Source organism: Hordeum vulgare, chromosome 4H, assembly GCF_904849725.1.
Source record: "Hordeum vulgare subsp. vulgare chromosome 4H, MorexV3_pseudomolecules_assembly, whole genome shotgun sequence".
Lineage (NCBI taxonomy): Eukaryota > Viridiplantae > Streptophyta > Magnoliopsida > Poales > Poaceae > Hordeum > Hordeum vulgare.
In genome coordinates, this window is record NC_058521.1 from 46,754,242 (window position 1) to 46,826,330 (window position 72,089).

A 72,089-nucleotide genomic window follows, 5' to 3' on the forward strand; every position below is an offset into this window, starting at 1 on the left:
GTGATCCGAGTGGATGTATTTGTGAAATGAACCGTCAGGGACCGAGTGCTTCCGTGGTATCTTTTGACGTGACCAGTCAACTGACAGCGGCGGATTGTCCGGGATCCTCAAATTTCGGTTACCGCGCACTCGGCTGGGATGACGACATCATAATCGAGTAGTATCTGCCGCCTCGATTTCCACGCCTTCATCTTCTCCACTAATATCACAGCAACCGATCGGGGGATAAGATTTCGGGGCCACCTTCTAGTGACCCAGTCGGAACCTTAGTTAAACCTCTGCAGCGAGGGTTTTTCGTTGCGCTCGCCTGATAGCTCGCACTTGCCCCGCTTCTCTCGTCACCTCCTGCGCATCTCAAACTCCTCCCTTCTCCTTCTCCCTCGCGGATCTGCAGCCCTCACCATGACAAAGGGGCAGATTAGCAAGCTCGAGGCGCAGAAGAAGAAGGGGAAGGCGGCGGCTCCTGCTCAGCGGCGGCAGCGAGCGCTACCGGCGGGTTGGATCCAGGGGGATTTCCTCCCCTCCACAGTGACGGAGGGGGACTTGCTGGAGTTGGTGGAGCACGGCATGATCGCGCACAAGACGTGGAGGTTGCCGGTGGAGGGCGAGACCTAGCCGGCGCCCCGGGAGGGGGAGCGCGTCTTGCTGCTCAGCCACGTGCACCGAGGCTTCTCTCTGCCTCCTCATCCCTTCTTCAAAGGTATAATGAACTACTTCGGGGCGCAGCTCCACCATTTTCCCCCAACGCAATAGCTCATCTCTCTGCCTTCGTCGTGCTGTGCGAGTGTTTCATCGGCTGTCCTCCCCATTGGGGCTTTTCAAACACATCTTCTCTGCTAGATCTCAAACCATCAAACGACTTAACCAGTCGGATGACAAAACTCACCTTCTCTAGCTCTGCGGAGGCTTAGGCTTCCAAAAGAAAAGTAAAAGTAGCTATCCCGCTCTTCAGTTGTCTGAATCTGTTAGGAACTGGCAGTTCGACATGGTTCTACTGCCAGGACGTTGCATGCCCGAATGCCGCAACTGGACTGCCTCCTTTTAGCTTAGACCGACAGGCTCCGCCTAGGCAGCTCGAGCTCACGAAGGCGAAGAAGATCCAGATCCAGCCTCTGGTCGATGCGCTTGTAGATGTCGTCCTAAGGGGAGTCACCGGCATAGACTTGCTGAAGGTTTTTCTGGGTCGGCGTATCCAGCCTCTACAAGCTCGACACCACGCCATGTGGCACTACACGGGGCCTGAGGACTCCACTCGGACTAACGTCGAGTGCGTGACCGGGGAGATGGTGGCGTCGTGGGTCCTCAACATCACAGGCGCCTGCAATAACCCCAGAGGGGCCCGGCGAGTGAAGCCCTTCCGCGCGGACAACCCTCCTCCAAATGAGGTGAGTACAACTTGTCGAGTGCACACAATTGTCTTAGATTTATCGCTTTCTGGAATCACTGTCTAACGTCTGATGTTGTCGACTGTATCTTGTGCAGGTGTGGACTAACTGGTTTTCTCCTGTCTCGAACGGGAATCCGGCCGAGGAGGACGAAGGTAGCCAGGAGGGCAGCGTGGAGAGCGTCGAGTACGTCTCCGACAGTGGGAGACAAAGGAGGAGTCTGAAGAAGAAGAGGAGGAAGATGAGGAGCAGAACTCGCCACCCCCACCGCCAGAGCCTCGAACTAAACGCCGTCACGAACCCGTGACTCCGTCGGCTCCCCCAGCGGCCTCGAGTGCCCCGCCAGCTGCTCTTGTGGTCCCGAGTGCTCGGAGCACAAAGAGGACCAGGGACTCTATTGCTGAGCCCGCGGGTCAGCCCTCTAAGGCGGCCAAACCGAGTGGATCTAAGCCTCGGAAGGCTTTGCCGCGGGTGAGGGTCACAGTTCCCGTCACCTCAACGTAAGTGCATTGTTCTTCTATCTTCTTCCAGTATTTGATTGAACTCATGCTTATTGGTCGAATGAATTTTACTCGACAGAGCTGCCACCTCCGCCACCTCTCCGCCACGCCAGGGGGCGATCCCATGGACATGGACAATGTTGTCACATCCCAGCCAGGTGCGTCGTGGCAATTCCGAGAGCTTTACATTATTGCATCACGAATTCTGTCTTTGGTCTTGCTTTTTTTTTCTGTGATCTCACGTCGTTCGGTCGGGTTTCCTTCCAAGGTGATTCCCGTGGAGGAGGACGACCAGGAGAGGCCCGAGCAAGCTACGGTGCCTGTCCTTGAGGTTGTTCCACCGGTTACTACTCCTGCCATGGACGCGCCACCGACTGAGACGATGCCGTCGACTGAAACGGCACTTATCGCTGTTGAACCGACTGGAGCAGGACTTGGGATGCCCAAGGAGACTCTTGTGGTGCCAGGTCTGTCGACTGTCCAGTACGCCACCCGGCGACTCCCGGAAGATCAGGTGGGAGCTGCCAAGGAGGCCATGGTGCAGGCGGAGTTGATGGCGGGTGACGCCAAGAGAGCGTACGACTCCATCGCGTCTGTGTACAAGCGAAGCTTGGAACTCCGGGACGATATCCGAGTAAGTGGGCTACTAAGTATTTACTTTCCTCTTGTAACCCATTGGGTGTTTAAGCAATGTACTCAGATACAGTATGTTTATTTTGCAGTGGGTTCACTCTTAGTGAACCCAGTGGGTGTAGTCCCCGAGAATTCTGTCGAGTGCTTGCACCGGTAGTTGTCTCTATATACATTTTCAAAACTAATCTGTTCGAATGTTACTGGTGGGGGCACTCCGAGTGCACCTACTGGATGAGTCCCCGAGAGTAATTTTACTCAGGTCGGGTAGTAGTAACCTCATAGGCTTTTTTGTTGTTATGTATCTCAATAGGGCGGGCCTGTTTGAGCTTCATGCCAGTGGGGTCACTCTTAGTGAACCCACTGGGTGTAGTCCCCGAGACCGCTGTCGACTGCTTGCGTTGGCAGGGGTCTGAAGAACTCCGAATTTTTATTGTTTTCCTTGTTGAATTTGTCTGATCGTCTCTTGGCGCTGACTTGCAGAAGACTTGCGAGATGGGACCAGCGTACGAGACTCTGAGGGCTGAAAAGGTTCAGTTTGCTGCGGAACTGGATGCAGCAATGCTTGCCTTGGCTGGTATGAAGGATGTTCTGGCTGAACGAGAAAAGTCCTTGGAGGACTCCCGTGAGGCAAACAAGGCATTGGCGGCTGAAGTGGAGAAAATGGGGAAACAATGGACCGAGCTGATGGGGCAGATGCAGGTGTTGAACAGGCGGTGCATAGCACAGGAGAATTACGTCAGTGACTGGGCAAGGAAGATGATAGCGCTTCTCGGTGGTAAGTTCTGTTTTTTCGAGTGCTTCTTGACTGTGTATTTCACTCTATGCTTATTTTTTGCTCGTCCTATCTGTGCAGATTTTTGCATGGACGCTGAGGCTGAGGCAGCTGACATTGAGCGGTCGGTTCTTCCGAACATTCCACTCGGCGAGGACGCCAATTGAGACCTGCTCCGAGCGCACATTCGCCTGGGCGAAGTGGGACCTTTCATCGGTCGACTGAGAGAGGTCTTCGGCCGAATCGACAAGGAGCTTTGGCCTGAAGACGAGTCTCGACAAGAGATGGAAGGTTTGATGACTCGGCTGGAGGAGGTCCCGAACCGAGTGCAGGCATGCAAGAAGTCTACGGCTCGCTGTGGTGCGGACGTGGCGCTGTCGCTGGTCCGAGTGCACTACAAGGAGGCTCGCGAAGAGAAGCTGAAGGCGTTGCAAGTCGCCAACACCAAAAAGCTTCTATTCGAAGATTTCATGGAGACCTTCCCTGAGAGCGCCACTCGCATCGCAGACGGGATCGACCTCGACACTTTCGTGGAGCCTGCCAGTCCCAGTGTCAGTCCTGACGACGTTTGAGAAAACTTTTACCTCGGTATGCCGAGTGTTAGCTGTATGAAACTTTGGCCACTGCTGTTGGCCGTATCATTCGTGGTTCGGTGTGGATAAACTTGATCTACACTGAACCAACTATCTTTAGACGAACTTTGAATTTGAATCGAATCTTTTTCTCTTCTTTTGCCAAAGAGTTGTTGACACGATTTTGGCTCATGGTTTTTGTTTGGCGTTTCTTGGTGATGCCAATGGAAAACATGCGGATCATGTAATTGTCAATTCTCTTGACATCTGCATGAGCCTCACTGAGGGTCTGCTGAATCTCCGAGTGGATCTGTAGGATACACTCGAAGGAAGCTTTCTATTTAGGCGATTCTTGATCGCAAACAAGTCCCCGAGTGCGACGGTTAGTGCACACTCGGAGAAAGTTTGTACTTAGGTGATTATTGATCGCAGCTAAGTCCCCGAGTGCGACGGTTAGTGCACACTCGGAGAAAGTTTGTACTTAGGCGATTCTTGATCGCAGCTAAGTCACTGAGTGCGACGGTTAGTGCACACTCGGAGAAAGTTTGTACTTAGGCGATTCTTGATCGCAGCTAAGTCCCCGAGTGCGACGGTTAGTGCACACTCGGAGAAAGTTTTTACTTAGGCAATTCTTGATTGCAGCTAAGTCCCCGAGTGCGACGGTTAGTGCACACTCGGAGAAAGTTTGTACTTAGGCGATTCTTGATCGCAGCTAAGTCCCCAAGTGCGACGGTTAGTGCACACTCGGAGAAAATTTGTACTTAGGAGATTCTTGATCGCAGCTAAGTCCCCGAGTGCAACAGTTAGTGCACACTCGAAGAAAGTTTGTACTTAGGCGATTCTTGATCGCAGCTAAGTCCCCGAGTGCGACGGTTAGTGCACACTCGGAGAAAGTTTGTACTTAGGCGATTCTGGATCGCAGCTAAGTCCCCGAGTGCGACGTTAAGTGCACACTCGGAGAAAGTTTGTACTTAGGCGATTCTTGATCGCAGCTAAGTCCCCGAGTGCGACGTTTAGTGCACACTCGGAGAAAGTTAATACTTAGGCGGTTCCTGATCGCAGCTAAGTCCTCGAGTGCGACGTTAAGTGCGCACTCGGAGAAAGTTAATACTTAGGCGATTCTGGATCGCAGCTAAGTTTTTTTTACCGGTGTCTGCGACCGCGGAAGAATTTTGAATCTGCAAAAACTCAATCTGCTTTGTATTACTTCACCGATACTTGTTCCTTACATTGCTTCAGTCAACGGTCACGTGTAGAAGCGCTTGAGGAGATCTCCGTTCCATGCTCGCGGCTCGTCCGTTTCCCTGTCGATGTTGTAGAGTCGATATGCTCCGTTGTTCAGCACCTTGGAGATGATGAAGGGTCCTTCCCAGGCGGGAGCCAACTTGTGAGGTCTCTGCTGATCCACTCGGAGCACCAGGTCGCCTGCCTGGAATGTACGACTCCTAACGTGTCGCGTGTGAAAGCGCCACAGATCTTGTTGGTAAATGGTTGAGCGTGTCAGTGCCATCTCGCGCTCCTCCTCTAGGAGATCCACTCCATCTTGCCTTGCTTGCTCTGCTTCAGCTTCGGAGAAGAGTTCAACTCGTGGAGCATTGTGAAGCAAGTCACTCGGAAGGACTGCCTCTGCTCCGTAAATGAGGAAGAACGGGGATCGCCCTGTAGATCTATTTGGGGTTGTGCGGAGACCCCAAAGCACCGAAGGTAGCTCGGTGACCCATGCGCCGGCGGCATGTCCCACTTCTCGCGGGAGTCGAGGCTTCAAACCTTGCAGAATAAGTCCATTCGCCCACTCTGCTTGCCCGTTTGTTTGGGGATGCGCCACAGATGCAAAATCCACTCGGATACCTTGGCATGTACAGAAACTTTTGAATCTGTCCGAGTCAAAGTTTGTTCCGTTGTCAGTGATTATGCTGTGAGGTACCCCGAATCTGGAGATGATGTCCCTGACAAACTTGATGGCCGTAAGGGCGTCGAGCTTCTTGATGGGTTTGGCTTCAATCCACTTTGTGAACTTGACGACTACCACCAACAGAGGTGTGAATCCCCCTTGGCCTGTCCTGAATGGACCGACTGTATCTAATCCCATACTGCAAACGGCCAAACAAGAGGAATTGTCTTCAACACAGATGTTGGCTTGTGGGACTTGTTAGAATAGAACTGACAGCCTTCACACCGGTCGACCATATCTTTCGCCATTTCATTCGCCTGCAGCCAGAAGAAGCCAGCTCTGAATGCTTTGGCGACGATTGCCCTCGAGGAGGCGTGATGACCGCAGGTTCTCGAGTGAATTTCTTCCAGGATTAAATGTCCCTCCTCAGGGGAGATGCATCGTTGAAGGATGCCTAAAACGCTTTCTTTGTACAACTGGCCATCAATGACAGTGAACGATTTTGACCTGCGGACGATCTGTCTGGCTAGGACTTCGTCTTCTGGTAATTCTTGCTTCAGGATGTATGCAATGATCGGCACAATCCAATCGGGGATGACAGCAAGAATCTCCATGATCAAATCAACCACAGCAGGTACTTCGACTTCAGTCGGATCTGTCGAGCTCTTTGGTTGTACTGGTTCCTCTGTGAAAGGATCTTTTTAACTGATGGAAGGTGGAGGTGCTCGAGGCAGACGTCACTCAGGACTGGTCTCCGAGTGGATCCGAGTTTTGCCAACTCATCAGCTGCTTGGTTTTTCAGTTGCGGAACATGGTGGAGTTCTAGACCTTCAAACTTTTTCTCGAGCTTCCTCACTGCATTGCAGTATGTGGTCATGGTGGGGTTTCTGACGTCCCACTCCTTCATCACTTGATTAACCACCAAATCCGAATCACCATAGACCATCAGGCGACGGACGCTGAGTACGATGGCCATGCGCAGTCCATAAAGGAGAGCTTCATACTCTGCCTCGTTGTTGGAGGAATCAAAGTGTATCTGCAACACATACTTGAGTTTGTCACCCTTTGGCGATATGATCACAACGCCAGCGCTAGAGCCATTCAACATCTTGGACCCATCGAAGAACATTGTCCAATGAGCCGAGTAGATGTGGGTCGGTTGCTGTTGTTCTACCCATTCCGCTATGAAGTCAGCCAGAGCTTGAGACTTTATAGCTTTCTTGGCCTCGAACTTGATGTCGTAGTACAACATCTCCATTGCCCACTTCGCCACTCGGCCCGATGCGTCCCGATTGTGGAGGATTTCCGTCAACGGAGCATCAGAAACGACAGACACCGAGTGGTCTTGGAAATAATGAGCCACCTTCTTCGCAGTCATGTAAATCTCGTAGATAAGTTTTTGATAGTGGGGATACCTCTGCTTGGAAGGAGTCAGGACTTCGGAGACGTAATACACTGGCCGCTGAACCTTGTATGCTTTGCCTTCTTCTTCCCATTCCACTGTGAGAACAGTGCTGACGACTTGATTTGTAGCCGCGATGTATAGAAGAAGGGGCTCTTTACTGAGCGGAGCAGTAAGAACCGGCTAGGTGGAAAGTAGGACTTTGAGGTCGTCGAATGCGACTTGGGCTTCGTCTGTCCACTCGAAAGTATCCGATTTCTTCATGAGTCGGTACAGAGGAAGTGCCTTCTCGCCGAGTCGACTAATAAACCTGCTCAAAGCCGCTAGACAACCTGTGAGCCTTTGAACATCGTGTATTCTGACCGGCCGTTCCATTCAGACGATGGTCCCGATCTTTTCGGGGTTGACATCGATCCCTCGTTCAGAAACGAAGAAACCGAGTAACTTTCCGCTGGGAATGCCGAATGAACACTTGGCTGGGTTGAGCTTGATATCGTACCTACGAAGGTTGGCGAATGTTTCTGCCAAGTCAGTCAGCAGGTCAGAACCTTTGCGTGACTTGACTACGATATCATCCATATACGCCTCCACATTCCGACCGATCTGGTCGAGGAGGCATTTTTGGATCATCCGCATAAAGGTTGCTCCTTCATTCTTCAAACCAAATGGCATAGTGATGTAGCAGAAGCACCCAAATGGGGTGATGAAGGCTGTTTTTAATTCGTCGGGGGCTATACAAACGGATCTGATGATAGCCCGAGTAGGCATCAAGAAATGACAAACGCTCGCAACCCGCAGTCGAATCGACAATTTGATCGATGCGGGGGAGCGGAAAATGGTCTTTCGGGCAGACCTTATTGAGATGTTTGAAGTCGATGCACATTCGGAGCGACTTGTCCTTCTTGGGCACCATGACAACATTGGCAAGCCACTCGGAGTGGTGTACCTCGCGAATGAAGTTGGCTGCCAAAAGCTTGGCCACCTCTTCTCCGATTGCCTTCCTCTTGTGCGCGGCGAACCGACGCAGGCGTTCTCGGACAGGCCGAGCGGCGGGATCCACATGCAGTCGGTGCTCAGCCAACTCCCTGGGTACACTTGGCATGTCAGAGGGCTTCCATGCGAAGATGTCCCAGTTCTCACGGAGGAATTGGATGAGCTCGGCTTCCTATTTAGGATCGAGGGTGGTGGAGATGTTCGTCGGGGCAGCGGTGTCGTTCGTCGGGTGGATGATGACCTTCTTCGTCTCTCCCGCCGACTGGAATGCGGATTCCGAAGCTGGCTTCTTCGAACGCATCAAGTCAGCGGGGTCGACTGTCTTCTTGTACTTGTCAAGCTCGAGGACAGCCATCTGCTGATCGGCGATCCTCGATCCCTGCTGCAGACACTCCTTGGCCCGCTGTCGATTGCCTGTGATAGTGATCACACCTTTCGGGCCTGGCATCTTCACCTTCAGGTACACGTAACATATACGGGCCATGAAACGCGCATACGCCGGGCGGCCCAGAATTGCGTGATACACACTCTAGAAGTCCACCACCTCGAACGTCAACTTTTCCTTGCGGAAGTTCTTGTCGGAGCCGAAGACGACGTCCAACGCGATCTGGCCGAGTGACTTGGCCTTTCGTCCAGGGATGACTCCATGGAACTGCATCCTGCTCTCGCTAAGTTTGGACATCGGAATGCCCATCCCCTTGAGAGTGTCAGCGTACATGATGTTCAAACCACTGCCGCCGTCCATGAGGACTTTGCGCAGTCGGACTCCTTCCACCACCGGGTCGACGACCAGAGCCTACCTCCCTGGGGTGGGTACGTGTGTTGGATGATCCGACTGGTCAAAGGTGATCGCAGTCTGAGACCATTTGAGGAACGTGGGGTTGGTCGGCGTGGCCATGTTCACCTCCCTGTTCACCAGCTTCAGTCGACTCTTGCTCTCAACGTCAGCAAAAATCATCAGAGTTGCATGGACTTGGGGGAACGGATCCTCCTTGTCCTCCTCATCCTGTTCATTGCCCTTTTCACTCGGTTGCCCCTCGCCGAACCCCTGGAGCAGGAGGCGACATTGCCGAGTGGTATGCTTCGGATATATGGCGTTGCCCTCTTCATCCATCTTCGTGTGAATCGGACATGGCTGGTCCAGGATGGGGTTTCCGAACTGCTTCTTCTTGGGGGTGAACTGAGCCTTCCCCTTGCCCTTGAACTTGGCATTGGTAACGGCTGCGGCCTCTGCCTGCGGAGTGGACGGAGATTTCCGCTTCTGCTTCCGAGTGTTGTTCCCATCTCCATCGGCGACTGCTTTGTGCTTGCCGCTCCGAATGCGGTCTTCTTCTTCGCCATTTGCATAGCGCGCCGCTATCTCCATCATCTTACTCATGGAGATGTCGCCTGTCCGACCGAACTTCAGGTACAAATCTCTGTACCGCACGCCTGCCTTGAAGGCGGAGACTGCTTGGTGCTCTGTGACGTTCTCCACCATGTGGTAGAGGGTCGTCCAATGCTGAATGAAATCGCGCAGGGTCTCACTCTGCTTCTGGACATAGTGGTGGAGCTCCACGAGGCTAGCAGGGCGTTTGCACGTCCCTTCGAAGGTCCTGATGAAGACTCGCGCCAGATCTGCCCAGCTGTAGATGCTTGAGGGGGCCAACTGGTTCAGCCATGCTCGTGCCGAGCCGTCGAGCATCAGAGGACGGTGTTTCATGGTGACGTGGTCGTCCCCTCCTCCGATCTGGACTGCCACTCGGTAGTCGTCCAGCCACGTTTCTGGCTTGGATTCTCCTGTAAACTTGCTGATCCCCGTCGCCAATCGGAAGTTGGGAGGGATGTCAGCCGAACGGATGGCTCGGCTGAAACACTCGGGACCAGAGACGATGGTTCTGCTTCCACTCGGACGGTCCATATCGTGACCATCACGGTGGGCCCGGCCTCTGTCGACCCTCCTCTAAGCGATATGCCCTCTTGCGTCGGGCCTTGGATCATAAGTGTCACCGAATGAACGCCGATCATCAGGATGTCGGGGCCCGTAGGGCCCACCCCGCGGAGGGGTGCGTGAGCGGCGACGATCTTCGGGATTCATGGAGCGGCTGTCTCCCCTATGTCGCTGATGAGAACCGGGGCTGTGAACTGACCGATGCGTGTTCGCGCGAACAGAACTATTGTGAATCCTGTTGTGCGACTGGGAGACCCCCGAATTTTTTTGCTGTGCCGTGTGCAGCAGGGCATGGATCTGCTCGATCCCTCTGCCAGCCTCTGAATTGGTCGGCTGGAGGGAATCGTCTATCCTGGCGGCGGCAGCCAGGTTGAGGACGGGTGTGCGGAACACCTCCACGTTGCTCTGACGAGTGCGCCGACTGGCAGAACGGCGGGGTTGACGGCGAGCGCCGGAGGTTTCGCCGACCTCGTGCTCGTTCCAGCCGGTCTGGCAGGGCTTTCATGGGAGTTGGCCATGTGCACTTCGGCTACAGGCCCGCGACCCACGTACTCGGAAGGGAACTCACACGGAACTGAGTCCGAGCACTGGGACGGCGGCGCAACTACAACCGACTCGAGGACTGCCACTTGTGAAGACGCACTCTGGCACGCCTGAGCATGTTGCACCCAACGCTCGAGCCGCGGACGGCGATACCTCTTGTTGCGGCGTGTGACGGAGGCGAAGGTCGACACCGGAGCCAACTGCTGGAGAAGAAGGATGCCGCGGGCGCCGGCACGGAAGTGCGTAGCCCCGCGACTGGGGAGCGCCTCGACGTCAAGAGGGGCATCCCGAAGCCATGCCGAATCGTCGACGATGAAGGAGAGAGCGCCGAAGAGGATCTCGCGACACATGCTCAAATCACCACCGGACGACATGACGAAAAGATGTAGTCGCAAACTCACAGAAAAGTCGCTTAGACACCTGCCCCACGGTGGGCGCCAACTGTCGTGGGTATAAGTCTGACAGTAGATGTGTAGGGTACGAAAGGATGGGCAGAGCCTTAGCTACGGCGAGGTTGTATGAGCTCAGGCCCCTCTACGGTGGAGGTAAAAGCACTACGTCTCAGTGCTCTTGGGAGCTTGTTGTCGAGTGGAATATGGATTACAGTGAATTGCTAACCCCTGCACCAGTGGGGAAGGGCGGCTTATATAGAGTGCGCTATCCTTCACAACGGTTTGGTGTGCAGGGGTGGAGTAGTGGCGAATAAATGCCTACGTTACAGGTAATGTATGTCTTAAATGCTAATAAAGGTACATGGAAACGTATGACCATTGCCCTCCAGGGGGGTTACGATGCACGGAGTGGAATCCAGTCGGTAAGTTCGATATGCTCCGAATGCTCATCTCTGATTGGATGATGGAGGAATCGTCACCGACTGGATGATGGGAAGTCCTTAATTCAGTCGGAACTGACTAAAGGCCTTATCCCTTATGAAGGATAGTCCTTGGGTAGGACTCATAGGGCAGGCCTATGACCCTACCCTAGGACTATAACCCCATCAGTGTTCGTAGCATTCCGGGGCTGACCTAGAAGAACATGGAGATTCCAGGTTTAACCCTAATGGAGGAAGAATGTTTACCTGAAAAAGGAGGGCGATGCCGAGAGATGGTTTCGGAGGATCTGCGACGGAGACCGCGCTTTTGACTAGCCTGGGACGCCCGGACTGCGGTGGCCATCGACGGAGCTTCGGGAACGGCGAGGAGGCCGAAGTGCGGGCTTGAGGAAGACGAAGCAGTCGAGGAGATGAAGTGGAGGTAGGTGACTGCGCCCCCACTCCCCTGTGGTTATTTAAAGGCCTAGGGCAAAAATGAAATGGCAGGCGCGGGAATCAAGGCGACAAGTTGAAAACCAGCAATGATGGCGCCTAAATTTTCGGGATAATGGGATGAAGACGAAACAGATCCATTGCGAGTGATGTTATCGGATCCCAGGAATGGAGGAAAGGGTGATGTCATCAATAAATGACTTGGCGACTCACACAAATTGTGAAGGATGGCGGCTTATCACTTATGGAAAGTATGGGCATGGTACGAGTCGCCCAGGATGAGCGTGGAAGTCTATTGGCATGAATAAATTCAAGTCAATCTGGGGCCTAATGTTGGGGATATTACCTGCCGTATGACCCGCCCTAATGGGACGGGTCAGGAAAGTGGCGACTCATACATATATGACCAACATAAGCCTTGGTTTGGGCTTGGGGCGTGTTGGGATGTTTTGTAAGAATCCCGCCACGGCCCATGAGCCCGATGACGGTTCAAGGATGGCGAACAATATGAGCCGCCAAGGAGTTTTCCTCGGCTTGAGGTATACGGCGACTTAGAGATAAGGAAGGACACGATTTGTAACGTGGACAAGACTTTGTAAACCATTGGGCCTCGACCTGTATATAAAGGCGAGTCTCTGGGGTGAATAGATCAAGTTAGAAATCATCGAGAGCTAGGTCAGGCGAGTTACGCCCCCTTGTAATCGAATCCACCATTAATATACACAAAGCAGGACGTAGGCCTTTACCTCCACACTAGGGACCGAACCTGGGTAAATCTGAGTCTTGCTTTCGCTCACCCCCTTTGAGTCGCCACCAAGGTGCGATGGCTCCTTCACTAAGTCCTTTCACGAGGCCATCTGCCGTGACAAAACCACGACACTGGGTTTGGGCACCTTTGCAGGTTGTTCCACTGGTTCTCCAGGTGATCCCCTGACGCGCTTGGCACTCCTGCCACTCGATGCCAAAGGTTTGCTTGGAGTGCCTGCAGGGTCATGACGCTGCTCTGTCCAAGGCTCATGGCGAGAAGGAGATGAATCTTCCTCCTCGCTCTCCTCCGACTTCTCCTCCTCGATCTCTTCGTTGTCATCGACATAGTCCTCGCTCTCCGCACTGTCCTCCAGGCTCCCCTAATCAAGATCGAGTGGTGTTTCCATTCGGGACCGGAGAATGCAAGTTCGTCCATTCATGCAAGATACAATCCACAAGCTCAGTCAACAAGGAAATTGCTGTTGGTGAACGTCGCATGAGAAACAAAAATTTTCCTACGCGCACGAAGACCTATCATGGTGATGTCCATCTACGAGAGGGGATGTGTGATCTACGTACACTTGTAGACCGTACAGCAGAAGCGTTAGTGAACGTGGTTGATGTAGTGGAACGTCCTCACGTCCCTCGATCTGCCCCGCGAACTATCCCGCGATCAGTCTCATGATCTAGTGCCGAACGGACGGCACCTCCGCGTTCAGCACACGTACAGCTCGACGATGATTTCGGCCTTCTTGATCCAGCAAGAGAGACAGAGAGGTAGAAGAGTTCTCCGGCAGCATGACGGCGCTCCGGAGGTTGGTGATGATCTTGTCTCAGCAGGGCTCCGCCCGAGCTCCGCAGAAACGCGATCTAGAGGTGAAACCGTGGAGATATGTGGTCGGGCTGCCGTGGCAAAGTTGTCTCAAATCAGCCCTAAAACCCCACTATATATAGGACGAGGAGGGGGGAGACTTTCCTTGGGGTCCAAGGACTCCCAAGGGAGTCGGCCGAGCCAAGGGGGAAGGTCTCCCCCTCCGAAACCGAAATCCACTTGGTTTGGAAGGTGGAGTCTTTCTTCCCTTTCCCACCTCCTTCTTTTTTTTTCCTTTCCTCTTTGATTTTCTTTCCTATGCGCATAGGCCTCTCTTGGGCTGTCTCACCAGCCCACTAAGGGCTGGTGCGGAACCCCAAACACCCATGGGCTTCCCCAGGGTGGGTAGGCCCCCCCGGTGAACTCCCGGAACCCATTCGTCATTCCCGGTACATTCCCGGTAACTCCGAAAACCTTCCGGTAATCAAATGAGGTCATCCTATATATCAATCTTCGTTTCCGGACCATTCCGGAAACCCTCGTGACGTCCGTGATCTCATCCGGGACTCCGAACAACATTCGGTAACCAACCATATAACTCAAATACGCATAAAACAACGTCGAACCTTAAGTGTGCAGACCCTGCGGGTTCGAGAACTATGTAGACATGACCCGAGAGACTCCTCGGTCAATATCCAATAGCGGGACCTGGATGCCCATATCGGATCCTACATATTCTACGAAGACCTTATCATTTGAACCTCAGTGCCAAGGATTCATATAATCCCGTATGTCATTCCCTTTGTCCTTCGGTATGTTACTTGCCCGAGATTCGATCGTCAGTATCCGCATACCTATTTCAATCTCGTTTACCGGCAAGTCTCTTTACTCGTTCCGTAATACAAGATCCCGCAACTTACATTAAGTTACATTGCTTGCAAGGCTTGTGTGTGATGTTGTATTACCGAGTGGGCCCCAGGATACCTCTCCGTCACACGGAGTGACAAATCCCAGTCTCGATCCATACTAACTCAACGAACACCTTCGGAGATACTTGTAGAGCATCTTTATAGTCACCCAGTTACGTTGCGACGTTTGATACACACAAAGCATTCCTCCGATGTCCGTGAGTTATATGATCTCATGGTCATAGGAACAAATACTTGACACGCAGAAAACAGTAGCAACAAAATGACACGATCAACATGCTACGTCTATTAGTTTGGGTCTGGTCCATCACATGATTCTCCTAATGATGTGATCCCGTTATCAAGTGACAACACTTGCCTATGGCCAGGAAACCTTGACCATCTTTGATCAACGAGCTAGTCAACTAGAGGCTTACTAGGGACAGTGTTTTGTCTATGTATCCACACAAGTATTGTGTTTCCAATCAATACAATTATATCATGGATAATAAACGATTATCATGAACTAAGAAATATAATAATAACTAATTTATTATTGCCTCTAGGGAATATTGCCAACAGTCTCCCACTTGCACTAGAGTCAATAATCTAGTTCACATCACCATGTGATTCCAACGAATCCAACACCCATATAGTTATGGGGTCTGATCACGTCTTGCTCGTGAGAGAGGTTTTAGTCAACGGTTCTGAAACTTTCAGATCCGTGCGTTCTTTACAAATTTTTATGTCATCATATAGATGTTGCTACTACGTGCTATTCGGAAATGCTCCAAATATCTACTCTACTATACGAATCCGTTTCACTACTCATAGTTATTCGGATTAGTGTCAAAGCTTGCATCGACGTAACCCTTTACGATGAACTCTTTAACCACCTCCATAATCGAGAAAAATTCCTTAGTCCATTAGTTACTAAGGATAAATTTTGACCGCTGCTAGTGATTCAATCATGGATCACTCTCTGTACCTCTCAACATACTTTGAGTCAAGGCACACATCAGGTGCGGTACACAGCATGGCATACTTTAGATTCTACGACTAAGGCATAGAAGACGAACTTCGTCTATTCTCTTTATTCTGCCGTGGTCGGGTTTTGAGTCTTACTCAAATTCACACCTCACAACGCAACCAAGAACTCCTTCTTTGCTGATCTTATTTTGAACTCTTTCAAAACTTGTCAAGGCATGCATCTTATTGAAACTTCCATTAAGCGCTTTTGATCTATCTCCATAGATCTTTGATGCTCAACGTTCAAGTAGTGCAATCCAGGTATTCCTTTGAAAACTCCTTTCAAACAACCTTGTATGCTTTACAGAAATTCTACATTACTTCTAATCCAAAATATGTCAACCACATATACTTATCAGAAATTCTATAGTGCTCCCACTCACTTCTTTGGAAATACAAGTTTCTCATAAACCTTGTACACACCCAAAATCTTTGATCATCTCATCAAAGTGCTTATTCCAACTCCGAGATGCTTGCACCAGTCCATTGAAGGATCGCTGGAGTTTGCATACTTGTTAGTATCCTTAGGATCGACAAAACCTCATGGTTGTATCTCATACAATGTTTGCTCAAGGAAACCGTCGAGGAAACAATGTTTTGACATCCTACGTGCAATATTTCATAAATAATGCAGCAACTACTAACATAATTCCAACAGACCTTTAGCATCGCTACGAGTGAGAAAGTCTCATCATAGTCAACTGTTTGATCTTGTCGAAAACATCTTTGCGACAAGTCGAGCTTTTCTTAATAGTGACTTATCACCATCATTGTCTGTCTTCTTTTAAAGATCCATTTTTACTCAATAGTCTTATGACCATCAAGTAGTTCTTTCCAAAGTCTACACTTTGTTTTCATACATGGATCCTCTCTCGGATATCATGGCTTCCAGCCATTTGTCGGAATCTGGGCCCACCAACGCTTTCTCCATAACTCGTAGGTTCACTGTTGCTCAACAACATGACCTCCAAGACAGGGTTACCGTACCACTCTGTAGTAGTACGCGACCTAGTCAACCTACGAGGCTTGTAGTAACTTGATCCGATGCTTGATGATCACCATCATCAGCTTCCACTTCAATTGGTGTAGGCGCCACAGGAACAACTTCCTGCGCCCTGCTACACACTGGTTGAAGTGATGGTTCAGTAACCTCATCAAGTTCTACTACCCTCCCACTCAATTCTTTCGAGAGAAACCTTTCCTCGAGAAAGGATCCGTTTCTAGAAACAAACACTTTGCTTTTGGATCTGAGATAGGAGATGTACCCAACTGTTTTGGATATCCTATGAAGATGCATTTATCCGCTTTGGGTTCGAGCTTATCAGACTGAAACTTTTTCACATAAGTGTCGAAGCTCCAAACTTTCAAGAAACGACAGTTTAGATTTCTCTAAACCTCAGTCCATACTGTGTCATCTCAACGGAAATACGCGGTGCCCTATTTAAAGTGAATGCGGTTGTCTTTTAATGCATAACCCATAAACGATAGTGGTAATTCGATAAGAGACATCATAGTATGCACCATACCAGATAGTGCGTGGCTATGACGTTCATACACATCATCACACTATGATGTTCCAGGTGGCATGAACTGCGAAACAATTTCCAAATTGTCTTAACTGTGTACCAAAACTCGTAACTCAGATATTCATTTCTATGATCATATCGTAGACAGTTTATCCTCTTGTTACGACGAACTTCACTCCGAAACAGAATTGAACTTTTCAATATTTCAGACTTGTGATTCATTAAGTAAATACTCTAGTATCTGCTCAAATCATCATTGAAGTAAGAACATAATGATATCCACTGCGTGCCTCAGCACCCATTGGACTGCATACATCAAAATGTATCACTTCCAACAAGTTACTATCTTGTTTCATCTCAATGAAAACAAGGCCTTGCTCATGTGGTATGATTTGCATGTCACTAGTGATTCGAAATCAGGTGAGTACAAAGATCCATCAGCATGGAGCCTCTTCATGCAATTTATACTAACATGACTCAAGCGGCAGTGCCACAAGTAAGTGGTACTATCATCATTAACTCGTATCTTTTGGCACCAATATCATGAACATGTGTAACACTACGATCGAGATTCAATAAACCATTGTAGGTGATTATTCAAGCAAATAGAGTAACCATTATTCTCTTTAAATGAATAATCGTATTGCAATAAACACGATCCAATCATGTTCATGCTTAACGCAAGCACCAAATAAATATTATTTAGGTTTAACACCAATCCCGATGGTAGAGGGAGCGTGCGACGTTTGATCATATCAACCTTGGAAACACTTCCAACACGTATCGTCACCTCGCCTTTAGCTAGTCTCCATTTATGCCGCAGCTTTCATTTCGTGTTACTAATCACTTAGCAACCGAACCGGTATCCAATACCCTTATGCTACTAGGAGTACTAGTAAAGTACACATCAACATCATGTATATCAAATATACTTCTTTCGACTTTTGCCAGCCCACTTATCTACCAAGTATCTAGAGTTGCTCCGCCTTAGTGACTGTTCCCCTCATTACAGAAGCACTTAGTCTCGGGTTTGGGTTTAATCTTGGGTCTCTTCATTAGCGCAGCAACTGTTTTTCCGTTTCACGAAGTATCCCTTCTAGCCCTCGCCTTTCTTGAAACTTAGTGGTTTTACTAACCATTAACTATTGATGCTCCTTCTTGATTTCTACTTTCGCAGTGTCAAACATTGCGAATCGCTCAAGGATCATTGTATCTATCCTTGATATGTTATAGTTCATCACGAAGCTCTCACAACTTGGTGGCAGTGACTTTGGAGAACCATCACTATCTCATCTGGAAGATTAACTCCCACTTGATTCAAGTGATTGTCGTACTCAGACAATCTGAGCACACGCTCAACGATTGAGCCTTTCTCCTTTACTTTGTGGACAAAGAATCTTGTCAGAGGTCTTGTACCTCTTAACAAGGGCACAAGCATGAAATCACAATTTCATCTCTTTAGAACATCACTTATGTTCTGCGACGTTTCAAAACGTTTTCGGTGCCTTGCTTCTAAGCCATTAAGTATTTTACACTGAACTATCGTGTAGTCATCAGAAACATATATGTCGGATGTTCACAGCATCCACAGATGACGCTCGAGGTGCAGCACACCGAGTGGTGCATTAAGGACATAAGCCTTCTGCGCAGCAACGAGGACAATCCTCGGTTTTACAGACTTAGTCTGCAAAGTTTGCTACTATCAATTTTCAACTAAATTTTCTCTAGGAACATATAAAACCAGTAGAGCTATAGCGCAAGCTACATCATAATTCGCAAAGACCATTAGACTATGTTCATGACAATTAGTTCAATTAATCATATTACTTAAGAACTCCCACTCAAAAAGTACATCTCTCTAGTCATTTGAGTGGTACATGATCCAAATCCACTATCTCAAGTCCGATCATCACGTGAGTCGAGAATAGTTTCAGTGGTAAGCATCTCTATGCTAATCATATCAACTATACGATTCATGCTCGACCTTTCGGTCTCATGTGTTCCGAGGCCATGTCTGCACATGCTAGGCTCGTCAAGCTTAGCCCGAGTGTTCCGCGTGCGCAACTGTTTTGCACCCGTTGTATGTGAACGTTGAGTCTATCACACCCGATCATCACGTGGTGTCTCGAAACGACGAACTGTAGCAACGGTGCACAGTCGGGGAGAACACAATTTCGTCTTGAAATTTTAGTGAGAGATCACCTCATAATGCTACCGTCGTTCTAAGCAAAATAAGGTGCATAAAAGGATTAACATCACATGCAATTCATAAGTGACATGATATGGCCATCATCACGTGCTCCTTGATCTCCATCACCAAAGCACCGGCACGATCTTCTTGTCACCGGCGCCACACCATGATCTCCATCAACGTGTCGCCATCGGGGTTGTCGTGCTACTCATGCTATTACTACTAAAGCTACATCCTAGCAAAATAGTAAACGCATCTGCAAGCACAAACGTTAGTTATAAAGACAACCCTATGGCTCCTGCCGGTTGCCGTACCATCGACGTGCAAGTCGATATTATCTATTACAACATGATCATCTCATACATCCAATATATCACATCACATCGTTGGCCATATCACATCACAAGCATACCCTGCAAAAACAAGTTAGACGTCCTCTAATTTTGTTGTTGCATGTTTTACGTGGTGACCAAGGGTATCTAGTAGGATCGCATCTTACTTACGCAAACACCACAACGGAGATATATGAGTTGCTATTTAACCTCATCCAAGGACCTCCTCGGTCAAATCCGATTCAACTAAAGTTGGAGAAACTGACACCCGCCAGTCATCTTTGAGCAACGGAGTTACTCGTAGCGATGAAACCAGTCTCTCGTAAGCGTACGAGTAATGTTGGTCCGAGCCGCTTCGATCCAACAATACCGCGGAATCAAGAAAAGACTAAGGAGGGCAGCAAAAAAGCACATCACCGCCCACGAAAACTTTTGTGTTCTACTCGAGAAGACATCTACGCATGAACCTAGCTCATGATGCCACTGTTGGGGAACGTCGCATGAGAAACAAAAATTTTCCTACGCGCACGAAGACCTATCATGGTGATGTCCATCTACGAGAGGGGATGTGTGATCTACGTACCCTTGTAGACCGTACAGCAGAAGCGTTAGTGAACGCGGTTGATGTAGTGGAACGTCCTCACGTCCCTCGATCCGCCCCGCGAACTATCCCGCGATCAGTCCCACGATCTAGTGCCAAACGGACGGCACCTCCGCGTTCAGCACACGTACAGCTCGACGATGATCTCGGCTTTCTTGATCCAGCAAGAGAGACGGAGAGGTAGAAGAGTTCTCCGGCAGCGTGACGGCGCTCCGGAGGTTGGTGATGATCTTGTCTCAGCAGGGCTCCGCCCGAGCTCCGCAGAAACGCGATCTAGAGGTGAAACCGTGGAGATATGTGGTCGGGCTGCCGTGGCAAAGTTGTCTCAAATCAGCCCTAAAACCCCACTATATATAGGATGAGGAGGGGGGAGACTTGCCTTGGGGTCCAAGGACTCCCAAGGGAGTCGGCCGAGCCAAGGGGGAAGGTCTCCCCCTCCCAAACCGAAATCCACTTGGTTTGGAAGGTGGAGTCCTTCTTCCCTTTCCCACCTCCTTCTTTTTTTTCCTTTCCACTTTGATTTTCTTTCCTATGCGCATAGGCCTCTCTTGGCCTGTCTCACCAGCCCACTAAGGGCTGGTGCGGCACCCCAAACACCCATGGGCTTCCCCGGGGTGGGTGCCCCCCCCCCCCGGTGAACTCCCGGAACCCATTCGTCATTCCCGGTACATTCCCGGTAACTCCGAAAACCTTCCGGTAATCAAATGAGGTCATCCTATATATCAATCTTCGTTGTCGGACCATTCCGGAAACCCTCGTGACGTCTGTGATCTCATCCGGGACTCCGAACAACATTCGGTAACCAACCATATAACTCAAATACGCATAAAACAACGTCGAACCTTAAGTGTGCAGACCCTGCGGGTTCGAGAACTATGTAGACATGACCCGAGAGACTCCTCGGTCAATATCCAATAGCGGGACCTGGATGCCCATATTGGATCCTACATATTCTACGAAGATCTTATCGTTTGAACCTCAGTGCCAAGGATTCATATAATCCCGTATGTCATTCCCTTTGTCCTTCGGTATGTTACTTGCCCGAGATTCGATCGTCAGTATCCGCATACCTATTTCAATCTCGTTTACCGGCAAGTCTCTTTACTCGTTCCGTAATACAAGATCCCGCAACTTACATTAAGTTACATTGCTTGCAAGGCTTGTGTGTGATGTTGTATTACCGAGTGGCCCCGAGATACCTCTCCGTCACACGGAGTGACAAATCCCAGTCTCGATCCATACTAACTCAACGAACACCTTCGGAGATACCTGTAGAGCATCTTTATAGTCACCGAGTTACGTTGCGACGTTTGATACACACAAAGCATTCCTCCGGTGTCCGTGAGTTATATGATCTCATGGTCATAGGAACAAATACTTGACACGCAGAAAACAGTAGCAACAAAATGACATGATCAACATGCTACGTCTATTAGTTTGGGTCTTGTCCATCACATGATTCTCCTAATGATGTGATCCCGTTATCAAGTGACAACACTTGCCTATGGCCAGGAAACCTTGACCATCTTTGATCAATGAGCTAATCAACTAGAGGCTTACTAGGGACAGTGTTTTGTCTATGTATCCACACAAGTATTGTGTTTCCAATCAATACAATTATAGCATGGATAATAAACGATTATCATGAACTAAGAAATATAATAATAACTAATTTATTATTGCCTCTAGGGCATATTTCCAACAATTGCAAGCACTCGGTTCGAACACAAAAATATTCAACAGAGAAGAACTAACCTTGTTTGTCGGCGGATTTTCAGCTGAGAAGGGCAAGACCCTTTTCGCCCCCATCGGATTATCACAAGGACCAGCTATTCCGCGGATCCACTTCGCTACTGTGTCTTCATTCACTTCCTCGGGATGAGACCGAGTGGAGTCCTCAGGACCGGTGTAATGCCACATAGTGTGGTCCCGAGCGTGGACAGGCTGGATGCGTCTGCCAAGGAAGGTCTCTAACAGATCCATTCTTGTCACTCCGTTGCGGACCAAACCAATCAGCGCTTTAACCAAGGGATCCACGTAAGTTTTCTCCTCCTTCGTCAACACTAATGTCCTCGGAGCACTCGGTCGCTCTAGAGTAAAGGGAGGGAGTCCACTCGACATGTTTGGGCAAGCAACATCATTACAGTAAAACCAAGTGGCTTGCCAGTTACGAACCAACTTAGGAAAGGTCATGGCAGGATAGCTACTTTTGGCTCTCTTTGTAGCCCTAAGCCCCCCCCCCACACACACAACTAGATGACATGAGTCTTGTCATCAGTCGGATTAACTTTCTTCACCGACTAAGATCGCACAGTGAAGATGGACTTAAAGAGTCCCCAGTGAGGAGGACACCCCAAGAAACACTCACACAAGGTGATAAAGCAAGAAAGATGCGCAATAGCATTCGGAGGAAAAGGATGCAACTGTGCCCCTAAGAAGTTCAAGAACCCCCAAATGAAAGGATGGGGCGGCAGAGAGAAACCTCTTTCGACGTGGGTCAGGAGGAGAACCCGCTCTCCCTCCCGCGGCTCGGGCTCGACCTCATCTCCAAGAAGCCGCCAAGACTTGTTCGCCAACATGCCATGCTCGACGAGGTCGAGGAGATCCTCCTTCTGCATAGTGGATAGGAGGAAATCCCCCTGGATCCAGCCCGATGGCAGAGCTTGCTTCTTCGACTTGGCGACGCCCTTCTTCTTTGCCTTCTCCAGCTTGTCGGTCTGCCCTTTCGTCATAGTGGCAGTAGTGAGATTGGTTGCTTCGGTTTGCGTTGATGGCTAAGGAGAAGGAAGTGCAGAAGACAGGCAGAAGACGATGTTGTTCCAAACCCTAGCGTTGTAGGCTTTTATAACCAGCCGACTGGGTCACTAGCAAGTGGGCCCTCGACTTATCCCTTCGCAGGCCACCGCGAGATACGTGGAGGAGATAGAGGCGTGGGAATCGAGGCGACGGGATCCACTTGATGGCGATGACGTCAGCACCGCGTAACGCACGACAACCGAAATTTTCAAATCCTAGAAAATCGGAACTGACATGGTGACTGGTAACATCCAAAGATCATGTCACACGCGTCGTTTCGTTTGCACACTCGGATCTTCAAATCCACTCACGTATTTTGTACCAAGCAGAATTAATCTTGGCGAATGACGAAGATTGCAATCAACATCCAATTCGGCGAAACTTTGAAGAGCATTCAAATTCAGTCTTTTATATCAAGATTTACAGTTACACCTTCACCACTCGAACCTCGATCCATTCGGGGGCTAATGATTGGGTTATAGTTCTAGGGTAGGGTCATAGGCCTGACCTATAAGTCCTACCCAAGGGCACCTCATTATTAGCTTGAGGATCACAAGATACCTACTGACTGGATTAAGACAACCTCTGGTCCAATCGGAAGATTATCTTATACTCGACGACTAGATTCCACTCGATGATGACTAGAAGCTAGTCAACATAGAAGGCCAGAAGCCACTCCTGCGAGGCTAACGGTCAGACATTACACTAATGTAGTTAATGTCGTTTATGGCATACATTACCTATAACGTATGCATTCAATCCCACTTATTGCACCCTTGAAGGCCGGACACTTATGAGGGGCAGCGCACTCTATATAAGCCACCCTCCCCTCAGGCACAAGGGTTCGCATTCTATAACACATGTATTCCACTCGACACAAAAGCTCCATTGCACTGAGACGTAGGTCTGTTACCTCCACCACAGAGGGGCCTGAACTCATACAACCTTGCCATAGCTAGGAATCTACCCTCTACATTCGTACCCTACACATCTACTGTCAGGCTTATACCCACAACATACTCCTCACATCATATCTATCATTTGGCTTTCTCTCGCCTATGGTTGTCCTCGTTGATGTGAGCCTTTGACACCTTTTTGTCTTCCTTCCCAATCATTATTCTATTTTCCATCCTAAGTACCAACATATCTTTCTTACGCTCATTCATTGCATGAGTGCTCAAAATCGAAAGGGAGAGGATCATTTTGACTTGTGCCTGAGAAGTGGTCCGGGGATGAGTCAAAATAAGATTCCGAAGGATAGTAAGTGTGAGGTTCAATAGATTGAGTTCTCAATTAAAAAATATATTTTATGATCTCAACCCATCACCCACTTCTTGCACGCAAACACCATTTGGAGACATTTGAGTCATGGACAGCGAGAGCTCTTGCACCTTTATGTTCTTACTTTGCTAAATTCGATAATAGATATAGACTCTTGCTTGTTATTGTCTTGACTTGAATTGCATATCTCACTTGCTTTACTTTGAATTTCTTATATGTGTCTTAGCATGTCACCATAGAAATTATTGTGTTATCATTATTCTACTTGAGGACAAGCACAAATTAAGCTTGAGAATGTTGATACGTCCCAAACGTATCTATAATTGCTGCTTGTTCCATGATCTTTTGAGTGACATTGTTATATGTTTTGCTACACGTTAATATCATTTTTCACATATTTGGACTAACCTACTAACTCAGTGCATCCAGTGCTAGTTTCTGTCTGCTGATGTCTATTTTGCAGGGGCTTTTACCCAATTTTCCGAAGCCCGAAAAAATCCAGAAAAAAAATAAAAAAATCAGCGAAACAGAAGCTTCCAGATCACCGAAGGAGGGCCACAGGGTGGCAGGGGCCTCCCACGCAGCTTGCTGGCGCGGCCAGGCCCTGGGCCACGCGAAGAGGTCGCCAGGGTGGGTCCCACCTCCTCCGGTGCCCTCCTTTGGCCTATATTTAGAGTCCCGATAGGAAACCCTCGCAGACCTTTTGGTATCGCGAATTTCTCCATTGTTCCGCCGTCGCAGCGCTTCCAAGATTGGGAGCGTCAGGAGACCTCTTCCCGGCAACCTGTCAGAGGGAGGATTGACCTCCGGGAGCTTCTCCACCACCATGAACGCCTCCCGGATGTGCCGTGAGTAGTTTCCCTTGGACCATGAGTCCATGACCAGTAGCCATGTGATGTCTTCTCTCCAATCTTGTGCTTCAATGGTTAGTCCTTGTGAGATGCCCTACATGATCAAGGCATCTATGTAATTCTCTTGCTATTGCTATGCTCGGTTTGTTGGGATTCAATGGATTATGAGATTATGTTCAGATTGTTACGAGTTAAATATTTGATTATCCTTTTATATTATGTTCCTTAGTGATTCTTGCATGTTCTCCGTTGCTTTTTATTGCTTTGCCCAAGTAGTAGATCGTAACTCCAAGACGGAACGTTATGCATGATTTTGGGTTCGGGCCCCTTGATGTCTAGCTTGAGTGACAGAAACATGAGACTAGGGAATGTGCTTGTTGCCACCAGGGAGAAAACAACAGTGCTTGTGACCATGGTTTCAAGGATTGTTTATCTTACGCATAGTTCGTTAATGCAATTGTCCGTTGCTTCGAGTTTACACTTTGGGTGGGGCTCGCAACTTAATACCGGAGAGATGTTCCGGATAGATATCTCAAGGTGGATGATTAGTAAGTAAATGTTGATGAATAAATGGTCTACTTGTCTTGGTGTATTGCCCATTACTATTGAACCTCTAAATATCAAGGAGCATAATTAGCATTGCGGTGCGATCATAATTCTGTCAATTGCCCAAGTGTGATTTGTTTACCCTAGCATAGTTGTTTACCGTCTTTTTGGAGAGAGACATCACTAGTGAACGTCATGTGACTCCGGTCCATATCACCATCATTTCTTACACCTCCACTATTTACCGCATTCTTTACTTTTTCATTGCAATCACTCTTACCTTCCCGCTTGTGTTTTACTCCTTTGCAAACTACAAGGCCGGAGAGATTGACAACCTCTCTGTACTCGTTGGGAGCAAAGTGATTTGTTGTGTGTGCAGGTGCACGTCTTCTGCTAGCGTCAGGGTGGAAGACACCTACTTGTTGAGCCTAGGAGCCCTCCTAGTTCGATAAACCTTACAGTCTCTGTGTGAGGGAAATTTGCTGCTGACTACATCTCCACCTTCCACTCGGGGTCCAACAAGGGGCGAGAAGTATATCTATCAACTCGTCATCAATGGTCAGTCAGAACAACATTAGTAAAACAAAAAAGTCACATTTTTAAAACAAATAGTAGTAAAATAAATAGCTAGCACCTGAAACAAAGTGCTCCGCCTCATCAAAGATGCACGCGGCCTCCACTTACACCTGTCATAGGCACATTTAACAATGAACCTACTCTGGTCACTCTTCAGTGTGATGTACTCAGTTTCAGACTTGATTAAGAATGTTTCAACTGCATTTCTGCAATCAGCTGCCTGAGGAAAGACCACACCTTCCTCAATGCTTGGGTTATCTCTATCATACATCATGACAGGCATGTCCTCATCTGCATCCTCAAAATCTCCCATGTCATGATCCTCTTGCCTCTCATCTTCATCAGTATTTGAAAAATTTGTATGAATGTAGTCTTCATTTTTTGCATGTTCCTCATTATTTTGTTGTACATAACCTGGATAAAGCTTCTCATCCGCCTCATCAGACAAAATAGGTGCATCAGGCAGTGCTTCCTCCACAACTGGATCAGGTTGATCATCTTGTTTCTCAGTGAAATTTGGAGCGGTTGGGGTGCTACTAGCACTTGCTGCACTAGTGCCAGGAGCACTAGGAGTACTGCTAGCTCTTGGCCTCGATGCACATGGTCTACCCCTTCTTCTACCTCTTGTCCCTCCAGCAGTTGTCCTAGATGCATGTGTTTTCTCACACCTTTCTCCTCTCTTTCTCTAAATTGCTGTAATTTCCAAATTGCATGACCTTGTCTCTGCATTTCTTGCAAACATCAAACCTAACTCATCATCGCACTATAAACGGTTCCAACTCTCCTTTGAACTGTCCCAATATATTATTTCAACAGCATCAAACAATCCCCATGGATACTTTGCACAAATATTAGCCCTAAAATCATTAAATGAACTACTACTACTACTGTCCACAACTAATGGAAATGTGAAGTTTCTTTATTTTCCTCTAGTACGAGCAGAAACTAATACTTTGGTCTCCATTCTAACACACAGAAAGAATGCAACAGCTAGATCCATCCTACAATAATGAACACAAAATCTACCATGACTAAATCTTCTCTGAATCAAGCCTACGATACTAAGAAAGAGCAGATCTAAGACTTACCTCGTCGGGATCTCCCGTGAAGATGCGGTGCCCTTGCCCTTGTTGCCCTTACTGCCACCACAGCTGGCTTCAATGCCCCCTAACCGATGGCGAGCTTTTGTCGCCATCGGTGACGCCCCCGCCGCCATGTCTGCTACCCCGTGGTGATTGGGACACCGCCTGGTTGTGCATGCAACCGTCACCCTCCCGCGCCAATGCAGTTCCCTTCTTGTGGCGGCTACCACTGCCTAGGGTTTCTCCATTCTCCCCCATCACCTGGAAATGGATGTGGTGGTGCTGCATACGATGTTGTGGTGGTGGTACTCTGGCAGCCCAAGACCGACGCTCCAGAAGATTCCCCTTTTATTCCATTGTCGTCGGGTTAATTATTGTCTGTCGCATACATCATCGCATCATGCGCATCATATACATTGCATCGGCACTCCGTTGCAGCCAGTTTCCAAACCTGCATCCGTTATTAATTGTCGGTTCCATGTTCGTCGTTGACCGTTTTGAGACCAACCACACACGCACACGCCCGTGCCCGCGGCATCGATAAAATCTTGTTTTTAAAAGTGTGTATAAAATGTTGTCGGATTGGGTTGAACTTGGCGTGCAGTCTTAATATACTATAGGTAGGCCGCCTGCCAAATTTCGTCACAATCAGAGTCTGATTGATACCCGAACGAATGACCGTAGCGGCACCGTCTTCGGGTTATCGTCGGACGTTTTCGGTGTTGTAATCTCTGTTGCCGGGTCGCACCACTTCCCTCTCAGCTCCGCCTAAGCCACTCTACACGACCCAACTAGCCAAACCTAACCCTAGGATGTTTCCGGAGCCGTCCGATCGAGACCGGAGGGTCCAAAAACGCCCGAAGTAGCTAACCCTAGCCCTTGTCTATAAATAGACAAGAAAAACCTAATCTCTCCCTCGTTTCCCGTCCCTTCCAAACCCTAGCCGCACTCCCAGCCTGCTCCTCCTCCCACCTCCAGCCACAGGCCCGCCAGGACCTAGACCGGGCCCTGGGAAGCCCATTTGGGCCCGACCCCAAGTTCCCTTGCCGCTCCTCCCATGGCAGCCGTGCCCGAGCCCTCCTCCCGAGCTGCAGCCTCCAGCCTAGCGATGCGCCATCGAGGGACGCCGCCGGAGCGCTGCCGCGTCGGAGTCCGAGGCCGAGCTGCGCTCTCTCTCCCTCGCCTTCTTCTTCCTCTTTCCCTCTGCCTAATCTCACTGCCCTCTCTATCTCTCCCTCGCAGGTTCCCAGCCGCCATCAATGAAGTCCCCGCGCCGGCAACCCGGCCTCGCCGCCGTTGAGCCGGACCGGATCCGATGGGCCTCGGCCAGATCCGGCCGTTGAAGGAGCTCCGCCCGCCTCCAAGTCCCACCAGCCGCCACCAGAGTCCCCTGCAGGTCTGGCCCTCCTCGATCCAGGTGGGATTGGGAGGAGCACGACGCTGCACACTGATGTCAGCTGTGCTTCCCCTTGCAACGGCACTACAAGAATGCTGCTAGCACTCTCCGGCAATCGAAGCTCGAAGAATGTTGTTGACGGCCCACCAGCGCCTGGGATCGTAGCAGTTTTTGAGGGTAGAGTATTTGACCCAAATTTGTTGGTTCGCACGACGGGAGGTGAGAGAATACTGTAAAGTATTAGCAGCTGAATATGTCATATTCAACCACACCTGAAAGATTAGTATCTGCAAGCAAAGTAGTAGTTCCAAAGTAGCGAGTAACGGCAGTGGCGAGGAACAGCAGTAGTGACAGCACTAGCAAGTAGCAACAGTAGCAAGCGATAGTAGTAGCAACAGTAGCAGCAGAGCAAGACAAGTAACAGCAGTAGCAACAGTAGTAACAGCAACAAAGCAAGACAAGTAATAGCAGTAGCAATAGTAGTAACAGCAGCAGTAGGACAAACTCGTAGGCAATGGGTCGGTGATTTGTTTGGATGATATTCATCATGCAACAGCTATAACACGGAGAGATATGTGGCTAGCTCCCGTTCGTCAATGTGATGTAGGCATGCATTCCGTGTGTCGTCATACGTGCTTAGGGAAAAGAACTTGCATGAAATCTATTGTCCATCCCTCCCGTGGCAGCAGGGTCCAAAAGGAAACTACGGGATATTAAGGTTCTCCTTTTAATAAAGAACCGGACCAACGCATTATCACTTGGTGAACACATGAACTCCTCAAACTACGGTCATCATCGGGAGTGGTTCCGGTTATTGTCACTCCGGGGTTGCCGGATCATAACACATAGTAGGTAACTACAACTTGCAAGATCGGATCTAAAACACACATATATTGGTGACAACATAATAATTTCAGATCTAAAATCATGGCACTCGGGGCCTAGCGACAAGCATTAAGCATGGCAAAGTAGTAGCAACATCAATCTCAGAACATAGTGGATACTAGGGATCAATCCCCATCAAAACTAACTCGATTACATGATAGATCTCATCCTACTCATCACCGCCCAGCGAGCCTACGAATAGATTACTCACGAACGACGAAGAGCTTCATGGAATTGGAGGGGGAAGAAGGTTGATGATGACGACGGCGATGATTTCCCCTCTCCGGAGCCCAAGACGGACTCCAGGTCTGCCCTCCGGATGAAGAAGAGGTTGTGGCGGCGCCTCCGTATCGTAAACGCGACAAAAACTTCTCTTTTTATTTTTTCTGGGACGAAATGGAACCTATAGACCTGAGATTGGGGGCGGCAGAGCTGTGTGGGCCCCACAAGCCTGCCCACCGCCACCAGGGGGTGGCTGAGCCAGGGCTTGTGGCCCACTGGCCCACCTTCTCAGGTGGAACTTGACGCAGATATTTTTTCATATTTTCTAAAAATGATCTCCGTAAATTTTCAGGACGTTTGGAGAACTTTGATTTCTGCACAAAAATAACACCAAGGCAATTCTGCTGAAAATAGCGTCACTCCAGATTAGTTCCATTCAAATCATGCAAATTAGAGTCCAAAACAAGGGCAAAAGAGTTTCGAAAAGTAGATACGATGGAGACGTATCACACACCTCCAACGCTCGTCGCGCGGGGGCCATCAGGAGCCGGCCCACCTCTCAAGCAGCTCCAGCCCACTAGTAGTCCGGCCCATGGCCAGGGTGAGCTGCCCCTATTCCTTGCTTTGAGCACCTTTTGGTTATGTTGCGCCCATGACAACTAATGGACCGGATTCAGTTCAGCCCGTTTAGATTTTCTTTAGGTTTTGCGATTAGTATTTTTAGATTATTGCTATATTTTCAAACGACAATTACTTTTTACTCGTGCGTCGGATCACGGCGAGTTATATATGTAACTTGACTAGAATTTTGCGTATAATAATAATTTTCAACTTGCATGCATGTTTGAAACTGTTTAACCTGCCATTTGTCTAGATTTGTGTGTTGTCCTAATAGGTTAGATATTCCGTAGCTATTTTTATGTCTAACCGGTTTGCTCGTTCCTAGTAGGAGAAATGTTCTTGTTGTTGCAACCCCTTGCCATGTATTTTAGAAATAGTTGTCTTGCCATTTTCATGTAGGTGTCATCAATAGTTTGCTATGTAGTGTTTAGGACATATTCTCGCATATATGCATGGCGTTAGTTTTATTTTTCAACCCCACATATTATATATGTTTTCGGGGTAGAAAAATCCATAGAATTTATTTGTGCATTTAGTTTTGTTTTTGGAGTAAGTTAGTGTGCATGATATTTTTTCATGTTGCCCTTTTGTTTATTTTGTGTGATTTATTTCGTGCATGATATGAGTTAGTTTTGCACTAGAGATATGCCCTTGGATATGCATGCTAGCCCTCGTAATTTTGGTTGCTATAGATATCCATGTTTAGGTGTTGTATGCTTGTTGCCGACATGCTAGAAATAGTGCTGTTTTGAGATGCTGAAATATTTCTAAGTCTGAGTTCTATAATATTTTGTTGATGTCTTGCCATGAGTTTTGCTAATGATCTAAAGCTCCTTTGAGGTTGGTGCAATGGAGTTATCTGTAGTCCATAAGATTGTCTAGCATGCTGTGAATTTTCATGCCATTTGGTTCCCCATAGCATATAGTTTTACTGCTGTCAATATGCCTTCAGATCGAAAACAACACTGTCAACGGTGTTATTTTCACTAAGCCTGAAACTGTGTGCTACTTGGCATTTTGTGAGTTCTTTTCCTAGTGTTTCATGCTTCCATGCTAGTTGTATTTAGTAGGGTATTGTTGTGCATCTTGACCACTACTACCTGTGTCTTGTTTGAGCTTTTTAGGATTATGTAGCTTGTTATCTTAGGGTGTAGAAAATGTCATGTTGTTTTTGGCAGATTGTAGCTATTTCTTGTTTTGCTTGTAATTATTGATCTGTGGCTCCGTTTTGAACGTGTCATATATGAAACATGCTTAGAATATCATGTAGGTTCATAATATCTTGCTGCTTGTATGGTTTGAAATGTTTGTGTCTGTCATTTGCATACATATTGCATTCATGGCATCATATCTTGCGGTGGTCATATCTTTTGAACCGTAGCTCCGTTTGCAACGATCTCTATATGTAAACCGACTAGAATGACATGGAATTTCACGTGAGCCACTTTGTTTCTTTGTTTAAAAGACATAAAATGTGTTTAGGACAAATCTGAACAGATTTGGAAAGTAACACATGGGGTCATCTCAGAGATGATATATGTCATTTCCGACCTCATTTAAGATGCCCAGATAGGTAGGTTAATCATGCTTCGCCTGTTGCCATGTTAACAACATTTTAATATTGTCGTGTTAATAAACGGTAGTGAACTAAATAACTAAATGTGGAGTTTCGTCAATATGCAAATCGTTGCATATTGAGCTTCACTTAAAGTGTAGGTTGCGTGATGCGAATTGTCGTGCCATGCCTTGCATATTTGGAACTGCTCATGCATTATATTTGAATTGCATTATGTCGTGCATGTGTCGTGGTGAATATCGTGTGTTACTTCTTGTTCCGGTTTGCTTCGTCTCGATAGAGTTCCGCAAGCATGTCGGAATGTGAGGATTCATTCGACTACGTCGGTTCGTCTGCTTCACGGAGCCGTTCTCCTTCCAAGCAGGATCTCGGGCAAGATGATCATTTCACTAGATACCATTACTATCATTGCCATGCTAGTTGTTCCGTTTCTATCGTTATGTCTCGCTGCCTACCACCTGTTAAATATCAGCCTCCAAACACTGCCATGAAAACCTTCAACCTGATCACAACCTAGCAAATCACTGATTGGCTATGTTACCGCTTGCTTAACCATTGGATAGTGTTGCTAGTTGCAGGCGCAGTTGCTTCCATGTGATAAGATGGGTTCATTGTTATATCACCCTATTAATGCTATTTAATTTAATGCACCTATATAATTGGTAAAAGGTGGAAGGCTCGGCCTTTCTAGCCTGGTGTTTGGTTCCACCTTCGCTGCCTTAGTTTCGGCTACCGGTGTTATATTCCATAAATGAGCGCTCCTAACATGCTTGGGGTTGTTATGGGGACCCCCTATATTCTCATTTTGGGATAAAGCTTGTCTGACAAGGCCCAACATTGGTACTATATTTTCCCAACATAATAATTATGTTAATACTGAAATATATAGGGCGTCATGAACCCGAGGAGTAATTCAACATAATACAGGGAGGGCCAGTGCTGATAGTGCTGGTCCAAAATAGAGCATTATGCGGGGCCAACCCAGGGCAACTCGGGTGATGTCTATCAGGCCATGTACACTAGCTTATCTGTCGTGTCCTGAGAACGAGATACGCGTCTCCTATCGAGACCGTCAACACGCCGGGCGGCCTTGCTGAACTTGTTTTTACCTTTCTCGAGCGTCTTGTGCGAGGGATTCCGGGGATGCTTTGGGTTATCTCGAGGTTCAGGTTTTCCAATAGGAACCCGGAGAGATCACGGGTTTCCCTGATCGAGGCCATTCTGTTGCAGCGTGTGGTAGTTTGTGATGGACTAGTTGGAGCACCCCTGCAGGGTTAAATCTTTCGAAAAGCCGTGCCCGCGGTTATGTGGCAACGTGGAAACTTTGTTTAACATACGGTTATAGATAACTTGAAGTAAGTTTTACTAAAATATGCCAACTGAGTGCGTAACCGTGATTGTCACTTTCGTGAGCTCCTTCTCCGATCGAGGACACGGTGGGGTTATGCCTGACGTAAGTAGGTGTTCAGGATCATTCATTTTATCATTATTAGTTCACGTTCGTTATGCGTAGATCATCGCCCTCTTTATTCCTTTACTCGTAAGTTAGCCACCAAATAAATGCTTAGTCGCTTGTTGCAGCCTCACCACTTAACCATACCTCACCCATTAAGCTTTGCTAGTCTTGATACCTTTGGAAATGAGATTGCTCAGTCCCTATGGCTCACATATTACTACAACACTAGTTGCTGGTACAGGTAAAGGGTTAATTGACGTGAGCGCGTTGATTGATCATTTGGAGTTTCTTCTTCTTCCTCTTCATCGATCTAGGATGGGTTCCAGGCCGGGAGCCTGGGACAGCAAGGATGGATGTCGTTCTTTTATCGTTTGTTTTCGTCCGTAGACGGACCCTGCTCTTCTTCATGATGATTGTATATGTTGTACTAATGTGACTCTGATGTAGCTTGTGGGGAGTGTAAGTCAACTCCTTATACTCATCTTTTCAGTACATGTACTTGTAACGATATCCATTCTTGCGAAATGACAAGATGTGTTTCTATCCCTGTCGAGGCCCTCGAGCCAAAATAAGTATAGGACCGCTTTTTGAGCGTTACGGGTACTCCTAGGGTTTGTGGATCTGGTCTTGAGGCGCCCACGAACTGGAGTTTGGACAGGGGAGAGAGAGTGACGGGGTGAATGGGGAATGAGAGAGTGAGTGGGGGAACAAGTGAGTGAGCATGAACGGGGGGCAAGTCGTGCCCAAAATCTAGTGCCGGTAGTGGTCAAACGATGCTGACTGGATGGAACCATCATGGGATGGCAAAAGCACAAAGAAACCAAAGTGAGTTGCGCGAGAACAAGGGTTTTTGGAAACTAGGGGCAAACCTGCCAAGGGGGACACAACTAAGGGCACCAAATTAATTATCCCTTTTTATTTAAGATCCAGGGATGTGTGTGTGTATTTTTTTTTTTGCTAAGTCACTTCCTTACAATCCAGTCCCACTTGTCAGGAAGTGATTAAACTGGCTAAGTCACCCTATGAGTGCTTTTTGCAACAAGTTTACGGAAGTGTGGTGTTTTTTGCAACCGAATAACAAGCTAGTGGTTTTCCGGAAACCTAGCCACCAATGTGGTAGTTTCTTGCAATTAAAATGGCATCGTCTATCCAGCACATCGGCGTTTTCCGGGCCCATGTGTCGGAAAAGAGGTCTGATGTCCCACAAGCGTATGGGATCGCAACAGTTTTCGAGGGTAGAGTATTCAACCCAAATTTATTTATTCGACTCAAGGGGAAGCGAAAGAATATTCTCAAGTATTAGCAGTTGAGTTGTCAATTCAACCACACCTGAAAGATTAGTGTCTACAAGCAAATATCAGTAGCAAGGTAGTATGATAGCAAAGGTGCCAGAAAAAACCTTGGTTGACGGGATTGTCAGTACCGCTTACCTAGCCTTGGCAACGGCGCCAACAAAGTCTTGCAACAAGTAACAGCAGGGTAGCAAGAAACAGTAGTGGCAGCAGCAGCAAAGTAACAAGTTACAGCTGTAGCAACAGCAGTAGCAACAGTAGTAGCAAAGTGACAGCAGTAGCAACAGTAGCAGCAAAGTGGCCCAATCCCTCTTGTAGCAAGGGACAAGCCTAGGCAAAGTAACTAGCGAGGACCAGTAGTAAAAGACTCGTAGGTAGTGGATCGGTGATGGATGAGTATGACGGATGTGATTCATCATGTAACGGCTATAACACGGAGAGATATGTGGCTAGCTCCCGTTAGTCAATCTAATGTAGACATGTATTCCGTATGTAGTCATACGTGCTTACGGGAAAAGAACTTGCATAAATTCTATTGTCCATCCCTCCCGTGGCAGCGGGGTCCTAATGGAAACTACGGGATATTAAGGTTCTCCTTTTAATAAAGAACCGGACCAACGCATTAACACGCGGTGAATACATGAACTCCTCATACTATGGTCATCTCCGGGAGTGGTTCCGGCTATTGTCACTCTGGGGTTGCCGGGTCAAAACACATAGTAGGTGACTACAACTTGCAAGATAGGATGTAAAACACACATATATTGGCGACAGCATAATAGTTTAAGATCTGAAATCATGGCACTCGGGCCGTAGTGACAAGCATTAAGCATAGCCAAGTAGTAGGAACATCAATCTAGAACATAGTGGATACTAGGGATCAATCCCCATCAAGAACTAACTCGATTAGATGATAGATCTCATCCAACTCATCACCGTCCATCAAGCCTACGATGAGATTACTCACGAACGATGAAGAGCATCATGGAATTGTCGATGGAGAAAGGTTGATGATGACGATGGCGACGATTTCCCCTCTCCGGAGCCCGAAACGGACTCAAGATCTGCCCTCCAGATGAAGAACGGGATGTGGCGGCGCCTCCGTATTGCAAAACGCGATGAAACCTTCTCTCTCAGTTTTTTCCAGGCGAAACGGAAGATATAGAACTGAGATTGGGGGCGGTGGTGCCACGTGGGCCCCACAAGCCCTCATGGCGCGGCCATAGGGGGTGGCCGCGGCCCAGGGGCTTGCGGCCCACTAGCACGCCCCCTCCGGTGGATCTTTGTGCAGGTATTTTTCTTTTAGTCCAGAAAAAATCTCCATAAATTTTCAGGACATTCCGAGAACTTTCATTTCTGCACAAAAACAACACCATGGCAATTCTGCTGAAAACAGCGTCAGTCCGGGTTAGTTCCATTCAAATCATGCAAATTAGAGTCCAAAACAAGGGCAAAAGAGTTCGGAAAAGTAGATACGACGGAGACGTATCAACTCCCCCAAGCTTAAAGCCTTGCTTGTCCTCAAGCAACTCAGTTGACAAATTGAGAGAGACAAAAGAAAAACTTTGACGAACTCTGTTTGATCTTGTTGTTGCAACTATGTCTAACTCACAACCAGAATTTCAGCAACATCACAAGCAAACCACATAAGCAAATGACATCTAGGTCTCACGGTAAACTCATATCAATGGCATAATCAACTAGCGAGCAAATAAATAAGCCTCAAGTGTCAACACTTCAATCAAAACAACATGAAGCAGTACAAATAGATGGTATCTCGCTAGCTCTTTCTGAGACCGCAAAACATAAATGCAGAGCACCTTAAAAGACCAAGGGCTGACTAAACATTGTAATTCAAGGCAATGAAGATCCAGTCATAGTCACACTCAACACAGTTAAAAGAAAAGCATAAAAATGACAGAGGTGCTCTCTAATTGGTGCTTTTGTAAGAGGAGGATGACTCAACAGGAACATAAATAGACAGACCCTTCGCAGAGGGAAGCATTGATTTGCAGAGGTGCCAGAGCTCAAGCTTTGAAAACAGAGATAATAATTTTGGGTGGCATGTTCTCATTGTCAACGCAATGACTAAGAGTTCTCAATATCTTCCATGCTACACATTCTATAGGCGGTTCCCAAACAGAAAAGTAAAGTTTTGACTCCCCCAACCACCAATCAATCACACTCCATGGCTAGCCGAATCCTCGGGTACCATCCAAACCAACATCAATCCTGGGGGAGTTTTGCTTGCAATTATCTTTTCGATTTGAGCATGGAACTAGAAATTCCAATTACCGGCCCCTTTCTCGTGAATGATAGTGAATAAACACATATCAAGGATAACACGCCTAGCATGGAAGATACCAATAGCCCCTGTCACCATATGAGCGGTTCAGGTATGCAAAATAGATTATTTCTTGAAGATTTAGAGAGTGGCACATGCAAATTTACCTTGAACGGCAGGTAGATACCGCACATAGGTAGGTATGGTGGACTCATAAGGAAGAACTTTGGGTTTATGGAGGTGGATGCACAAGCCGTATTCCCACTTAGTACAAGTGAAGGCTAGCAAAATAGTGGGAAGCGACCAACTACGGAGCGACAACAGTCATCAAAATGCATTGAGAGTGACTAACATTGAGTGCAAGCATGAGTAGGACATAAATCACCATGAACATGAACATCATAGAGGCTATGTTGATTTTGTTTCAACTACATGCGTGAACATGCGCCAAGTCAAGCCACTTGAAACATTCAAAGGAGGATACCATCCTATCATACTACATCATAGTCATCTCAACATTCATGTGGGCATCCAAGACAAACCATTATAAGCTCCTAGATAAGTAAGCATGGCATAAGCAACTATGATCTCTAAGTTGTCATTGCAAACATGTTTCTCTCACAACAAAGCTGAATCACGCATGATGAGCTAGTCATATTTACAAAAACAAAATAGATCGAGTTCATACCAGCTTTTCCAGGCTCAGTCACTTCATCATATATAGTCATTATTGCCTTTCACTTGCACGACCTCACGATGTGAACAATAATAAGTGTGCTCGTGCATTGGACTACGCTGGAATCTGCAGGCAAACACAAAGGACAAGACAAAGTAATATGGCTCTTTGAAAGCTAAACGGGTATGCATGCAAGAGCCACTAAACATTGTAACCAATATCTTCTACCTTGACCCAAAGAAAAAGAAAACTATCTACACGGGAAAGCTCCCAACAAGCAAAAGAAGAAAAAGAAAATATTTTTGGGTTTTCTCAAACTAGACACACACACGAAAAGAAAACGAGAAAAAGAAAATAAAACTAGCATGGATGATAAAGTGGCAAAGTGTGAACACCGGCTAACAAAGTGAAAGCATAAGCAAGAATGTAAAGTCGGTGAGAACACGTACTCCCCCAATCTTAGGCTTTTGGCCTAACTTGGTCTACTCCCAAGGAGGGAAATAACCAGCTCCTGGGTACTCCGGAGTGGACAGATGATCCCGCTGCTGTGTGAGCTCCTCTGGCTCCCACTGATAAACTGGCATCTGGTACTTGACTGGTGGCTCCGGCACGGGCACGTGTGGTTGGGCCAAGCCCCAATATGCGTAGATGTCCGAGGGCATAATAATGTACCTGCCTGTATGAAGATTGAACAAAGAAGGAGCAGGCAAAGTAATAGTCTCACGAATACCCTGACTAAATACCAGGTTATAAATCATCCTTCCACCTATATCTCTATCAAGAAAGTCATGGCGAACCATGCTATCGTAATATAGATATCTCTCGGGAATAAGCATCTCTTCTTCCTCCTCCAGTCTAATGGGTATCTCAAAGTGTTTGGCAAGACGGGTAGCATAGATACCTCCATAGACAACACCTTTAGAACGGTTAAGGTTCAACCGTTGAGCTACTATAGCGCCCAAGCTATAAGTTTTATCGTTATAAAGGGCTTCGCGCAATACCGCAAGATCTGGGGACCTAAGTGACCCAGCTTTCCCTCGACCAATCAAACATTTTCCCACAAATAGTGATAAGTACTGAAGCACGGGAAAATGAATGCTAGCAGCTCTAGCGCAAGACACTCTTCTCTCCTCTCCTACAGCAATTGTACCGATAAAAGCTTCCAAGTCCCGTGGACGATGTTCATGAATATCCCCAACGTAAGGTAATTTGCAAACATTGCAAAAATCCTGGAGTGACATGCGCTGGGGGACATCATAAAGTTTAAACTCAACCATAGGAGGATTCTTCCTCGGATAGAAGTTAAAGCTTTGTACGAAGATATTAGTGAGGAGAAGGTATTGCGAACACTTATCTTCAACGAAGGCGGTAAGACATGCGTTCTCCACCAAGTGATAAAAGTCCTCATAAATTCCAGTGGCACGTAAGAACACGTCGCTTGGCCACTCGCACGCTCGAACTTTCGCGGCTCGAGGGACCGGATACTTGGGCTTCTTCTCACTCCCATCATCCTTGGGGTCACAGCTTGACGAGCCTCTCAAGAACCTCCTCATCTTTTCCCTTTTCTATCTCTAAAAAATTCTGAAATTTTTAGTGACTCTAAGGAAAAGTGAATAAGGCTCAACTAAACTTGTAGCAACTACTCCCACAAGTGCGTATAGACCATATTACGCATCAAAACAACTTGGGACCATCTAGAATCAGCTCGCAAAGCTCAAGAACATGGTCACCGAGGCAGCAAAAATACGCGGAGTATAAGGCACTAGAGCAAAAACTAATTGGACCAATGGAGGAGTCACTTACCAAGGAGTAATTTGCCCAAAACAGTTCGGAGAACGGTTATTTGAGCAAAGAGATCGAAAATCCCAGCAAGAGGAGCAAGAACACGGGTTTGAGGTGTGAAACAATTTTTTCTGGAGGTAAGAGAAGGAGATGGGAGAAAGAATGAGTGGAGGGGGTGCCTGTGGGCCCCACAAGCCTGGGAGGCGCGGCCAGGGGGGTGCCCGTGCCCCTAGGGCTTGTGGCCCACTGGTGTGGCCCCCAGACTGACTCTTTGTCCCAGTATTTTTCAAATATTCCAGAAAAAATCATACTAGATTTTCACAGCGTTCGGAGAACTTTTATTTTCGGGGTATTTTTCTACCGGACGCTAAGACAGAAAACAGGGAAAACTAAACTAAATCTATCATTTTTCTTCTAAGCAACCTAAAGTGAAAGCTTGGAACAGAGGATTGTGACTCCTCAATTCATCCATCTCATGGTCATCGAAAGAAACCTGTCAATGGGGTTGATCAAGCCTCTTTGATAAACTTTTTCGAATCACAAAAAGAGAACGGAGAATTCTCAAATAGTCACTAGGTCACCTCAATGGGGATGTGTATCTCCCCAACAAGCAAATCATACTTCATCTTGACATGAGGAATAGGGCATTCAAAGCTCCCAATAAGAATCGATGAAGTTTTTTCGATAGCATTGATGCAATGTACTCGATATTGTTTCTTCAGAAAGTGCATCGTATGCTCATTACCGTTGACATGGAAAGTGACATTGCCTTTGTTGCAATCTATAACAGCCCCCGCAGTGTTTAAAAAGGGTCTTCCGAGGATGACATCCATGGCATCGTCCTCGGGAATATCCAAGATAACAAAGTCTGTTAAGATAATGGTGTTAGCAACGACAACAGGCACATCCTCGCAAATGCCGATAGGAAAGCAGTTGATTTGTCGGCTATTTGCAGAGATATTTCAATGGGTGTCAACTTAGCCAGTTCAAGTCTACGGTAAAGAGAGAGAGGCATAACACTAACACCGGCTCCAAGGTCGCACAACGCAGTTCTAACGTAGTTGCCTTTAATGGAGCAAGGTATAGTGGGCACACCGGGATCACCTAGTTTCTTAGGAGTCCCACCCTTGAAAGTGTAATTAGCAAGCATGGTGGAGATCTCAAGATCAGGTATCCCACTCTTATTAGTCACAATATCTTTCATATACTTAGCATACAGAGACATTTTGAGCATATCTGTCAAACGCATCTGCAGAAAGATAGGTCTGATCATTTCAACGAAGCGCTCAAAATCCTCATCATCCTTTTTCTTGGACGTTTTGGGAGGAAAGGGCATAGGTTTCTGAACCCATGGTTCCCTTTCTTTACCGTGCTTCCTAGCAGTGAAGTCATTCTTATCGTATCTCTTAGTCTTAGGCTGTGGGTTATCAAGATCAACACTAGGTTCAATCTCCACATCCTTTTCATTGATAGGCTGAGCATCATCATGAACATCACTATTGATATTATCAGTAGGCTCATGTTCATCACCAGATTGTGTTTCAGCATCACAGACAGAGGCATCGTTTGGACTCTCAGGTGTAGCAGCAATAGGGTTGCTAGCATGCAGGTTCCTATCATCTTTCTTCTTCTTTCTAGGATGACTAGGTGCATCAGTGCTAACTCCTTGAGACTCTTGTTCAATTCTCTTTGGATGACCCTCAGGATACAAAGATTCCTCGGTCATTATACCGCCTCTAGTGACGACTCTGACGGCATTGTCATTCAACTCATTGAGCAAGTCATTCTGAGTTTTAAGTACTTGTTCTACCTGAGTAGTAACCATAGAGGCATGTTTACTCAGAAGCTTAAGATCATTGACATTTCTGTCCACACAAGCACTTAAATGACTAAGCATACGAGCATTCTTTTCCCATTGTTTGCTAACATAATCGTTGAAACTTTGTTGTTTGGCAAAGAAGTTATCAAATTCATCCATGCATAAGCTAGCAGGTTTATCAAAAGGAATATCACTCTCATCAAACCTACGCAGACAATTTACTTCTACTACCTGTATCGGGTTATCGAGACCATGGATCTCTTCGATAGGTGGTAGATTTTTGACATCTTCAGATTTAATGTCTTCCTCTCGTATAGATTTCTTGGCTTCTAGCATATCTTCAGAACTGAGGAATAGAATACCTCTTTTCTTCGGAGTTGGCTTAGGAGGTGGTTCGGGAATAGTCCAAGCATTCTCATTGCATAAGATGTTATTCAGTAGAATCTCAGCTTGTTCTACGATTCGTTCCCTAAAAACACTACCGGCACAACTATCTAGGTGGTCCTTAGAAGCATCGGTAAGTCCATTATAGAAGATATCAAGTATTTCATTCTTCTCAAGAGGGTGATCAGGCAAAGCTTTCAGTAGCTGGATAAGCCTCCCCCAAGCTTGTGGGAGACTCTCTTCTTCAGCTTGAGAAAAGTTGTATATTTCCTACAAGGCAACTTGCTTCTTGTGGGCAGGGAAATATTTTTCAGAGAAGTAGTAGACCATATTCTGGGGGCTACGCACACAACCAGGAGCAAGAGAAGTGAACCAGGTCTTAGCATCATCCTTTAGCGAGAAAGGAAACAACTTGAGCATATAGTAGTGGCGGATCTTTTCCTCACTAGTGAATAGGGTGGCTATATCATGCAGTTTGGTAAGATGGGCTACAACCGTTTCAGACTCATAACCGTGAAAAGGATCAGATTCGACCAGAGTGATTAACTCAGGGTCGACAGAGAATACATAATCCTTATCGGTCACAAAGATAGGCGAAGTGGCAAACATCGGGTCGTATTTCATCCTAGCGTTCAGAGATTTTTCCTTCCACTTGCGCAGAAGTTTCTCAACATCATAGCTATCCTTACACGCAAGAAAATCCTCAGCTATCTCTCCCTCCATAACATAGCGCGTATCAGGCATAACAGGCAATTCAGGCATAGTAGCAGGTTCTACTTCAATAGTATCAGCAGTTTCAAAAGTATCATCACATCTAGCAGCAACTCTAGCAATTTGTGCATCAAGGGCACCAAGTGGCAAAGCAGTAGCAGGCTTATGCATCATCAGGCAAAGCAATAGTAGCATCATAAGGCAAAGCAGTATGAGGCATAGCATCATCAGGCATAGTATCAAGCATAGCATCATCAGGCATAGTATCAAGCATAGCATCATAAGCATCATGAGCAGCAGAAGTAGCATCATCAAGCACAGGCGACATATCAAGATTTCTAGCAGGAGGCGAAGTCGCAAACTTACTCAAAACTGAAGGTGAATCAAGTGCAGAGCTAGATGGTAGTTCCTTACCTCTCCTCGTAGTGGAAGGCAGGAGTTTAGTTCTTGGATCTTTCGGATTCCTCATAGTGATCAGCAGACGTCAATCCCAAGTGACTTAGAGAATATAGGTGTGCCTCCCCGGCAATGGCACCAGAAAAAGCCTTGATGTCCCACAAGCATATGGGATCGCAGCAGTTTTCGAGGGTAGAGTGTTCAACCCAAATTTAGTTATTCGACTCAAGGGGAAGCGATAGAATATTCTCAAGTATTAGTAGTTGAGTTGTCAATTCAACCACACCTGAAATATTAGTGTCTGCAAGCAAAGTATCAGTAGCAAGGTAGTATGATATCAACGATGCCAGAAAAAGCCTTGGTTGACGGGATTGTCAGTACCGCTTACCTAGCCTTGGCAACGGCGCCAACAAAGTCTTGCAACAAGTAACAGCAGGGTAGCAATGAACAGTAGTAGCAGCAGTAGCAACAGCAGTAGCAACAGTAGCAGCAAAGTGACAGCAGTAGCAACAATAGCAGCAAAGTGTCCCAATCCCTCTTGTAGCAAGGGACAAGCCTAGGCAAAGTAACGTAGCGAGGACCAGTAGTAAAAGACTCGTAGGCAGTGGATCGGTGATGGATGAATATGACGGATGTGATTCATCATGTAACAGCTATAACACAGAGAGATATGTGGCTAGCTCTCGTTCGTCAATCTAATGTAGGCATGTATTCCGTATGTAGTCATACGTGCTTAGGGAAAAGAACTTGCATGACATCTATTGTCCATCCCTCCCGTGGCAGCGGGGTCCTAATGGAAACTATGGGATATTAAGGTTCTCCTTTTAATAAAGAACCGGACCAACGCATTAACACGCGGTGAATACATGAACTCCCCATACTATGGTCATCTCCGGGAGTGGTTCCGGCTATTGTCACTCTGGGGTTGCCGGGTCAAAACACATAGTAGGTGACTACAACTTGCAAGATAGGATGTAAAACACACATATATTGGCGACAGCATAATAGGTTAAGATCTGAAATCATGGCACTCGGGCCGTAGTGACAAGCATTAAGCATAGCCAAGTAGTAGGAACATCAATCTAGAACATAGTGGATACTAGGGATCAATCCCCATCAAGAACTAACTCGATTAGATGATAGATCTCATCCAACTCATCACCGTCCAGCAAGCCTACGATGAGATTACTCACGAACGATGAAGAGCATCATGGAATTGTCGATGGAGAAAGGTTGATGATGACAATCGCGACGATTTCCCCTCTCTGGAGCCCGAAATTGACTCGAGATCTACCCTCGAGATGAAGAACAGGATGTGGCAGCGCCTCCGTATCACAAAACGCGATGAAACCTTCTCTCCGATCTTTTTCCAGGCGAAACGGAAGATATAGAACTGAGATTGGCGGCGGTGGTGCCACGTGGGCCCCACAAGCCCTCATGGCGCGGCCATAGGGGGTGGCCGCGGCCTAGGGGCTTGTGGCCCACTGGCACGCCCCCTCCGGTGGATATTTGCGCATGTGTTTTTCTTTTAGTCCAGAAAAAATCTCCGTAAATTTTCACGACATTCCGAGAACTTCCATTTCTCCACAAAAACAACACCATGGGAATTCTGCTGAAAACAGCGTCAGTCCGGGTTAGTTCCATTCAAATCATGCAAATTAGAGTCCAAAACAAGGGCAAAAGAGTTCGGAAAAGTAGATACGATGGAGACGTATCAAGGTTAAACGAGCCTAAATGACCGATCAGTGCTTTTTGCAACGACTCAAGAGATTTTTTGGTGTTTTCTGCAACAGATTAATGCGTTGGTAGTTTTTTACAAACCTAGCCACTAATGTGGTTGTTTTTGCAATTGACTCTAAAGTGATGCCTTCAATGGCCACCGTAGATCTGGCACCTACGTGTTGATACATCCATTTTGCATCATGAATCTTCGTTGATATTTGTCTCATTATTGTCCATTATTCCCTGTTATTATGTAATTATTATCTCTTTTGTCTCTGAATATGCAAGGTACATTACAAAGAGGGAAGGACCTAAAAACTGGAATTCTAGACCGAGAAACTGAGAAAAAGGTAGAAAAATCAAGTTGCTCCAAATGACCCCAAACTTCACGGAGAATTTTTGTGGAATATATAAGAATTATTGGAACAAAAACACACCGCAGAGGGGCAGCCAACTCGGCACAAGCCAACACGGCATACCCACCCAGGTCGCGCCCAGATGGCTTGTGGAGCCCTTGTTGGCCCTCCGACGCCCCTCTTCTCCTATATAGTGTGTTTTACCCTAGAAAAAATCAGGACATAACTTTTGGGATGAAGCACTGTCGTCTCGAGGCAGAAACCTGGGCAGAGGCCCTTTTGTTCTCCAGCAGAGCGATTCTGCCGGAGGAATTCCTCTTAGGGAGGGGTAAATCAAAGTCATCGTCATCACCAACGCTTCATCCTTTATGGGAGGACCAATCTTCATCAACATCTTCACCAACACCATATCATCTCCAACCCTAGTTCATATCATGTATTCAATCTTTGTCTCAAAATCTCAGATTGGTACCTGCGGGTTGCTAGTTGTGTTAATTACATCTTGTAGTTGATGCTACTTGGATTACTTGGTGGAAGACATAATGTTGAGATCTTGATCATATTTGTTACACCTCTTATTGGGTAACGTCGCATGGGAAACAAAATAATTCCTACGCTCACCAAGATCAATCTATGGAGATCAACAATTACAAGAGGGAGGGTGCATCTACATACCGTTGTAGATCGCCAAGCGGAAGCATTGAGAAACACGGTTGATGTAGTCGAACGTCTTTGCGATCCAATCACGATCCATCCTGCGATCCAATCACAAACATCCCGGTCAAGTGCCGAACGAACTACACCTCCGTGTTGAGCACACGTACAGCTCGATGACGCCTTCACCACCTCAATCTAGCGAGTATGGATGAAGTACTCCCACTGTCCCAAAATAACTGTCTCAACTTTGTACTAGCTCTAGTACAAAGTTGTACTAAGCTTAAGACACTTATTTTGGGACAGAGGGAGTAGTAGTTAAGTTCTCTGGCAACACGACGGCATGATGGCGGCGGTGGTGGTGCTATTCCAGCTGGGCTACACCAAGCTCTACCGAAACCGCAAACGGAGGAGAAAATGATCTAGGGAGAGAGAGGGGCGCCAAGGGCTTGGTGTGTCCTCTTGGGACGCCCCCTTCCCTCTATATATAGGTGGAGGGGCGTGGGGAACATCCCCTCCAAGACCTAGGGTGCAGCCAAGGTGGGAGGAGGTGGAATCCTAGTCCTCCTCCTTCTCTTCCATACAAAGGTGGACTTTCCACCTTTCCCAACTACATGGGCCTTGAGGGAGTTGTGTGCCTGGCCCACTAAGGCCATGGCCCGTCCCTCAGCCCATGCAAACCCTTGGTATGTGGTGGAACCCTCGGTGGACTTCCGGACTCCTCCGGAAGTTTCTGGAACCTTCTAGAAGCTTCCCGATACAATACCAGAAAAACCTCGAACTTTTCTGATAGCCAAAATATGACTTCCCATATATAAATCTTTACCTCCAAACCATTCCGGAGCTCCTCGTCACGTAAGTGATCTCATTTGGGACTCCAAACAACATTCAATCACCAACACAATAACTCAACTATGTCCATATCGTCACCGAACATTAAGTGTGTAGACCATGCGACTTCGAGAACTATGCAGATATGATCGAGACACCTCTACAATCAATGACCAATAGTGGTACCTGGATTCCCACATTGCTTCCCACACATTCTACGAATATCTATATCAGTCAAAACTATGATTTGAAGGATTCAGTTAATCCCATATGCAATTCCCTTTGTCCATTTGTATATTACTTGCCCGAGATTCGATCGTCGCAATCTCCATACTAGTTCACTCTCGTTACCTGCAAGTCTCTTTACACATTCCATAATACAAGATCTCATGACTAACTTCTTAGCCACATTGGTTGCAAGCTTATTGTGATGTTGTATTACCGAGTGGGCCCTGAGATACCTCTTCGTCATACGGAGTGAAAAATCCAAGTCTTGATCCATGCCGACTCCACAGACACCCACGGAGATACCTGTAGAGAATCTTTAGTCACCCTGTTACGTTAAGACATTCTATACACACAAGGCATTCCTCGAGTGTTGCATGATCTCATGGTCATATGAACAGATACATTGACATGCAAAAAGCAATAGCAATAAACTGGATACGATCAAACACTATGCTTAAGGTTTGTGTCTTGTCCATCACATCATTCTTCTAATGATGTGATCCCATTATCAAATGACAACTCATGTCTATGGCTAGGAAATCTTAGCCATCTTTGATCAATGAGCTATTACACTAGAGGCTCAATATGGACACTGTGTTGTCTTTGTATCCACACATGTACTTGAGTTTACAATGAATACAATTATAGCATGGATAATAAACGATTATCATGAACAAGGAAATATGATAATAACTTATTTATTATTGCCTCTAAGGCATATTTCCAACACCTCTAATGTTGAACATGTTGACGAGGAGTGATTAGTTACTATTATTCCCGAGGACATGGGAGAAGCCTGGTTATTAGTAATCATATAAAGTGGGCATTCGTACAGTATTTTGATGATATGTATGGTTCATGTAGTCGAATGTATTTGCGATCCAATCACGATCCATCCCGCGATCGAATCACGAACGTCCCGGTCAAATGCCAAATGGCCGACTGATACGTCTCCAACGTATCTATAATGTTTGATGGTTTCATGCTATTATCTTGTTAAACTTTGGATGTTTTGCATGCCTTTTATATATTTTTTGGAACTAACTTATTAACTCAGTGCCAAGTGCCAGTTCCTGTTTTTTTCATGTTTTTGACCCCTTTCAGAGGAGAATTTGAAATGGAGTCCAAATGGAAGAAAATCCCTGAAAAGATTTTTTCTGGAATGGAAGAAGATCGGGGAGCTTGGGAGCCAAGGCAGGGGAGCCTCAGGGGCCCCACAAGCCCCCACCCCGCGGCCAGGGGGAGGCCGCGCCATCCAGGCTTGTGGGCCCCCTGAGCGTCCCCTGACCTAGAGGTTGAGCCTATAAATTCCCTAAAAATCCCAAAAAAATCAGGAGATCATCGAAAGTACTTTTCCACCGCCGCAAGCTTCTGTCTCCGCAAGATCCCATCTGGGGCATGTCCTGGTGCCCTGCCGGAGGGGAGATTCGGACACGGAGGGCTTCTTCATCAACACCATGACCTCTCCGATGATGCGTGAGTAGTTCACCATAGACCTACAGGTCCATAGCTAGTAACTAGATGGCTTCTTCTCTCTCTTGGATCTTCAATACAAAGTTCTCCATGATCTTCATGGAGATCTATCCGATGTAATCTTCTTTTGCGGTGTGTTTGTCGAGATCCGATGAATTGTGGATTTATGATCAGATTATCTATGAATCTTATTTGAGTTTCTTCTGATCTCTCTTATGCATGATTTCATATCCTTGTAAATCTCTTCGAGTTGTGGGTTTTGTCTGGCCAACTAGAACTATGATTATTGCAATGGGAGAAGTGCTTGGTTTTGGGTTCATACCATGCGGTGACCTCACCTAGTGACAGAAGGGGTAGCGAGGCACGCATCATGTTGTTTCCATCAAGGGTAAAAAGATGGGGTTTTCATCATTGGTTTGAGATTATCCCTCTACATCATGTCATCTTGCTTAAAGCGTTACTCTGTTCGTCATGAACTCAATACACTAGATGCATGCTAGATAGCGGTCGATGTGTGGAGTAATAGTAGTAGATGCAGAAAGTATCGGTCTACTTGTCTCGGACGTGATGCCTATGTGTATGATCATTGCCTTAGATATCGTCATGACTTTGCGCGGTTCTATCAATTGCTCGACAGTAATTTGTTCACCCACCGTGATATTTGCTATTATGAGAGAAGCCTCTAGTGAACACTATGGCCCCCAGGGTCTACTCCACACCATATTTTCGGCCTTACACTTTTTACTTTGTTTCTCTTTTCGCCTTCATATCTCACTTTGCAAACAATCTTGAAGGGATTGACAACCCCTTTGAAGCGTTGGGTGCAAGCTTGTTTGTGTTTGAGCAGGTACTCTGGACTTGACGAGGACCTCCTTCTGGATCGATACCTTGGTTCTCAAACTAAGGGAAATACTTACTGCTCCTGTGCTGCATCACCATTTCCTCTTCAAGGGAAAAACCGACGCAAACCATAGAAGTAACAAGAAGAATTCCTAAGCGCCAGGGAAGGACTTTTGTTGCCGCAGCAGAAGAATTTCTGGCGCCGTTGCCGGGGAGGATCAAGTCAAGAATAGTCTCCCGTCAACATGCCAATTTCTGGCGCCGATGCCGGGGAGGAAGATCAAGTCAAGAACTCAACCAAGTAGGTGTCGCAAACTCATGTCTTTCATTTACTTTGTTTGCCAGTTGCCTCTCGTTTTCCTCTCCCCCACTTCACCAATTTTCCTTTTTTGTTCGCCCTTTTTCTCGCCTACTCTTTGTGTGCTTGTGTGCTTGCTCGCTTGCTGGAGTCACCATGAATGAAAACACCAAACTTTGTGACTTCTCGAATACTAATAATAATGATTTTATTAGTACTCCGATTGCTCTCGACACTAGTGCGGAGTCATACGAAATCAATGCCGCTTTGCTGAATCCTGTTATGAAAGAGCAATTCTCTGGCCTTCCTAGTGAAGATGTCGCATCCCATCTGAATACCTTCATAGAGCTTTGCGATATGCAAAATAAAAAAGATGTGGATAATGACGTGATTAAATTGAAGCTTTTTCCTTTCTCGTTGCGAGATCGCGCAAAAACATGGTTTTCTTCTTTGCTCAAAAATAGTATCGATTCTTGGGATAAGTGCAAAGATGCTTATATATCCAAGTATTTTCCGCCGGCTAAGATTATCTCTCTCTGTAATGATATCATGAATTTCAAGCAACTTGATCATGAACATGTTGCACAATCTTGGGAGAGAATGAAATTAATGATTAGAAATTGTCCCGCTCATGGCTTCAGTCTTTGGATGATTATTCAAATCTTTTACGCTGGTTTGAATTTCGCTTCTAGAAATATCTTGGACTCCACCTCAGGTGGAACATTCATGGAAATCACGTTAGGGGAAGCCACAAAGCTCTTAGACAACATCATGACAAACTACTCTCAGTGGCACATTGAAAGGTCACCTACTAGTAAGAAGGTACATGCTATAGAAGAAATTAACTCATCGAGTGCTAAGATGGACGAGTTAATGAATTTGTTTGCTAGTAGAAGAGCTCCTTTGGATCCTAATGATATTCCTTTGTCTTATTTGATTTAGAGTAGCAACGCTAGCTTGGACGTTAATTTTGTTGGTAGGAATAACTTTGGCAACAACAATGCTTTTAGAGGAAACTATGTTCCTAGGCCTTTTCCTAGTAACTCCTCCAATAACTTTGGCAACTACTACAACAATACTCATGGAAATTAAAATAGATTACCCTCTGATCTAGAGATTAATATGAAAGAGTTCATCAACTCTCAAAAGATTTTCAATGCGTCCATAGAGGAAAAACTACTCAAAATTGAAGATTTGGCTAACAGCGTTGATAGAATTTCTTGTGATGTTGATGCTTTGAAAGTTAGATGTGCTCCTCCCAAAATCAACATGGATGAAACTTTGAAAGCTATGCGTGTTTCCATGATTGAGAGCCAAGAAAGAACCGCCCAAATTCGTGCTAGACATGAATGGCTTAAAAAGGCGTGTTCTCGTGATGAGAATCACAAAGATCTTAAAGTGCTTGGTGTGACTCCCATTGAATCTTTGTTTTCTTTTGTCAAACCTAATGATTATGGGGCTGGATATGAATCCACTTTGGTTGAAAAGTGCCCCAATGATTCGGAGTCCATCTATCTTGATGCTAAAAGCATTAAAAGTGGAGTAGAAGATGTTAAAACTTTGAGTAGTAATGAAATTACTACCCTGGATTTCAAGGAATGCAATTATGATAGTTGCTCCTTGATTGAATGCATTTCTTTGATGAAATCCATGTTGAACTCTCCACACGCTTATGGCCAAAACAAGGCCTTTACCGATCATATCGTCGAAGCTATGATAAAATATCTTGAAGAGAAACTTGAATTGGAAGACTCTATCCCTAGAAAGCTTCATGATGAGTGGGAACCTACCATCAAAATCAAAATAAAAAACTATGAGTGCAATGCTTTGTGTGATTTGGGTGCTAGTGTTTCTGCGATTCCAAAGTCTTTAGGTGATGTTCTGGGTTTTAATGAGATTGAAGAGTGTTCTCTTAATTTGCATCTTGCCGATTCTACTGTCAAGAAACCCATGGGAAGGATCAATGATGTTCTTATTATTGCAAATAGGAACTATGTACCCGTGTATTTCATTGTGCTTGACATTGATTGCAATCCTACATGCCCTATTATTCTTGGTAGACCTTTCCTAAGGACTATCGGTGCTATCATCGATATGAAGGAAGGGAATATTAGATTTCAATTTCCTTTAAGGAAGGGCATGGAACACTTTCCTAGAAATAAAATAAGATTGCCTTATGAATCCATGATGAGGGCCACTTATGGTTTGAGCACCAAAGACGACGATACGTGATTCTATCGCGTCTATGCCTAGCTAAGGGCGTTAAACAATAGCGCTTGTTGGGAGGCAACCCAATGAATTTATCTTTTTCTTTCTGTTTTGTTGCGTCCACACTTTCATAATTCTGTTGCGATTGTGTTTTTTGTGTTTCTTTTTGTGTTTGAGCCAAGCAAAGCCTTTATGACTAGTCTTGGTAATGGTTATTTGATCCTGCTGGAAAAAGACAGAAACTTTTCGCTCACGAGATGATTTTTCATTTTTATTCAGAAAGAGATTTTGAGTTGATTCTTTTATATGCTGATTGATATACTTTTTCCCAGGCCTTCGTAATTGTTCAGAGTTTTTGAGGTACCAAAAGTATACGAAGTATACAGATTGCTACAGACTGCTCTGTTTTTGACAAATTCTGTTTTTGTTGAGTTGGTTGCTTGTTTTGATGAAACTATGGTTAGTATCGGGGGGTACTAGCCATGGAAAAGTGAGAATACAGTAGCACATCATCAATATAGATAGAATTAAAGTTTGGTACAGCACCAAAAGAAGTGGTAGTTTGTTTTCTTATACTAACGTTATCACGAGTTTCTGTTTAAGTTTTGTGTTGTGAAGTTTTCAAGTTTTGGGTGATGTTCTCATGGACAAAGAGATAAGGACCGGAAAGAGCTCAAGCTTGGGGATGCCCAAGGCATCCCAAGCCAAATTCAAGGACACCAAAAAGCCTAAGATTGGGGATGCCCCGGGAAGGCATCCCCTCTTTCGTCTTCAATCCATCGGTAACATTACTTGGAGCTATATTTTTATTCACCACATGATATGTGTTTTGCTTGGAGCATCTTGTATCTTAGGAGTCTTTTCTTTTTGTTGTGTCACAATCATCCTTGCTGCACACCTTTTTGAGAGAGAGAGACATGCACTCATCGTGATTTTGCTAGAATGCTCATAGTGCTTCACTTATATCTTTTAAGCTAGATACTTTTGCTCTTGTGCTTCACTTATATATTTAGAGCACGGCGGTGCGTGATTTGGTAGTGGGCTTATGCTATGAAAGTAGTCCCAAAAGTGATAGATACCCAAAAAAGATGCAAAATCCTCCATCTTCATGTGCATTGAGTAGAAAGAGAAGTTTTGATTCCTCTCAAATAGTTTTGACACATGGATTTGGTAATATTCAAAGTCATGTTAGTAGGGTGTTGTGAATCTAGAAATACTTGTGTTGAAGTTAGTGATTCCCGTAGCATGCACGTATGGTGAACCGCTATGTTAGGAAGTCGGAGCATAATTGATCTATTGATTGTCATCCTTTGTGTGTAGGTCAGGATCGCGCGATGGTTTACACCTACCAACCCTTCCCCTCGGAGTCTGCGTTTAGCACTTTGTTTCAATTACTAATAAAAACTTTTGCAACAAGTATGTGAGTTCTTCATGACTAATGTGCACCCATGGTATAGATGCACTTTCACCTTCCACCATTGCTAGCCTCTCTAGTGCCGCGCAATTCTCGCCGGTGCACAAACCCACAAAATTCCTTCCTCAAAACAGCCACCATATCTACCTACTATGGCATTTTCATAGCCATTCCGAGATATATTGCCATGCAACTCCCACCGTTCCGTCTTAAGACTTGTGCCGTCACTCTCATATTGCCATTGCATGATCGTAAGATAGCTAGCGAGATGTTTCAACGCCATACGACATGCTAGATCATTGCACATCCCGGTACACTGCCAGGGGCATTTCCTATAGAGTCATCATCATTTTGGGCTCTGAGTAAATAAAAGTGTGATGATCATCATTATTAGAGCATTGTCCCATGTGAGGAAATAAAAATAAAAATAAAAAGAGGCCAAAGAGCCCAAAAATAAAAAAAAAAGGGAGAAAGAAAAAAAAAGAAAAAAAAGAGGCCTAAGAGCCCAAATAAAAAAAAGAGAAAAATAGAGAAGGAACAATGCTACTATCTTTTTCCACACTTGTGCTTCATGATAGCACCATGTTATTCATGATTGAGAGCTTCTTCCTTTGTCACTACCATATGCTAGTGGGAATCTTCCTTATATAACTTGGCTTGTATATTCCAATGATGGGCTTCCTCAGAATTTCCCTAGGTCTTCGTGAGCAAGCAAGTTGGATGCACACCCACTAGTTTTCCTTTTGAGCTTTTACATACTTATAGCTCTAGTGCATCTCTTGTATGGCAATCCCTACTCATTCACATTGATATCTATTAATGGGCATCTCCATAGCCTTTTGATACGCCAAGTCAATGTGACCATCTCCTCCTTTTTGTCTCACAACCACCACCACACTCTATTCCACCTATAGTTCTATATCCATGGCTCGCGCTCATGTATTGCGTGATAGTTATAAAAAGTTTGAGAAAGCAAGAGTGCGAAAACAATTACTTGGCCAATACCGGGGTTGTGCATGATTTACATTAGTTGTGTGAGGATGATGGAGCATAGCCAGACTATATGATTTTGTAGGGATAACTTTCTTTGGCCTTGTTATTTTGAAAGTTCATGATTACCTTGCTAGTTTGCTTGAAGTATTATTTTTTTCATGTCAATAGAAAACTATTGTTTTGAATCTTACGGATCTGAATATTCATGTCACGTGAAAGAAGTTGCAAAGGACAACTATGCTAGGTAGAATTCCACATCAAAAATTCATTGTTTATCACTTCCCTACTCGAGGACGAGCAGGAGTTAAGCTTGGGGATGCTTAATACGTCTCCAACGTATCTATAATTTTTGATGGTTTCATGCTATTATCTTGTTAAACTTTGGATGTTTTGCATGCCTTTTATATATTTTTTGGAACTAACTTATTAACTCAGTGCCAAGTGTCAGATCCTGTTTTTTCCATGTTTTTGACCCCTTCCAGAGGAGATTTTGAAACGGAGTCCAAACGGAAGAAAATCCCCGAAAAGATTTTTTTCTAGAACAGAAGAAGATCGGGGAGCTTGGGAGCCAAGGCAGGGGAGCCTCAGGGGCCCCACAAGCCCCCTCCCCACGGCCAGGGGGGAGGCCACGCCATCCAGGCTTGTGGGCCCCCTGAGCGTCTACTGCTAGCAGTCCCCGGCAACGACACTAGAGAAATGTTGTTGACGTGTTCCTGACTTGATGCCTCCCCGGCAACGAAGCCAGAACTGCTCCCAGATGCTCAACAATTAGCAATTGTCTTGCAATGGCCCACCAGCGCGTGGGTTCGCGGCAGTTTTCGAGGGTAGAGTATTCAATCCAAATTTGTTGGTTCGCCCGACAGGAAGTGAAGGATACTCTCAAGTATTACCAGCTGAATGTGTCAGATTCAACCACACCTGAAAGATTAGTATCTGCAAGCAAAGTATCAGTAGCAAAGTAGTATGATAGCAACGGTGCTAGAAACGATCTGGTGACAAGGCAAACTATTCCTAATTGTTGTATCAATGGGGCCAGAAGTTGATCGTGGACGAAAAATATTCTTTCCCGTCAACGGCGCGAGAAAAAGTATTGTAGCATGTAGTAGCAGTGTAACGAGTATCATCAGTGGCAAGGAACAGCAGTAGTGACAGCAGTAGCAAGTGGCAACAGTAGCAAGTAACAGCAGTAGCAAGTAGCAGCAGAGCAAAGCAAGTAATAGCAGCAGAGCGAAACAAGTAATAGCAGTAGTGGGACAAACTCGTAGGCAATGGGTCGGTGATTCATTTGGATGACATTCATCATGCAACAGTTATAACACGGAGAGATATGTGGCTAGCTCCCGTTCGTCAATGTGATGTAGGCATGCATTCTGTGTGTAGTCATATGTGCTTAGGGAAAAGAACTTGCATGACATCTATTGTCCATCCCTCCTGTGGCAGCGGGGTCCAAAAGTATACTACGGGATATTAAGGTTCTCCTTTTAATAAAGAACCGGAACAACGCATTAGCACTTGGTGAACACATGAACTCCTCAAACTATGGTCATCATCGGGAGTGGTTCCGGTTATTGTCACTCCGGGGTTGTCGGGTCATAACACATAGTAGGTAACTACAACTTGCAAGATCGGATCTAAAACACACATATATTGGTGACAACTTAATAATTTCAGATCTGAAATCATGGCACTTGGGCCCTAGTGACAAGCATTAAGCATGGCAAAGTAGTAGCAACATCAATCTCAAAACATAGTGGATACTAGGGAACAATCCCCGTCAAAACTAACTCGATTAGATGATAGATCTCATCCTACTCATCACGGCCCAGCGAGCCTACGAATAGATTACTCACGAACGATGAAGAGCTTCATGGAATTGGAGAGGGAAGAAGGTTGACGATGACGATGGCGACGATTTCCCCTCTCCGGAGCCCAAAACGGACTCCAGATCTGCCCTCCAGATGAAGAACAGGATGTGGCGGCGCCTCCGTACCGCAAACGCGATGGAATCTTCTCTTCTGTTTTTTTCGGGACGAAAGTGAATTTATAGAGCTGAGTTTGGGTGCGGCAGAGCCACGTGGGCCCCACAAGATTGGTTGCCGCGGCCAGGGGGGGCGGCAACAAGGCTTGTGGCCCACTGGCCCATCCCCTCCGGTGCATCTTTGCACAGGTATTTTTCATATTTTCCAGAAATATTCTCCGTAAATTTTTAGGACGTTCCGAGAACTTTCATTTATACACAAAAACAACACCATGGCAATTCTGCTGAAAACAACGTCAGTCCGGGTTAGTTCCAATCAAATCATGCAAATTAGAGTCCAAAACAAGGGCAAAAGAGTTTGGAAAAGTAGATACGATGGAGACGTATCAACTCCCCCAAGCTTAAAACCTTGCTTGTCCTCAAGAAAATCAGTTGACAAACTGAAAGAGAAAGAAAAACTTTGACAAACTCTGTTTGATCTTGTTGTTGCAACTATGTCTAACTCGTAACCAGAATTTCAGCAAGATCACTAGTTAACCACATAAGCAAGTGACACAAAGGTCTCATGGTAAACTAATATCAATGGCATAATCAGCTAGCGAGCAAATAATAATGAGTTTCAGATACCAACAATTCAATCAAAACAAGCATGAAGAAATATGAATAGGTGGTATCTCGCTAGCTCTTTCTGAGACCGCAAAACATAAATGCAGAGCACTTTCAAAGATCAAGGGCTGACTAAACATTGTAATTCATAGCAACGAAGATCTAGTCATAGTCATACTGAATATCAATCAAAAGCAAAGCATAAAAATGACAGAGGTGCTCTCTAATTGGTGCTTATATAAGAAGAGGATGACTCAACAGGAAAATAAATAGACAGGCCCTTCGCAGAGGGAAGCATTGATTTGCAGAGGTGCCAGAGCTCAAGCTTTGAAAACAGAGATAATAATTTTGGGTGGCATGCTTTCATTGTCAACGCAATGACCAAGAGTTCTCAATATCTTCCATGCTATTCATGCTATAGGCGGTTCCCAAACAGAAAAGTAAAGTTTTAACTCCCCCACCACCAATCAATCACACTCCACGGCTAGCCGAATCCTCGGGTACCGTCCATACTAACATCAATCCGGGGGGAGTCTTGTTTTACAGTTATGTTTTCGATTTAAGCCTGGAACCGGGCATCCCAATTACCGGCCCCTTACTCGTGAATGATAGTGAATAAACACATGTCGAGGATAACACGCCTAACATGGAAGATACCAATAGCCCCCTGTCACCACAAGAGCGGTTCGGGCATGCAAAACAGATTATTTCTTGAAGGTTTAGATAATGGCACATGCAAATTTACTTGGAACGGCAGGTAAATACCGCAAATAGGTAGGTATGGTGGACTCTCATGGAAAAACTTTTGGGTTTATGGAAGTGGATGCACAAGCAGTATTCCGCCTAGTACAAGTGAAGTATAGCAAAAGATTGGGAAGCGACCAACTAGAGAGCGACAACAGTCATCAGGATGCAATGAGTTTGACTAACATGGAGTGCAAGCATGAACAGGATATAAATCACCATGAACACGAACATCATAGAGGCTATGTTGATTTTGTTTCAACTACATGCATGAACATGCGCCAAGTCAAGCCACTTGAATCATTCAAAAGAGAATACCATCCTATCATACTACATCATAGTCATCTCGAAATCTATGTTGGCATTCAAGACAAACCATTATAAGCTCCTAGCTAAATAAGCATGGCATCAGAAACTATGATCTCTAAGTTGTCATTGCAAACATGGTTATCTCACAACAAAGCTGAATCTGGGACGACAAGCTAGTCATATTTACAAAAACAAAATAGATAGAGTTCATACCAGCTTTTCCAGTCTTGGTCACTTCTTCATATATCATCATTATTGCCTTTCACTTGCATGATCGAATGATGTGAATAATAATAAGAGTGCTCGTGCATTGGCCTAAGCTGAATCTGCAGGCAAACACAAAGGAGAAGACAAAGTAATATGGCTCTTTGAAAGCTAAACAGGTATGCAAGCAAGAACCACTAAACATTGTAACCAATATGTTCTACCTTGACCCAAAGAAAAAGAAAACTATTTACACGGGAAAGCTACCAACAAGCTAAAAGAAGAAAGGAAAGTCTTTTTGGGTTTTCTCAAAAGGACACAAAACAAGAAAACAGGAAAACGAAAATAAACTAGCATGGATAATACAGTGGCAAAGTCTGAACACCGACGAACAAAGTGAAAGCATAAGCATGAATGTAAGGAGAACACGTACTCCCCCAAGCTTAGGCTTTTGGCCTAGCTTGGTCTACTCTCAAGGATGGTCCTGGCAAAACCCAAAATCATAATCGGGGTTATACAGGAGCGTTGCAACCACTGCCTGAATAGCTGCCTCACGAAGACGAGCAGTCGTCGCCTCCCTCTCATCTCCTCTGCCTCTCCTATGGTTATGTAGTGTCTCCGTTTTACCTGAAAGTCAAAGAAAGCAGGAGCAGGAAGGGTAATATGGAAGACACACTTCCGGTTAAATATCAATCGGTATAGGAGGGATTCATCATCCCTCTCAAGGAACTGGTAGCGTGTCATAGCGACGCGGTCAAGGAAAGCTGTATGGAGCGGGGGATCTCCTGCGCGAATGGGTACTCCAAGAAAATTTGCCATGCGAGTGGCATAGATGCCGCCAAAGAAATCCCCCTCAATAGCATTCTTATTCAGCCTCCTTGCTATAATAGCTCCCATGTTGAAGCTTTTGTCACCCGTAACTGCGCTCTTAAGGATACTAAGGTCGGATGCGCATAGGTGAGAATGCTCAACCTTACCGTTAATGCATCTACCTATGAAGAGGGCGAAGTAGTGCAAGGCAGGGAAATGAATGCTTCCTATGGTAGCTTGCGTGATGTCTCTAGTTTCTCCAACAAATATACTAGAGAAAAAAATCTCTAACCGAAGATTTAGCAGGATCTTTAAGATTACCCCCATCGGGTATTTTGCAAATTCTGTTAAAATCCTCCAAATCCATGGCGTAGGATTTATCATACAGATCAAACAGTACGAATGAGTCACGGCCAACTGAAAATTTAAATCTACGCACGAAAGAGGCAGTGAGCAAAGCATACTGTTCACATTTATCTGAGAGAAATTCTTCTAACCCGGCATTGCGGACAAGTGTATCAAACTCATCCTTGAAGCCTGCTTCAATCATGAACTCATCAGAAGGCCATTCACATGGTTGTACCGGTGCGTCCCTTAGTTGATAAGGATCGGGCTCCCGAATAGAAAGACGGGGACCCTTCTTACTTGAGGAACCACCATGAAACTTCCTCCTGAACATAATTCTTTTTGCTGAAATTTTGAAGTTCAAGAGAAAAGTGAATAAAGACCAACCACACCTTGTAGCAACTACTCCTACTAGTGTCTAGAGATCGTATCACACGCTAAAACTACTTGGGACCAGCTAAAATCAACATTTCAAGCTCAAGAACAGGGTCACCAAGGTAGTAAGAATACGCAAAGGATAAAGCACAAGAGCAAAAACTAATTGGACCAATGGAGGAGTCACCTACCAAGGAGTAATTTCACCAAAACGGTTCGGAGAATGGTGCTTTGAGCAAGGAGATCGAAAATCACACCCAAATGAGCAAGAACACGGGTTTGAGCTGCGAAACGATTTTTTTCTGGAGGTAGATGAAGAGGATGGGAGCTGGAATGAGTGGAGGGGGTCCTTGTGGGCCCCACAAGCTTGCTTGCCGCAGCCAGGGGGTGGCCGCGGTGACAGGGCTTGTGGCCCACCGGTGTGGCCCCCAGGCCAGCTCTCAGTCCCAGTACTATTCAAATATTCCAGAAAAAATCATACTAGATTTTCAGGACCATCGGAGAACTTTTATTTTTGGGGTATTTTTCTCCGGGACGCTAAAACAAAAAACAGGGAAAACTAAACTAAACCTATCATTTTTCTTCTAAGCAAAAGAAAGTGAAAGCTTAAAACAGAGGTATGTGACTCTTCGATTCATCCATTTCATGGTCATCGAAAGAAATCCATCAATGGGGTTGATCAAATCCTTATGACAAAACTTTCTTGAATCGCAAAAGAGAACGGAGAATTTTCGAATAGCCACTAAGTCACCTCAATGGGGATATGTATCTCCCCAACAAGCAAATCATACTTCATCTTGACACGAGGAATAGGGCATTAAAAGCTCCCAATAAGAATCGATGAAGTTTTTTTGATAGCATTGATCCAATGTACTTGATATCGTTTCTTCGGAAAGTGCATTGTATGCTCATTACCATTGACATGGAAAGTGACATTGCCTTTGTTGCAATCTATAACAGCCCCTGCCGTGTTTAAAAAGGGTCTTTCGAGGATGACAGCCATGGCATCGTCCTCGGGAATTTCCAAGATAACAATGTTTGTTAAGATAGTGGTGTTAGCAACCACAACAGGCACATCCTCGCAAATGCCGACACGGAAAGTAGTTGATTTGTCGGCCATTTGCAGAGAAATTTCAGTGGGTGTCAACTTATCCAGTTCAAGTCTATGATAAAGAGAGAGAGGCATAACACTAACTCTGGCTCCAAGGTCACATAAGGCAGTTCTTACGTAGTTTCCTTCAATGGAGCAAGGTATAGTGGGCACTCCGGGATCACCAAGTTTCTTAGGAGTTCCACCTTTGAAAGTGTAATTGGCAAGCATGGTGGAGATCTCAAGATCTGGTATCTTCCGTTTATTGGTCGCGATATATCTCATGTACTTGGCATATGGAGACATTTTGAGCATATCAACTAACCGCATCTGCAGAAAGACGGGTCTTATCATTTCAATAAAGCGCTCAAAATCCTCATCATCCTTTTTCTTGGATAGCTTAGGAGGAAAGGGCATAGGTCTCTGAACCCATGGCTCTCTTTCTTTACCATGCTTCCTAGCAGTGAAGTCATTCTTATCGTATCTCTTAGGTTGTGGGTTATCAGGATTAACCGTAGGTTCAATCTCCACATCCTTATCATTGCTAGCTTGAGCAGTATTATGAACATCGCTGTCCATATTGTCACCAGGTCCATGTTCATCACCAGATTGTGTTTTTGGATCAAACGTAGAAATATCATTTGGTTCTTCAGGTGTGGAAGTATTTGGTGAACTGACATGCAGGTTTCTATCATCCTTCTTCTTCTCCTTAGGATGATTGGGTGTATCAGCATTAATTCCTTGAGAATCTTGATCAATTCTCTTAGGATGACCCTCAGGATACAAAGGTTCCTAAGTCATTTTGCCTCCTCTAGTAATGTGTGGGGACCCCGATTAGCAAGTCGAGTTCGCTGTGCCCAGTGACCCCAAGGATCAATGTTCACTGAACACAGATACTAAATAATAGTCTTACATCCAAGTACCGAAATTATTACATCAAACGACCAGAAGGTCGGGTTCAAGAGCGAGGCCTAAAGCCAAATTAAACGGATACATCGAGTAGCGGAAACTCGTAAGGGCTAAGCGGTGCCCATGCCATCAAGCCTACACCAACAGGCATTCTGACTTGGAAGCGTCCTAGATCGCAGGTTCGTCTCCGATGGCGTACTCGTCGCCAAACTCCGGTCCTTCCATGTCTAGTCAATAATATAACCAGTGGCAAGCCAATGAGTACTTTGAATGTACTCGCAAACAGCCCATGATATGAACAATTAAAGTGAAGGATAACAATATCATGCATATTTAGTGTAACTCATCTGGGTGGAATGATCATGTATATGCATCAAGCTGAAGAATTACTCTTGAAGAACAGGTTACAGATATCAACATATCTGCTAAGGGTTGAACACACCGGGTTCACCCTATATGCCAAGTCATCGGACTTGTCATAACCTCAATGTATTAATGAGGGCTAGACCATCCGGGTTTACCCTATATGCCAAGTCACTAAACTTGGTCATATTATTACTCTCATAACAACACCTTTTTAACACCACACACACACACACTTGGTTTATGCGGAAATGCTGGACGTAGTTTAAGCAGCACCACCCAACTGTCCTTGACCGTGGACACGGCTATTCGAATAGTTTGACACTCTGCAGAGGTAGTACGCTGGACCCACGAGAAATGGGAAACTTCCGTGTCATCCACGACTCGCGGTATATCACATATACCCGAGGTAAGTACCCGATCATCATCTTTCCCCTGACGATACTAGACAAAGAGGTCCACTCGATTGGTACCCAGCCCACATGTTGTACGTCTTACGAGCACCGACTCTGCACAGTATCAACCATGCGGGGACCAACGGTGTGCCTGGAACTCATAATAATGGCATAGTCATCCTACCTGGCACGACCCCATCACGAGAGTGACACCGATCACTCCCGCCACTAGTAATGTGGCTCTTTGCTAGTACCGACCAGAGTAATCAACAAAGCCCCGTCCCATAAAGGGGTAACGTGGTCGTACTGGTAAGGTTGGGACGGTCGTCACATCATAAATCTAATCCCATTTCCGAAACCATACTCACACAAAAACACCGGTGCATCACTTCACCAAAAGTGATCACCAACTCATCATCACCCTCGGGCATTAGTGGCACCCGATGGGGTTTTCATAAACTCTTTATTTAACTCATCATCATGCTCATGATAATATGCTCTATCTTTACTTGTCAACATGGTATTAGCATGACCCTCAAGGGGTAGGGTCAAGCTCAATGCAATGATCTTACTCTACTAGTCAACATGACAGTAGCATGATCCTCATAGATGGTAGGGTCAAGCTCATCATGCTTGTGCTCCGAGGAGCCATATGAATAACATTACTATCATGCAAGTGCTTCGAAGAAGCCTTCGGTACCATCACCATAATGATGAACCGGCATCGTGATCACATGCAACGGGAGAATACCAACTATACTAGCATGCAACAATGTTTGTGCTCAAGTCATGGTCAAAGGGCTGCTTGCCTTGGTCAGCTAGGTATCCGGGGTCTTCGAGGTCTTCCGCTCCGGATCCTCCATCACTCGGTAATTCTACCGTCGAGAAAGGAATAAATAAATAATAGCTCACACCAAAATAGATCACAAGGTGCCTTTAAAAATGTTGCAAAGCTTGAATAAATTCAGTTTATTATTTTGGAAAATGTTTCCTATGGTTTTTATTAGCTAAGCATATTTATTTAAAAGAAAACAGGAGCAAACAAATGCTTTTAATATCATTTTATTATACCAAAACAGGTTCTGTTTTTGATAAATGTCAAACTCTACAGAATCAATTACTACACATTTTTAGAAAATTGTTGGTGGAAGAATCATATTTTTCTACTAGCTAAATATTTTTATAAAAATCATTTAAGCTGCAGGTTAAAAATAAAAGAAAAAGGCCAGGGGGAGACCCAGTCGGCCTAGCCAGCAGACCGGCCACCAGGCACGCGCGGGCCAGGTTCAAACCTGACCTGCGGGCCCCTAGGGTCAGTGTCAGCGGTTGCGTGCACTGGCTGCCCCAGGACACCGACAGGTGGGATCCACCTGTCGGGTCCTTCTCCTACCTCCAGCCAGAGAGGTGGAGACGGACGTCGGCGAGGCTACCGTTGCCCTTGGGCCAATCTAGGAGCGGGAATGGGTCCCTCATTCCTCCGCCTACCTGCTCATGGTCGGGATGTCACCGGAGGTGGTCTGGGTCGCCGGCGACGAGGTGATCGTGGCGGAAAGGTTTCAGGTTGGCGTCGAGCTAGTGGCTAGGGGCACGGATTCGCTCGGGAAAGTTGGGGGAAATGATCCTGGCGTCAAGGGGAGTGCAATGGGAGGTCGGGCGGCGCAGGAGCCGGCGTGTAGCCGGCGTGTAGGGGCCTCGGTCGATCTCGAGCACCGGGGCTCTACGAGCTCGATTGGGCGGCTAGGGCGAGTCTAGTGGTTGTGCTGAAGCTGCCTGGGGGTGCTGGGGTGCCGGGGGGACCTATTTATAGGCCAGCAGCGGTGAGCCGACTCGGGCGCGCCGGTGACCCACTGTGGCGCGCGTGCGAGCACAGTGAGGTGCTGGCCGCGAAACCACGGGTTCGGGACGTGGTTTAGGACCTCCTGGTGCATCGGTCGCAGAGGGAAAGCGAGTGGGGTCGAGCCGCAGCGACCGTGCATGCTCGGCCGCGTCGGGCGCGCGCGGGCACGCGTCGCCTGAGCTCTTGCGCGAGGGGAGGGGGCCCCTGATGGTAGCTTTGCACAAAGTGGGTGTCGGGGGAGCGTTTGGACATTACTGGGGGGTTGGAACTGGCCGGGGCAACGTCCCCTTGCTGGAGGCTCTCTGTAGCGCGTCCAGAGCGCGGTTTTGGCATGCCACGGCATGCTGGCGCGCTCTGGGACCTTTGGACGTGTCCTTCATGTCATGACTGTTGCTGGGAGTGTGCCTAGCCGTTGTGTGTTAGTGGGAGCACGAGCTGGTCAAAGGAGGCAAGGAACACTAGTGTTGCCAGTACTGGCCTGCGGCTCAAATTGAAGATCTTGTCACTAGTGCTTGGAGTTGGGGAGGGGCTGGTTGACTGGGTGCTCAGGGTGTTGTGGGGCTCTAACTCACCAAGTTTTGGGCTTTGACATTGGGTAAAACAATGGCTAGGAAGGTTTTTACCTTCCTGTCAGTAGGTGTTCGACAGTGATTTGGGGTGCTTCCACTCCACCACTGGAACTGAAACTTAACAGGTTTGGTCTTGGGGTAAAAACATGGGGGTTCACCAAATTTGAGCTCCATTGAACAAGTTTAGCTTTGTAAACTTGAAAATGCTTCAAAATGACCAGTACTGTCCTTTACAAAGGAAGTGTGGCCAAACAGAGTCTCACAAATCCCATCTTTGGTGTGGAGTCCTCATTAGGGGTGCCAAACACCTCTGCAAAGTTTCAGCTCCATTGGAGAAACTTTGCAATGTAGAGTTGTTCCAACTCTTCTCTGGACAGAGAGGGTTTTGGGCTCATTAGGTGCACTTCCCCACCTTGGATCAAGGTGATATTTTATGTGAGCACCTAATATGTCTTGGGAGGGCTCCTGTAATTTTATGGGAATTTATTGAGATCATTTCCTTTGGAAACATCTCAAAAAGCTAAAACAGACAGAAATGGTTTTCAAGGTTTTACTCAAATAATATTAATATAAAATAGGGTTGAAAATCTTATATATGGAAAATATATGTCCTTCTGAGCTTCCATGAATTTACTCATAATTTTCTAAGGCAGGAAAGCAATTTTCCTTGTGGGAATATCATTCCTGGCCTTAGAAACAGACATAAATATAAAATAGGAAAATAATATTTTAAATCACCAATTAATGTTTTTTAATGAATGAAAATAATATCTGGATCAGATCACCAACTTTGGTTGGAAGTGCCACTTGGCTTCATGAGCTAGTAGTGTATCCCAACATGATGAAGGTGATCTTGATATAAAGGAAAAAAGGGTTTTTGAAGAGAACAAAATAATAAGTTTTTCATGGGTTTGAGTCATCAAGCAAGCAAGCATTCACTCATACAAGGGCTGACATTGCACTCACAACATTATTTGAAAAGGTTTTAACAAGCTCTGATATTTGCAACATAAAATACTTGTGATGAAAAACAGGGTGTGACATAATGACTCTGACAGAGTTGTCATTTAATTCATTGAGCAAGTCATTCTGAGCTTTAAGTACTTGTTCTACCTGAGTAGTAATCATAGAGGCATGTTTACTCAGAAGTTTCAGATCATTGACATTTCTGTCTACACAAGCACTTAAATGACTAAGCATACGAGTACTTTGTTCCAAATGTCTGCTAACATAATCATTGAACTCTGTTGTTTGGCAACAAAGTTGTCAAATTCATCAAAGCATAGGCTAGCAGGGTTATCAAAAGGAATATCACTCTCATCAAACCTACGCAGAGAATTTACTTCCACTGCCTGTATCGGGTTATCGAGACCATGGATCTCTTTGATAGGTGGTAGATTTTTGACATCTTCAGATCTAATGCCTTTCTCTTGCATAGATTTCTTGGCTTCTTGCATATCTTCGGGACTGAGGAATAGAATACCTCTTTTCTTCGGAGTTGGCTTAGGAGGTGGTTCGGGAATAGTCCAAGCATTATCGTTGATCAAGATGTTATTCAGTAGGATGTCAACTTGTTCTATAGTTCGTTCCCTAAAAACACAACCGGCACAACTATCTAGGTGGTCTCTAGAAGCATTGGTAAGTCCTTTATAGAATATATCAAGTATCTCGTTCTTCTTAAGAGGGTGATCAGGCAAAGCATTCTGTAGCTGGACGAGCCTCCCCCGAGCTTGTGGGAGACTCTCTTCATTGAGTTGAGCAAAGTTATATATTTCCTGCAAGGCAGCTTGCTTCTTATGGGCAGGGAAATATTTCTCAAAGAAGTAATAGACCATGTCCTGGGGACTACTCACACATCCAGGAGCAAGAGAAGTGAACCAGGCTTTAGCGTCATCCTCTAGAGAGAAAGGAAACAGCTTAAGGATATAGTAGTAGCGGATCTTCTCCTCACTAGTGAAAAGGGTGGCTATATCGTGTAGTTTGGTAAGATGGGCTACGACCGTCTCGGACTCATAACCGTGGAAAGGATCAGATTCAACTAGAGAGATTATCCCATGATCGACAGAGAATTCATAATCCTAATCGGTGATAAAGATAGGTGAAGTGGCAAACTTCGGGTCGTATTTCATCCTAGCTTTCAGAGCTTTTTCCTTCCACTTGAGAAGTAATTTGTCAGCGTCATAGGCATCCTTACACGCAAGAAAATCCTCTGCTATCTCTCCCTCCATAACGTAACCCTCAGGTATATCAGGCAATTCATATCTAGGAGAGCTAGATCTAGCAGGAGCAAAAGCAGGTTCTATCTCAATAGTATCGGCAGTATCAGAAGCATCACGAGCATTGGCAGTAACTCTAGCAATATGAGCATCAAGGAACACCCCTAGTGGCACATCAGGCAAAGTAGTATCTCTAGCCGTATCAGGCATAGCATCATCAGGCAAAATAGCATCTCTAGCATCATCAGGCAAAGCAGTATCAGGCATAGTATCTCTAGCAGTATCAGGCATAGCATCTCTAGCAGTATCAGCCATAGCATCTCTAGAAGTATCAGGCATAGCATCTCTAGCAGTAGCATCATAAGCATCATCAAGCACAGGCGACATATCAAGATTTCTAACAGGAGGTGATGTCGCAAACTTACTCATAACTGAAGGTGAATCAAGTGCAGAGCTAGATGGCAGTTCCTTTCCTCCCCTCGTAGTTGAGGGCGAGACTTTGGTTTTTGGATCTTTCAGATTCTTCATAGTGATCAGCAGATATAAATCCCAAGTGACTCAGAGAATATAGAAATACTTCCCCGGCAACGGCGCCAGAAAAAAGCTGCTGCTAGCAGTCCCCGGCAACGACACTAGAGAAATGTTGTTGACGTGTTCCTGACTTGATGCCTCCCCGGCAACGAAGCAAGAACTGGTCCCAGTTTCTCAACAATTAGCAATTGTCTTGCAATGGCCCATCAGCGCGTGGGTTTGCGACAGTTTTCGAGGGTAGAGTATTCAACCCAAATTTGTTGGTTCGCCCGACAGGAAGTGAAAGGATACTCTCAAATATTAGCAGCTGAATGTGTCAGATTCAACCACACCTGAAAGATTAGTATGTGCAAGCAAAGTATCGGTAGCAAAGTAGTATGATAGAAACGGTGCCAGAAACGATCTGGTGACAAGGCAGACTATTCCTAACTGTTTTATCAATGGCGCCAAAAGTTGACCGTCGACGGAAAATATTATTTCCCGTCAACGGCGCGAGAAAAAGTATTGTAGCAGGTAGTAGCAGTGTAACGAGTATCAGCAGTGGCAAGGAACAACAGTAGTGACAGCAGTAGCAAGTGGCAACAGTAGAAAGTAACAACAGTAGCAAGTAGCAGCACAGCAAAGCAAGTAACAGCAGCAGCAACAGTAGTAATAGCAGCAGAGCAAAACAAGTAACAGCAGCAGTGGGACAAACTTGTAGGCAATGGGTCGGTGATTCATTTGGATGACATTCATCATGCAATAGTTATAACACGGAAAGATATGTGGCTAGCTCCCGTTCGTCAATGTGATGTAGGCATGGATTCCGTGTGTAGTCATACGTGCTTAGGGAAAAGAACTTGCATGAAATCTATTGTCCATCCCTCCTATGGCAGCGGGGTCCAAAAGGATACTACGGGATATTAAGAGTCTCCTTTTAATAAAGAACCGGAACAACGCATTAGCACTTGGTGAACACATGAACTCCTCAAACTATGGTCATCACCGGGAGTGGTTCCGATTATTGTCACTCCGGGGTTGCCGGGTCATAACACATAGCGGGTAACTACAACTTGCAAGATCGGATCTAAAACACACATATATGGGTGACAACATAATAATTTCATATCTGAAATCATGGCACTCAGGCCCTAGTGACAAGCATTAAGCATGGCAAAGTAGTAGCAACATCAATCTTAGAACATAGTGGATACTAGGGATCAATCCCTGTCAAAACTAACTCGATTACATGATTGATCTCATCCTACTCATCACCGCCCAGCGAGCTTACGAATAGATTACTCACGAATGATGAAGAGCTTCATGGAATTGGAGAGGGAAGAAGGTTGATGATGACGATGGCGACGATTTCCCCTCTCTGGAGCCCAAAACGGACTCCAGATCTGCCCTCCAGATGAAGAACAGGATGTGGCGGCGCCTCCGTATCGCAAATGCGGTGAAATCTTCTCTTCTGATTTTTTTCGGGACGAAAGTCAATTTGTAGAGCTGAGTTTGGGGGCGGCACAGCCACGTGGGCCCCCACAAGCTTGGTTGCCGTGGCCAGGGGGGCGCGGCAACAGGGCTTGTGGCCCACTGTCCCATCCCCTCCGGTGGATCTTTGCGCAGGTATTTTTCATATTTTCCTGAAATATTCTCCGTAAATTTTCAGGACGTTCCGATAACTTTCATTTCTGCACAAAAACAACACCATGGCAATTCTGCTGAAAACAACGTCAGTCCGGGTAAGTTCCAGTCAAATCATGCAAATTAGAGTCCAAAACAAGGGCAAAAGAGTTTGGAAAAGTAGATACGATGGAGACATATCAGCGTCCCTGACCTAGGGGTTGCGCCTATAAATTCCCTAAAAATGCCAAAAAAATCAGGAGATCATCGAAAGTACTTTTCCGCCGCCGCAAGCTTCTGTCTCCGCAAGATCCCATTTCGGGTACGTCCTGGTGCCCTGCCAGAGGGGATATTCGGACACGGAGGGCTTCTTCATCAACACCATGACCTCTCCGATGATGCGTGAGTAGTTCACCATAGACCTACGGGTCCATAGCTAGTAACTATATGGCTTCTTCTCTCTCTTGGATCTTCAATACAAAGTTCTCCATGATCTTCATGGAGATCTATCCGATGTAATCTTCTTTTCCGGTGTGTTTGTCGAGATCCGATGAATTGTGGATTTATGATCAGATTATCTATGAATCTTATTTGAGTTTTTTCTGATCTCTCTTATGCATGATTTCATATCCTTGTAATTCTCTTCGAGTTGTGGGTTTTGTATGGCCAACTAGACCTATGATTCTTGCAATGGGAGAAGTGCTTGGTTTTGGGTTCATACCGTGCGGTGACCTCGCCCAGTGACAGAAGGGGTAGGGAGGCACGCATCGTGTTGTTGCCATCAAGGGTAAAAAGATGGGGTTTTAATCATTGGTTTGGGATTATCCCTCTACGTCATGTCATCTTGCTTAAAGTGTTACTCTGTTCGTCATGAACTCAATACCCTAGATGCATGCTGGATAGCGGTCGATGTGTGGAGTAATAGTAGTAGATGCAGAAAGTATCGGTCTACTTGTCTCGGACGTGATGCCTATATGTATGATCATTGCCTTAGATATCGTCATGACTTTGCGCGGTTCTATCAATTGCTCGACAGTAAATTGTTCACCCACCGTGATATTTGCTATTATGAGAGAAGCCTCTAGTGAACACTATGGCCCCCAGGGTCTACTCCACACCATATTTTCAGCCTTACACTTTTTACTTTGTTGGTCTTTCCGCCTTCAGATCTCACTTTGCAAACAATCTTGAAGGGATTGACAACCCCTTTGAAGCGTTGGGTGCAAGCTTGTTTGTGTTTGCGCAGGTACTGTGGACTTGACGAGGCCCTCCTTCTGGATCGATACCTTGGTTCTCAAACTTAGGGAAATACTTACTGCTCCAGTGTTGCATCACCCTTTCCTCTTCAAGGGAAAAACCGACGTAAACTAGAGAAGTAACAAGAAGAATTCCTAAGCGCCAGGGAAGGACTTTTGTTGCCGCAGCAACGACACCTCCGCATTGAGCACACGTACAGCTCGATGACACCTTCACCACCTCAATCTAGTGAGTGTGGATGAAGTACTCCCTCTGTCCCAAAATAACTGTCTCAACTTTGTACTAGCTCTAGTACAAAGTTGTACTAATCTTAAGACACTTATTTTGGGACGGAGGGAGTAGTAGTTAAGTTCCCCGGCAACACGACGACATGATGGCGGCGGTGGTGGTGCTATTCCAACTGGGCTACACCAAGCTCTACCAAAACCGCAAACGGAGGAGAAAACGATCTAGGAAGAGAGAGGGGCGCCAAGGGCTTGGTGTGTCCTCTTGGGTGGCCCCCTTCCCTCTATATATATGTGGAGGGGCGTGGGGAACATCCCCTCCAAGCCCTAGGGTGCAGCGAAGGTGGGAGGATGTGGAATCGTAGTCCTCCTCCTTCTCTTCCATACAAAGGTGGACTTTCCACCTTTCCCAACTACATGGGCCTTGAGGGAGTTGTGTGCCTGGCCCACTAAGACCATGGCCCCTCCCTCAGCCCATGCAAACCCTTGGGATGTGGTGGAACCCTCGGTGGACTTTCGGACTCCTACAGAAGTTTCTGGAACCTTCTAGAAGCTTCCCGATACAATACCGGAAAAACCTCAAACTTTCGTGATAGCCCAAATATGACTTCCCATATATAAATCTTTACCTCCAAACCATTACGAAGCTCCTCGTGACGTACGGGATCTCATATGGGACTCCAAACAACATTCAATCACCAACACAATAACTCAACTATGTCTATATCGTCACCGAACGTTAAGTGTGCAGACCCTACGGCTTCGAGAACTATGCAGATATGACCAAGACACCTCTACAATCAATAACCAATAGTGGGACCTGCATGCCCACATTGCTTCCCACACATTCTACGAAGATCTATATCGGTCAAACAATGATGTCAATGATTCAGTTAATCCCATATGGAGTTCCCTTTTTCCATCGGTATATTACTTGCCCGAGATTCGATCGTCGCTATCTCCATACCTAGTTCAATCTTGTTACCTACAAGTCTCTTTACTCATTCTGTAATACAAGATCTTGTGACTAAATTCTTAGCCAAATTGCTTGCAAGCTTATTGTGATGTTGTATTACCGAGTGGGCCTCGAGATACCTCTCTGTCATACGGAGTGAAAAATCCAAGTCTTGATCCATGCCAACTCCACAGACACCCTCGGATATACCTGTAGAGAATCTTTAGTCACCCTGTTACGTTGTGACATTTGATACACACAAGGCATTCCTCCAGTGTCGGTAAGTTGCATGATCTCATGGTCATATGAACAGATACATTGACCTGCAAAAAGCAATAGCAATAAACTGGATACTATCAAACACTATGCTTAAGGTTTTGGTCTTGTCGATCACATCATTCTCCTAATGATGTGATCCCATTATATAATGACAACTCATGTCTATGGCTAGGAAATCTTAGCCATCTTTGATCAATGAGCTAATACAATAGAGGCTCAATATGGACATTGTGTTGTCTTTGTATCCACACATGTACCTGAGTTTCGAATCAATACAATTATAGCATGGATAATAAACGATTATCATGAACAGGAAAATATGATAATAACTAATTTATTGTTGCCTCTAAGGCATATTTCCAACACCTCTAATGTTGAACATGTTGATGAGGAGTGATTAGTTACTATTGTTCCCGAGGACATGGGAGAAGCCTGTTTATAAGTAGTCATATAAAGTTGGCATTCGTTCGGTATTTTGATCATATGTATGTTGTTACTTCCTTTAGTGGTGTCATGTGAACATCGACTACATGAAACTTCACCATGTTATGGGCCTAATGTTGGAAATATGCCCTAGAGGCAATAATAAAATAGTTATTATTGTATTTCTTGTTTCAAGACAATCGTTTATTATCCATGTTATAATTGTATTGAATGGAAACATAGATACATGTGTGGATACATTGACAAAATCTTGTCCTTAGTAAGCCTCTAGTTGACTAGCTCGTTGATCAAATATGGTTAAGGTTTCCTAGCCATAGACAAGTGTTATCACTTGATAACGGGATCACATCATTAGGAGAATGATGTGA